General features: G+C 44.8%; 1 protein-coding gene across 1 annotated transcript; it reads right to left on the bottom strand.

The window, feature by feature from the left end:
- Nucleotides 1-10,799: 10,799 nt before the first annotated feature.
- On the bottom strand, nt 10,800-42,825 carry PTGIS (prostaglandin I2 synthase). Its single transcript, XM_054045922.1, has 10 exons — nt 42,578-42,825; nt 39,140-39,263; nt 38,032-38,210; nt 33,102-33,245; nt 29,976-30,130; nt 28,191-28,372; nt 23,056-23,224; nt 20,765-20,946; nt 12,258-12,409; nt 10,800-11,391 (listed from the first exon to the last, which is right to left on the bottom strand). The coding sequence occupies exons 1-10, from the start codon at nt 42,652-42,654 to the stop codon at nt 11,247-11,249; spliced, it is 1,509 nt and encodes a 502-aa protein (XP_053901897.1). The 5' UTR covers nt 42,655-42,825; the 3' UTR covers nt 10,800-11,246.
- Between the last annotated feature and the right edge of the window lie 15,620 nt (nt 42,826-58,445).

Genomic DNA, 58,445 nt, shown 5'->3' with positions numbered 1-58,445 from the left:
AGTAATTTAGTTTCGGTGTATTCTGCTTGATTTTTCCATTGTTATGATGAAGCAGATTAAGGGCTTAGAAAGTTTAGTAAGAAACAACAATCCATGGAAGCCCCTGGCCTTTCAATTACCACATTTTTCTTGGCACTTTCCGCCACTCACTGAACACAGCAGAATAGAAACGAGTCTTATCAAGTGCTCACCTGTGCATTCATGGCACTGAAACAGAAGATGCTAACAATGGGCCAAGCTTTCACCCTATGCTGATTTAATTGGCTGTGCAAATCCAGCATTTTGTGTGTGCAAAGAGGCATGCTAAATGTTCGACACCCCTCCCCCCCAATAATAACAGAGCTTTTTAAACATGTACCGAATTAATTCAGGGAGCTAGAAGGTGAAATGCATTTCTGTACAGCGAGACACAGCCTGGGACCATCCTTCCTGAACTTGGAAAGGCTGGGCATGCTGGGGAGACATAGAGCGGACCTCCGCTAGCCACGGAAGGAGCAACTTTGATTGTCTCTGGGTGGAGCCAGTTATAACCTTTCTTGACCAAAGGGATGAGGCTGCTGAGTAAGGCCCATAAGAAGTGAAAAGAACAAATTGTGGATGCTCCAGAATCCAACAGGGACTCAGAGCTTTCCCTTGGGGAGAAAAACGTCCTGTTGCCAACGTGCCAAATTGGCATGGCACTTTAATGTTAAAAGAAGCAAACCTGAGAAAAAGTGGGAGGAAACTGACCTTCTGAGTGTGGTTCTGCTCTGAAAAGTGACAGTAACAGTGGCAGCGTAGGCACCAGCTTGATTTCATTGCAGTCATTTCACATCAAGTTTGCTCAGTTGACGAGTACTAAAGACATTTTTTTTCATAACTGCTAATGTTGCAGTCTCATCCTGTGACCCAAGAGTCAAGCTGGTTTCTCTCTGGATCCTGTATCGTCATCAGTAATAATTCAATAAATAAATCTTCAATTCAAATGTATTTAATAATTCTGTTGATGAGGCATGAGCCGAAATAGAATCCACCTCTCTCTTGCCCTGGCAGTACAGGGCAAGAAAGAATAAAAATCAGTAAACATTTGTTTTTGTCAGAAAAGTCAGAAGAAATTATCCTGGATGTACAGAGGGAGTGGATCTCCTGGGTACAATGGTGTCCTCCTTTCTCTCTCACACATACATACACCTATTACCATTGTATTCTGCTGTTTGCTTTGCTAAACAGAAAATATAGTATGTTACCTTAAAATTTAAATCAATTGTTGTACCAATCCCTAAAAGTTGCAATTACCAACTAGCTTCTCTTCTTTTCAGTTTCCATCTAGAAGCTGAAACGGACCGACACCATCAGATTGTTTGCTGGACGCCGCCAGCCATCCATCAGATGGTAATGACTTTCAGTCACTAACTAGGGCTGGATTTGAATTTGTGATTTGGTGGTCAAGTCCTCCGCATTATATCCGATTAAAAAAGCTCTGTGGTCATCCAATGCAAGGATAATTTATATCATTCTTTAACCTTATTTTTGGTGACTGTTATCCCTGTTCTGTCCCACTATACCCAGGGCTGGCTCCAGCTTTTTTGCCGCCCCAAGCGGCGAAGAAAAGAAAAAAAAAGAAAAACCCGATGGCACTGTGCCGAAGAGTGAAGGACCTGCTGCTGAATTGCCACCGAAGACTGAAGCGGATCGATTGAGCTGCCACCGAAGTGCTGCCACCGCCAACCCAGACGTACCGCCCCAACACCGGACGGACGTGCCGCCCCTTTCTATTGGCCGCCCCAGGCACCTGCTTCCTTCGCTTGTGCCTGGAACTGGCCCTGACTATACCCCAGTTTCCTCTCCACATGCTCTTTATTCTTTCACCTGCTTCTCTTGGAGCCAGTCACCACTATTCTTTAATCAGACAGAGAGGTCACTGTTGAGCAGTATAAAGAAATTCAATTCTCCCAGGACTGAGTGCACTATTTCTGGGTAGAATTTGCATTGTTTTCCATTCCTAATGTGTGTATTTTATTAATCACATTTTAATTAATTGGAGCAAGAAGATCATTTTTAAAACAACTCATCTAACACTGTTTCCCCCCACACCCAAAGTACCCCCTTCATTGTGTGATGTAGAAGACTAAAATAAACTATCTCTGAAGGTTGACTGGGATTACTTTGCATGGGACACCACCATTCCCCATGAATTCTAATGATCCCTTTTAAATGTGCCCATTTTTGTCACATGCACAAGGTAGCTGATGATGGTGTTCCCATTCTTGGCTCGAACAATATATATCATTAAACAATTCAAGATGTCATTAAACAATTTTTTAAAAATGAGGCCAGGGTTAAATAATATCAATTAAGCATCTGATTCTGAGCTCCTTACTCAAGCTATCGCGTGCCTACTCACACAAGTAGCTCCATTAATTACTATTGGGAATAACTGCTTATCAGTGTGAGTAAGAGGTGTGCAAACTGGCTCACAATAAAGTGAAATGGGATAAAAGGCAAAAGGAAAAACACCAAGAAAAGCAACATCACAGGCCAGATTCTGAAAGCCTTACGTGTGTAGTGTATCACTGCACTTCACTGATGTCAACAGGACCACTTGAGGAGTAAGGTGCTATCTATCAGGAGTAAGGGTATCAGGCTTTAGGCCAGGGCTAACAACACCAGGCCAAACAACACAAATCAAGTCAGTGGTGACTAGCTATAGACTTTAGTAACAAAAAGTGAGGACTGAAAAAGCAGGTCACATTTTATTAATTGGGACTAACAAAACATATGCCAGTCACCACACAGCTAAGGTGGGTTCGGTGTAGCTTGAAAGCTTGTCTCTCTCACCAACAGAAGTTGGTCCAGTAAAAGATATTACCTCACCTACCTCGGCTCTCTATTATCCTGGGACCAATACGGCTACAACAACACTGCAAACAGGCATCACACAGATCACTCTTGTGTTGTGTTCTAGCTTTCCCCCATGCTTCATCTTCTTAAGGCTGCAAACTCTTCTGGGCAGAGATGATCTCTTCCTATTATTTGTACAGTGCCTACCACAAGGGGGCTCCCATCCTACCTGAGGCACTGCAGCAAGCAAAATAAAAATAGTAATGCACGTTTCTTAAGAAAAGCCATAAGGAGAAATTGTTATGGATTATTTTTTAAAAACTGGCATCTTTCTGCTTTTGTCTTTCACTGTGCATTAAATATTGACAATTGAGCAGATTGATGCAAAGGAAGAGTCTAATGTAGGAGGCCCTAAATTGAAATATTACAGTAGAATGGATAGATTGTCTCTAACAAACCCAGAAGCTCCTGATAGTGCATTTTGAATGCCTAATTAGGAGGCAATTTGAACAATCTATAATTGTCCTCTAAATGAAGTACTGTAGACTTTTGCTCATATTTTAGCGACTCTCTCTCTAATGGAATCTGCACTATAGCAGGCTGTTTCAATACATACTTTAGCCACAAACCACATGAGCCATCTGGCTCTTGATATTTGCATGACTTTTTATGGTAAATAAGAAGTCAAGCTTTCATACTTTCTCCTAGTAAAGGATCACTGCAACTGAAGCCCTTGACATAATCTTTCATGGCACAGAAAGAAACTTAGCATCATTATTCTTTCCTTGGGTTCTGGAGCTGCTACCAATCCATACTAGTAGCATATTCTCCTTCCATACCAGCTCAGCTATACTGATTAGTTTATTTGTAGGGGCAGGAAGAACCCCCAGGCTCCATCCCTTCCCCCCACCCTCTAGCTATGTAGGAATGAAGGGGGTAGTGGCTTTGTTAAATCCGTTCTCCTCCATTTACCCCCACCCCGCCCTGTCCTGCCCTCATACACACATGCCCATGCACACTGGAGAAGCTTCCCAGAAGAGTAAGAGGTCTCCTTACATTCCACTATGTCCCAGCACAGCCACAAAGTTATTGGCCCTTAATAACTAGCAATGAGTGAACCTCATACATTTCAGTCTGAGGTTTGATTCTAATTTGATACACACCAGCTTGCCCATTCTACAAATTACGGCCATTTAGATCATATCTATAGCTTATCTATCTATCTATCTATAAACAAAGGTGGCTTCTGAGTGTCAGAATCAATGGCTAATGTTCATCGTCGGACCACGTCAGCTAAGAGGAATTCGGCATGTCTCAGCCCCATGCTAAGTACACGTAAAGTCTATCTTGATCAGTTCACTCAAAATTCAAACAACACCTGCTGAGATGCAGGGTAAGGCCAGTTCAATGTAATTTGTTCATAGAAAGATTTAGAGCAGCCTAACAGCTGTAATCCTTTTTAGAACCTGTAACAGAAGTATCCTTTCAATGTAATATTTTAAGCTTCATAATACAGCTATCATTTATTTATAATCTACCTGATTAACGGACTTGTATGCTTTTTTGCCAGAAATGTGCATTGTACAATGCTCATTCATTTTGGAGTATCACATACAGATGCAGGTTTATTCCTAATGCCAGTTCCTTGCCATATCACACCTATAACATTATGAAAAATTACTGGGTTATCTTTTCATCCAAATACAAATGAAAAGCCTTCAGAAATTCAGAGGATTGTGTCACTGTGCAATCTCAGAGGGTCCTGTGGCACCTTTAAGACTAACAGAAGTATTGGGAGCATAAGCTTTCGTGGGTAAGAACCTCACTTCTTCAGATGCAAGTAATGGAAATCCATGGCTACCCCTCTGATACTTGTGCAATCTCAGTTACCTTTTCTCATCTCTTGATTATTTTAGAATGTGAGCTTTTATCGGGGGGTGGGGGGGGGAAGAAGCAAACAGAATCTTAACTTTCTAGCTAAAGTGGCAAAAAAACTATACTGAAGCCACTTGCTTGACCCTGTGAGATGCTGAGCACTGCAGTTCCGTTACTTCACTGCATTGTTCCAGAGTTTTGAGCACCGAACACCTTGCAGAAATCACTCCGTGCCTTTCAGTATTGAGAATTTAATCTGCAAGGTTCTAACCAATAGTTTTCCTTGAAAAAAATGCCTCGTTTTCTTCCAATGCTCATGATTCATTTGCTTTTCACACCCTGAGCTTTTTCAACAGGATCATTCCATTAACTTAAAATAGCACTGGTCATACTAACGAAAGTTAAACACCTTTCTCCTTTTGCTACAGCGTCAGGCTCATCTCTGTTTTTGCAACGGTCAGATACATTTATATACAAGTTAGTTTTATCATTCATTTTTTAGAAGGATTACAGTAAGATGCTATGTACCGTAGTTAATGTCCTGTAGGGAACATTCCTGAATGGACAGGGCACTGCCTAGATCAGCTAATAGTACTTTTCCATTTCTAACCACTCATATTGTAGGCAGTGCTGTGCTATACCATGGATACAGAATGTAGAGCAATTAGGCCAACCCAAAAGGGTGATTTCAAGCATCCTTGACTAAAGGAAGGCCTTACAGTTAAGGCAATGGACTGGGACTCGAGATCTATATAGCTCCTGATGCTGACACAGACTCCCTGTGGTCACCTAATCTTTCTGTGCCTCAGCTCCCTGTCTGTAAAATGGGGATAATGACACTTCTTTACTCAGTAGGGGGCGGTATGAGGATAAATCCATTAACACCCATGCTTAGATATTACGGTGATGAGGGCCATCTAAGGTCCTAGATAGAGTTGCAGCCTGATCTGGATCAGAAATTTGTGTCAGCTCAGCAGCTTACGTGACTCTCACCCTCTTGGTTCACCGTCCATTATGGAATGGAATAATTTTCTCTTCTTTTCAGTCCCCTTGTTCTCACCCTGTTTTAAGTCATGATGTATTTTACTTTATTACATTAAACTATATGGCAGGAGTGAGGGCTTGGCTACACTTGTGAATTACAGCACAATAAAGGAGCCCTGGGCGCCCTAGCTCACTCCCCGTCCACACTGGCAAGGCACGTAGAGCGCTCTGACTCCGCGGCTACAGCGCTGCTGGTACTCCACCTCGGCGAGAGGAATAACGTTTGATGCACCCCCGCTGGAGCGCCCCAGTGTCAGTGTGAACAAGGTGTTGCATTACTGCGCTCTGATCGGCCTCCAGAAATGTCCCATAATCCCCTTAAGTCAAGTGGCCACTCTTGTCTTTGTTTTGAATCATAGCAGGAATGCGGATATGCCCTTTGAAAACTCCGTGGCTGACAGCCGGCTGCTTATCTGCCCCAAGACAAAGCAACCATTAGTGTGGAATGCTGTGAGTGAGAGAGAGTGAGGCGGGGGGGAGAGGGGGGTTGCTGCTGTCTGAACTTACAAGACAGCATGCTGACATGCTCTCAGCCCCCCAAAACCCACTCTCTCTGCCCCCACATACACACAACACACTCCCTGTCACACTCCACCCCACCCCATTTGAAAAGCACGTTGCAGTCACTTGCATGCTTGGATAGCTGCCCATAATGCACTGCTCCCAATGTCGCTGCAAATGTGGCCACGCCAGTGTGCATGAAGCTGTCAGTGTGGACAGACTGCAGCGCTTTCCCTACTGCACTCTCTGAAGGCTGGTTTAACTCACAGCGCTCTACATCTGCAAATGTAGCCATGTCCTAAGTCCCAGGGCCAGATCACGGTCTGTGTTGAGCGGCTACATTGGAGTGGAGCCTCCCCTCAGTACACCAGGAAGATACAGCAATAGAGTAGCAGGCAGACCTAGCAGCTTCCTGACAGCTAGGGAGGAGATCCAGACAGCTTGCTCAGTGACACACCCTGGCACCCATGGAACAGGCTAATTGTTTGGGTGCATGTCCTGTTCCTATGCACCATTCTTTATGGAGCAGTAATAAAGTACATCCAATCCCCCTTCCTCTTTCCAGCCAGCACAGCCAGCCACCCTTAGCCATCCTGCCTGTGTGACCACAATGGCTAATGGCTCTCCAGTGTGCCCAGAAAGCGCTACAATCCCCATCTGTGCCCTTGCACCAATGAGACAGGACATTGCCTTAAAGAAGGGGAGCCATTGTTTAAGGTCCTCTTGATCTCACTGCAGAAGCTACAGAGCTGACTATCGCTGCTGTGGTATCACGGTGGGCAAAGATAACCTGTTAGGTATTAGGCCCTAAACTACTTAGGAGCTTATAGGTCAAACATGGTCCTTTCTGGATCTGTGGTACCAGATGTGACAGAGCTCCTCCTTACCAGACTCTGGTGACTAAGAGCTGCTAGTTCTGGGATTCATGTGGTCAGCATAAACCTTATTCTTCTAAAGAAATTTGGATGTACTAACAACTTAAGAGAGAGATTATTAGCTCCATTAAAGTGCTTTTCCCAGCTGTAATTTAGACTCATTTCTCCAGCCAGCAGCTGCTATGTTTAAAATGTAGATCTTTAAAGAGATTGCTTTAGGAAGGCAAAGGGCAGCAGGTAATAGGGCTATTACCAGGTTGAATATAATGAGTATTGTAATGTATATAATGCTAAAGGAAATATCCAAGCTACAATAATGTGTTATCTTAGTTAAGGTGGGTTGATATCCCCAGCCACACTGCAGAAGAGAGGTTTAAATAAACCTCTATTGTAATAGCAAGATTTTTAGGCTGTATATTGCTTTCAGGGCCATAAAGACAAGTGCTGTCTTCTGTAATGAAAAAGTTTTGTTAAAACGTCACTCACAAAGTTTTGAGGTAAAACGGTTGGTTCTTACAGTGCCACAGTGTCAAATGTTATCAGCTCTTTTGTGGATATGACTGACTTGTGACTAGGGCCATCCAGAGGATTCAGGGGGCCTGGGGCAAAGCAATTTTGGAGGCCCCTTCCATTAAAAAAAAGTTGCAATACTATATACTATAGAATACTATATTCTCATGGGGGCCCCTGCGGCCCCGGGGCAAATTGCCCCACTTTCCCCCCTCCATGCCCCCTCCCCCTCCCCCCGGGCAGCCCTGGGAAAAATAAACATTTAAAAACCTTCCGCATCTCGGCACAAACCCAGTTTTGAGAAAACTTCTTTTCAAGTCACCTTTACAAGGTATCACTGGTTCTCAGCATCAGCTAGTTCTAAAAGGCACTAAAGCTCATTAAAAGGGTTGGACAAATATTTTCCGTCAAAACTTTTTTTGGATCAAAAACTAGGGGTTTTTTAAAAGCAGAATAAACCACGGACAATGTCTGCTTTCCTTCAAAATTTGTTGTGGTTTTTTTAATTGAAAAGCTGAAATTAGTCTGCCAAAACCTGAACATGGTTTGGGGTTTCAGAAGTGTGTGGCCAAATATTTGCTGCTTGCTGTGTTTGATTGCTTAAAGAATTCTGGCTAATAGCCATTAATGGACTTAACCTCCATGAATGTATCTGTTTCCTAGAGACTGTCTCCATGGGGTCCCTCACAAACTGGACGGTTACTGTAGGTTTGTCTTTAGTATAGCTTATGTACATACTCCACGAACTTAGCATTTGAGCTTGTTCCAGAATCTGGGATGAGCCTATGTTGTGAAAACTGAAATGCTCAAAATAGCACATGCATGTGAATGGACACAGGGTGCTAAAATCAAATTAACCCAGGGGTTCTCAAACTGGGGGTTGGGACCCCTCAGGGGGTCACAAGGTTATTACTGGGGGTCGCGAGCTGTCAGCCTCCACCTCAAACCCCGCTTTGCCTCCAGCATTTATAATAGGTTACATATATATATATAAAGTGTTTTTAATTTATAAGGGGGGGTCGCACTCAGAGGTTTGCTATGTGAAAGGGGTCACCAGTACAAACGTTTGAAAACCACTGAATTAACCCCTCTGGAGCCTCGGGGAATGCAGGGGAGGGGGGGTCTCTCTTGGTAGGGTTGGGAAGGAGGCAGGTGGTGTATGATATTGCTCTTCTCATGTGATCCCTCCCCCATGGCTCTCTTGGCTCTATCACTGTTAATCAAAAGTGGCTAATTTTAAATGAAGCTACCCTCCCCTGACATGAATCTCCCTATGGCACTGAAATTAAATGTAGACTATAGTTTGGCATTTGAGACGTGAAAGGGATGGTAGCCCTAAGGGAAAAGATAACAGCTTGGCTCTTTGTGTTAAATAGCTGTCTTCAAGCCTCAAACTGCTGAATGAGCTTTAGGGTAGGGAAGGCTGTGCCTCCCCAAACAGCCTGGCCCTGCTCCCTATCTGACTCCCACCCACTTCCTCCCCCCCTGACTGTCCCCCTCAGAATCCCCGACCCATCCTGCTCCTTGCCCCCTGATCGCCCCCCACAACCACCACCCCGGGACCCCCCTCCACCAACCCCCCCGTACCCTGCCTGCCCCAACTCCTATCCACCCCCCCCCCCGCCGAGTCCTGACAGACCCCCGGAATGCCCACGATTCAACCACCCGTTCCCCATCCCCTGACTGCCCCCAGCAGCACTGTCCAGGGCTGCTCCTGGGTTACCGCCTCCTCTCCCCTCTCTCAGATCCTCAGCGCACCTCATCCAGGAGCTGCCCTGGCCCCTGGACAGCGCTGCAATGGCGTGGTTCCGGCGGGACGGGAGCTCGCAGCCCCTCCCCCTTAACACGCGGCTCTGACTCAGTGGGAGGAGCTCAGGTCCCGCCGCTGCAGCGCTGTCCAGGGCCGCTCCTGACACGGCGCTCTGAGGCACCGGAAGATGGGGGAAGGCGGAGGCGGGGCCAGGGGCCCCTGTGGGGCCCAGGGCAAATTGCCCCATTTGCCCCCCCCCCCCCCGGGGCAGCCCTGCTTGTGACTGTCAGGATGGTATTGCCCATGAAAACTGAATATAAAAGTGTCTGATCATGTCAGTACGTATTGTATTTTAATGCATATGCACAAGGGGGCAAAATTAAAGTTGCACAGATAACTTTCATTCTAGCATTTCCAAACTTTGTGTCTGATTTTGCAACCTTACCATTCTCTTAATGTAGCTTTTTGTCTAACTAAAAGAATAACTTTATTTATATGCATATGTGTTTGTGTGTGGGGGGAGATTCTTGGGTCGATGTGTATGCATATATCTTCTTTCTGCTAAAATAAACAAAACAGCATAACATTTCTCAATTCATAGACCTTAAATGGCATAGACCTGCTTATGTCTTTCTCAAAGCACCCAAGAGTAGATGAAAGATTTCCAGATATTTGTAGTCATTAAACAAAAAGATTAATGATTTTCCATTAGAAATTGAATTAAAAAATAAAGGATTCCAAGTTATTTTCCTTACAAAAATAAATTGAGAGGAGAACATGTGCAAATTAAGCAGCTCTTGTTCAGAAATGATCCCAGGAACAGATGCAATGGCTTTGCACTGCACTGTCAGGGGATTCTGGACACAAACGAAGCATAAACAGACTCAGAAGGGTCAGCCTCATACAATGGGAATCCTTCAGTGGCATAGAGTCAGTGCAGAGGCTTCAATGTCAACTCTCCTTCTTGTTGCCTCTCCCTGCTACCAATGCAGTTGGTGTGGCTAGAGGAAAGGGGGCACAGGGCAGCAGCTCTTTGGAGCCATCAACATCTTCCATAAATTAGAACAGCCTGAAGGGACCAGCCTGCATTCAAGAGCTCCAAGATTAGGAGAGTGCAAATGGCAAACATTATGTCACTTTCCAACATTCTCTTCTGCATCACACACCCCTCCTACCTACCTGTGCTGTGTGCAATTTGTCCAGGCAGCCCATAATCTGGGCCGTAAACCTATGATCTGGAATGGCCCCTTATCTGATCATTTTGACTGCTGAAGGTAATTCCACTAAGACACCATATGCTTAATGATGCTGACTCACTCAAGTGTATCTTCCTTTCCAAAGTGCTCTCTCATGCTGGGGTGCAGGAAGACCAATCCTCTGTATGGACGCCAAGGCCCAGCTACTCAGAAATAAAAACTCAGCTGTGTCATGACTCTGCTAGATATATTTAGTCGTACCCAAGGATTTGCCAGAAATTCCATGAATGTGCAAAATTGGTTGAGAGTTACACACAATAGCTTATGACAGCGATATTCTCCCTTGAAATGTGCTTCCATGACGTAAAGTTCACTTTGACTATGTCTAGTGATTAGTTACTAAAAATGACTGTATGGTATGTTGAAGCACCCCTATTAACTAGAGTCATTTAGCATTAAAGCTGTAGTCTAGCAGGTACAAAGCCAACATAATGGTGACTTTTTTTCTTCTAATGTTCTTTCTAACTGCTACCATTACCCCAGCCCAATGGATTAATTAATAAAGCCAAAATATACTACTTGGATCTAGAACCAGTTCGATGACAGTTCTCAGAAAAACCAGAGGAACACAGAGGAGACCAGTTGGATGATGGAAGGGAAGCCATTGCTATTTTACTAATCTTTCAATTTATATTGAATCATGATGTCATTCTCCGGCTGTAACATTCCGAAGCCATATCTTCCCTTGTCAAACCCTGGGATTCTTGCTTCAGGATCTTTCAGTTCCAAGTCAAAATTGGTTAACAAGATGAAAACAAACCTAAAATGATAAAATGACCAGGTCAGTAAAGTATATGATATCGACAACCTACTAGTTGTTCTATGCTTAGAAGGCAAATATAGAGGGAACTGGTAATTCTGCCTATAGTTAAGGTTGCCTGATACTTCCTATTATTAACACCCAGTTTTCAGTTGCTTACGACTTTGCCAAACTTTAACCATTTGGATGGAACTTTTCCATGCCAGGTGCCTGCCACAGGCTGAATTATTCTGGAAAATTTCAGAAAAGATGGTTTAGCCATTTCCAAGAATGACATTAGGGAAAAATACATTGTACAAAGTGAAGAAGTGCTATTGACAAATAGTATGTGATCATATCATTAAAGATTGTATCATAATGCATGCAATGGGGCCCAATGCAGGTTGCACGGGAAAACTTGATTCTGGACTTTCCTAAGTTTTGCATCCTTAATATAACTTTGACTTTACAACCTTCATGTAGTTTTGTGTGTGCAGTGTATGTATGAAGCTACAGTAGAATGGAAGGCCTGGGAGCATTTCCTCTCTACCACCACAATATACTATGCGGCATAACTAACTAATTCACAAGTCATTTGGAGATTTTGTTATCTATGGTGTTAAAAAAATACTTATTTAAAAAATAAATAAAATGTTTTTCCCAAAGAGTTTATATGGGTTATTGAGGAGTAGATACAGAGTTTACAAATGGTCTCACCCTGTATTTATACAAAGTAGATGCCAGAGGCATTAGATAAATATTATGTTTTGCTATTTTTTTTTAAATAGAGGTCCAAATTTTATAGAACAAGACGGTTCTTATCCTGGATATTAAAATTACAAGTGGCCAGAATAACTAAGTTTCATAGACTCTCTGCATTTACTTACTGTTTGATGCTATTGACTGCATGGAACTTTCCAATACATGTGTTAATTCCTGCTCCCCATGGCATGTTGTAATATTTGAGCCTTTCCCCTCCTTTATAGAAATCCCTTTTCTCTGTGTTGTCTGCATTGAGGAATCTGTCGTATTTAAATTTCTGAAAAATAAGAACACATTTTTCTCACAGTTATTCTCTGTCCCATGGGAGCAGATGGCTATCTCTGAACACAGAGGCGATCACTTTGCTGTATATTTGTATTCTGATATCGCCTAAAATGCTGTTGTAGGGAGATAATTAAAGGCTTTCTAATCACTGATTGGAAGACACTCTGAGAAGTAGGGGAGCCTATGATGAAACACCTGTCAGAGATGGTCTAGATAATACTTAATCCTGACATGAGTGCAGGGGATTGGACTAGATGACCTTTTGAGGTCACTTCCAGTCCTATGATTCCATGCTTTCCAAACGAAGATTGGAGAATATAGGTCAAAAGAGCAGTGTGCTGTGGAAAACACAGATATGGACTTCCCTATCTAGGGAGACCTAACTAGGTTTTAGAGACATGAGAAGACTTTTCAAGGAACCCTGGTATGGACTGGGAGAGAGACAGCAGAGTAAAGCACACCAGCATGGGTTCTGAGATAGGAGATTACCCCAACCTCTGACCTTCCAAATGTGTGTTCCCTACCCTGCAGTCGTGCAGCATGCAGCCATTGGGTATGTATGAGCGTAGGAAGAAATGGTTTTCTTCATTTTTTAATCTATTTTCTCTCTTAAATAAGTTATACATTCTTTATGTTCAACTGTAACTTGGACGTGATTGTTAATGTGAAAGAGAACCATTGTTGACTGTCCTAAGGAGCTGGGGGAGCCTCTACCTTCTGAGTGTGAGTCCACCAACCCTGCAGTGCCAAGCTCCACTGGGGATGGCACAAACTGAGGCTTGGAAAGGGCCCGAGTTTCTCTCCCTAAAGAGAAAGGTACAAAGGCTTATGCTGGCATATGTGGAGACCCTGAGCCATAGGTGTATGATGATCCACCATAACAGACACAATCAAGAGTTTCTTCCACACTGGCAAACAGCTTTGAAATGGGGAGTCTTCAATGATCTCATCCAGCTGGAAACAAACCCAATCATTCCCAGATGCTCACCTTTGAAATCATGCAAACATCTGTCCTGCTCTAAACCTTGCCTGCCTGCAGAACAAACACAAGCATGAAGACTGCGTATTTTCAGCTTGGTGACTCATATGCTGAATCCTTTAGTCATGCAAAGTAATGCAAACACATAGTTCACTGGTCTATCATTCCTGCTCGGAATTCTGCTTTTTTGCCTATTTTAATGTAATGGTTAAAGGGCCTATAATCAACGAACATGAAAATCCACTATTGGGGCTGATCTTTCTCACCTATTAGGGCACCAGCTGATTGTCCTAGCATTGCTCATGTGGACCAAAACCTATTTCCTTAAAAGGGAGTTTCCCCTGAATAAAGACTGTGGGAATTAGCCCTGACTAACAAATACACTGAAGGATAGAGGAGTACAGAATAGCCTGAGTATGTTAAATTTGTGCACTTGTGTTGACAAATTCTGAAAAATCATTAGGAGAGGCAGCTTGGTCCAGTGTCGTGGGCACCAAACCAGGAATCAGGAGATGTGGGTTCTACTTCTCGCTCTACCAGTGACTGACTGTGTGGCCTCAAGCAAGTCACTTGACCTCTCTCTGTCTCCTTTCCCCATTTGTAACATGGCGATAGTGACACTTGCCTACACTGATGTGCCTACTAATACATATCTATCTCTGCAGAATGAAGGGCTTGAGGCAGCCCTGCTGGGAATCAAACCTGGAATTCCAGAGAGCCTGTTTCAAATATAGGTTCCTAAGTGATTCATTTAGTTGCACATGGGAAGTTTAATTAGTGCTAACTATCCACAGAGCAAGCAAACAAACTGTACTGGACATAACACCTCTCTGGTGTACGTACTTGGCTGCTGAACTACTCTGTGAGATTCCTAAGGACACTCAAAGCTCTGCAGTGTGCATTGGCAACATGAATGGTGTTTTTCACTATGGCTCCATGGCAGGGCTGTGTGCTGGATTGTGACATCAGCTCATATCTTTCACTTGGGCAGCCAGCAGGGTTCAGGCTTATCTTGGGGGGTAAGTGCATTTCAGCCAGAAAATAGTTGCAGGTGACAGCTGTTTACTTCCCTAGCAAGGCCAGTCTTTGGAGTAGCTCTAGTCTTGGCCTCCTTGTATCTGCAGAGGCAGCACCAATATTCTGAGGCCATGTTCTGGGAGCTCAAATGGGAAAATATTGGTCCACAAGAAGAAGCAATAGGGAGCTGACAGGACCCAGCCTAGATGAGTTATCCAGCTGACAGGACCCAGCCTAGATGAGTTATCCAGCTGGAGCCAGGAATTGTCCTGTAGAATCAATGCACTGACACCTGAAGTGGGGGACACCATTACAGAAAGTGCTAAACATGCTATGATCCTTTCCCATGTTTGGTCTCTAGGCTTTCACAGTGTGCAGCAAAGCCTCTGGAATCAGACCTTTCTCTCACTTCATTTTCCAGCAATTACACGAGCTGTCTCTGCAACGGAAGTGTTTGCAGAACTAAGTAAGCTAGGTTGCTCTCGGCTTTTTCACTCCTCCAAGCTTTGTTGCCCCCTCTCCCTATGATAGTCAATGGTAGAGTCAGTAACGGCTCTTTTTGGTTCAGTTTTCCCTTGCAGTACTCTTGGCTAGCATCTCAACCCGCTGAATGTTTTCTCTGGCACGTTCTTTGGCAGGACTATTACATAATCCCAGCAAACACTGATTCCTAGATTTCAAGGCCAGAGGGGACCTTTATGATAATCTATGAAGATGTCCTGCATAACACAGGCCATAGGAGACTTTCCCCCCGCCCAGTAATTCTTGCATAGGGCCCATGAGGCAGACCCTCAGTTGTAAGTTGTCAAAGCTGCAGTAAAGCTAATGGAGCTATGTTAATTTACACTAGCAGAAGATCTGTGCCCATAGCTTGTGGGTGAGCTATAGCATATCTTTCAGCAAAATGTCCAGTGTGGATTTTTAAATAAAATAATCAAATAATAATACATATGGAGATATACCTATCTCATAGAACTGGAAGGGACCCTGAAAGGTCATTGAGTCTTCACTACCCGCCTTCACTAGCAGGACCAATCACTGATTTTTTGCCCCAGATCCCTAAGTGGCTCCCTCAAGGATTGAACTCACAACCCTGGATTTAGCAGGCCAATGCTCAAACCACTGAGCTATCCCTGCCCCCCCATTTAAAGACTTTGAATGATAGAGGATCCACCACACCCCTAGGTCTTCAGCATGATCTTGTTATGCTTCATCTAATTATGCCTTTTTCTGCTCGATTAAAGAGCTGTTTGCGGTCAGAAATCTCTTTCCCGTGTAGGTACTTCTAGACTGTGATCAAATATTGTCAGGGAGCCAGCTGCAGCAGGGCCAGTCTCCTAGCAACACACTGGACACAGGGATCCTAATGGGGGCTGCCTGATTGACTTCACTTCCTGATTGATGGAGGGGCGGAGCTAGCTACTATTTAATCCAGCAACAGCCGGTGCTCGCTGGCTGCTCAACATGTTCCCTACCCACAGCTGGCTTAGTCCTGCTTCCTGCACTTACTACTTCTCTGCCTGCCCCTGTTCCCTCGTCAACTCATGCCCTTCTCCGTCGTTGACACCGCAGCTCTGCTTTCTGACCAAATCTCTGGCTCACCCATTGGTTCTGGCATTCAGCTTCTGATCCTTGGCCCTGACGCTCAGCTTTGTTCTTAATTATAGCTCCAGGTATTTTGTGGCCCCGAACCTTGACTCCAGTTCAGCTCCATTCTAACCTCCAGGCCTGGCTAACCCTATGGCTCTGTCTATTAGGCCCAACTGCCCATGTCCTGGTCTTGTCCTTGACAAGTATAAAGGAACAAAAAGATTTTTGTAGCCTGGGAAGCATCTCAGCAACTCAACGTCATAAATGGAGAAACACATTTCATGCTAGGAGAAGCTATAAATTCCCCCAGATTAATGGGCATAGACAGAAATCCACTAACAGCTTGAATTTAGTGCTGGTGGAAAGCGATGAATTGACAACCCTGGAGACTGAAGTCCTGAGTTTATCCACAAAACAGGAGCTGCATGTGCAACGATGGTGCAAGTTTTCCTCACCCTGTCCTATTGATGCACCTCAACTCTAAGCTATAGGACCTGTCTCTAGGGAGACAGACTTAGTTCACTGGAGCCCTTATGTGTGATTCAGCTGCAGGATTTGGAAGCAGGCAGGGCCGGCTCCAGGCACCAGCGAAGGAAGCAGGTGCCTGGGGCGGCCAATAGAAAGGGGCATCAGTGCGTCCATTGTCAGGGCGGCACGTCCGGATCGGCAGTGGCGACATTTCAGCAGCAGCTCAATCGGCCCGCTCCGGGTCGGCAGTAATTTGGCGGCGGGTCCTTCACTCGCTGTCTTCCTCTTCAACGGCACTTCGGCAGCAGCTCGATCGGGTTCTTTTATTTATTTATTTTCACCGCTTGGGGCGGCAAAAAAGCTGGAGCCGGCACTGGGAGCAGGTCACTTTACCACACCAACAAACCAGTTCACTTGGTTTTTTTTTTCCAATGAACCCTTCAGTGGAAAAATGGCATCAGGTCCCTGTATACATTTGCATGGAATAAGCTCAACTTCAAATGACAACCGAGCTGCCAAGATTTGCTCCCTGCGCACCACAACTTTGACTCTCTTCCAGCAGTATCGCGAGAGCATTAAAAACGACACAACGCGTCAAAGAGCCAGATATGACATACGGCGCTGAGCTGCTATTGCTATTGAGAAAGGAGTGGTGACTCGAGGGGGAAAATGAGTCCAATTTTCTCCAGTCTTGCCTGATGAGCTTTCATCTTAAATCAACCTGTCATAGGGCTTTGTTGTGTTAAACTAATATTTGGAATCCGAACACTCTGTCTCTGAATGGAGCACAGTAACCTAACCAGTTATAAAAGGTCTTTTGACCTTGCAAACTGTATCTAATAGCATTTACATTGCTGTGATGCTGACATCATTTCTGACATTTTGGCCCACGGCAGACTACGTAGAGAAAGCAAAAACAGCTTGTTTCTTTGTTACCAAATACCCCTTAAGCCCCCTGCTAATTGCTAACACATGTTTCTATATTTAAAGATTGCATCAAGTTGTTATGGCAACTGGATAGTGGAATTCCAGTTGTCATAACAAGTCAGCCTTGTCCTCATGTACCATTGTTTCCACAATTTCATTTTTAGAGCTCAAGTTTACATAACTTACCAGCCTTTCCCATAACACTGAATCCGAAGGAGAAAAGTAAAGTAACTCATTTGATCTTTTTTCAAGGCAAGCTTTTTCCCTTAAAATGAGAAGCAGATTAAAGGAACATGATAGAAGGTGCTCTTAAACCTAAACAGCATTTATTAAAACAAAAGCCAATTGCAGAAATCCTTGGAACCCTCCAAGATGCTGGAGCACCAGGATCTAGATCCAGTTGGTAGCAACCAAATGTTGTTAGCCTCAGCTGGTCATTCTTGAATGGGCCATTTCAACTTGGTTCCAGCTGCAAACAGGACCACTATGGTAGTTGGTACCCATTGGCAGGAACAGCAGAGAAGGTACTGCCTGAACCGCCCATGTGGAATGAACTCTTTCATGCCCACTGGTCTCTCCCATCAGGTCAAGCCCGAGGCTCTCTTACAGCATGGTAAGAGAAATCAGCACTGCTGTGGCCCATGCTGTACCTGCTCTGTTTGGCCAAAGGAGAGAAGACTTTGGTCTCTATACCTAGCTGTGTACTTTTATGATCTTCATGTCCATAGTATCCGAATCTCTAGGGGTGTCAGGCCAAATCTCACCTGAGCATTGAATATTCACACTGTTCTTAAAAAGAATACCTATAAAGCACAACAAGACACGTTAAAGAAACATCATGGTTGTGCTGCCCTCTATCAGATGCTGGCTACTATCCCTGCTGAAAGAAACCTCATTCCAGTTTGGCTTCTAACTACATTTTGTGCTGTAGAAACTGCATCATATGTCCAGGTCTCCGATTTACAGTTGTAAGTTAATGGGACTCTTCACCTAATCAACCAGAGTCTTGCCGTTAATTCCTGCTGAATTCTTGGTTTCAGCTCTCAAAAGTGCCTGAAACGCTGGGCGTGCTCCACATAGTACTACCCCTTCTTCCAACACCAGCGTCCCTGTTCTGCTGAGTTGCAGCAGACGTCCAGGACCTTCTAGGTCAGCTTCCCAGTAGAGAAGTCTAGTCACACAGAGTCTGGAATGCTCTAAGTGTAATGTGCTTTATTTACACCCACACACACCCACACCCACACACAAGTCCTGAAATGAGATTACCCAAACAGCATGCAGGGCAATCCCCTCCTCCAGGACTCTCGGTCCTGGTTTACAGGGAGCGACTCTGCTTCAAGACTTAACTCCAGTCAGAGCCCAAGGCTGAAAGCAATCACTCCTGCTGCTCGCAAAGCATCCTCTCCCCAGGCTGACTTTACAAAAAACCTCACATAACCCTAAGCTAACAATACAACAACCTATCTTCCCAATTGCTCACAGTCTTCCAAAGTGTGTTTTTGAGCTTATATGTTACAGCACCACCTGGTGATGCCTGCCAAAACAAGAAATAAATAAATAAATAAATAATAACAGGTAGGGCTGGCTCTAGGCACCAGCTAAGGAAGCAGGTGCGTGGGGAGGCAAATCTGAAGGGGCGGCACTCCGTCCATTCTTGGTGTGGCACTCCGCCTTTTTGTTTTGTTTTGTTTTCTTTCCCCACTTTGGCGGCAGCTTTTTCTTTTTTCCTTCCTCGGCAGCAGTTCGGTGGCAACTTATTCATTTTTTCTTCTTCGGTGGCACTGCTGCGGCTGTGTTTTTTTGGTTTTTTTTTTTTTGCTTCACCACTTGGGGCAGCAAAAAAGGTAAAGCCGGCCCTGATAAGAGGTGTTATAGTATTAATATTGGAATAGTGATTCTGATATTAAACTTCTCTGCCACTGAACCCAGAGTACCTGAGTGATAGATTTTCAAGATGAAAGTGACAGTCAGAGAGTGAAGCAATACAGTTGGAACAGCAGCCATCGGATCCTTTGCAACCTGTCACTAAAGCAGCAGGTGGTTGTTATGGGAGGGGGAAGTCATTTGCCCACACTGGAAAGCACTAAACAGGATTCCCCCAAATCGGAGAGAAGATAGCCAGCAGTAATTACAGTGCTAGCAGTTTCTGAAGAAGTTAGAAGCCCATCTGGGGCATCGCCCAAAACGTGAATGTCTGGATTGTGCTAATATTCCTTTGTGATGTATCCAATCTCTACACATTCTGCAGGGAAGGTGTGGGGTTAGCGTTATAGGGACAGGAGGATGGGAATGGGAAATGGTCCATATAGCCTGTAGTAATTACTGAGATTGAACTGTAGAAGAGCCCTTTCCCTCTCCTATGCAGTGCTAACCACTATAAGGACCCCTTTGCATCCTACAGATGACAGGGAAAGAGATCCCTCTGTGCATTCCTATGTAATGGGATTATATTAAAACTGTTCTCTAGATCTGGTTACATATAACAGAGTTACAAATAACTCAGCCCTTTCTGCTCACAGTAGTTCCAATGTTCAGTACTGTACATTCAATGTTAAAGGAACTCAAGTACTTCACAAGAATTTGACCACCCAAACTATAGATGAGGAGGATAAGCAGTCCAGCTTTTCAGAAAGGGGAGAGGACAGCTTCCACTAGACGAGTATGCAACCAGTACACAAACAACCATAGGAACTGCACTGAGATCCAGCTCTCAAATACTGGATTGTGGCAACATTAAATGAATCAGATGGAGCTTTTCTGAAATTTAATTTCAATCAGGGCAAAATAAAGTCCAGGCTATTTAAATACTAGCCATTTCAGGCCACATTTGCAGAGTTCAGGTGCAGAATTGCATGCACAGCTCAGGTAACTGCATGCACAAATGACCAGAATTGGTCCCTCTCACATGCTGTTGCCTCATTTGCCTGTGTTCTAGTTGGCCGCAGTCAATGTGAGGATCAAACCCGAGACACCAAATGCACAAGACCCCACTACTTCAGCTAAAAGAGCAACCTTGCTAGCTGTCAAAAGGTAGCAGGCTCTTTGCTTGGTCAAGCCACTAGAGGGAAGCTTGAGCAAGTTCACTAAACCAGCATATCACCGTAGGCATGCATGCAAATTAGGCACACAAATGTCCACTTAAAACTCTTTGAAAATCTAGTCCTTATTTTTAGAATTTAGTTAACCTAAAAGGGCATCTATTCAAACTGGCATGTTAAAGATGCCAAGTTCAGGTTCAATAATGCAGCCTCCTGCATTATATGCTCAGCTCAATCGTTTTAGATAAACCACTAAAGCTGGGACACTGAGAAGGAGCAGCACAGAATATTGTCACAAGAATTAAGATTCAGAATGACACAAAGTTACCTCTGGCTCCTCATAGATTTCGGAGTCCATCTGTGGGCTTAAATATGGAAAAAGACAGAGTCTGTCTTCTTTTCTCAGGCTGAACTTCCTGCCATCTGCCAGTCTCAGTTGCATGTCTGCAAGTACTTCTCTGCTGATAAAAGGGGCTGCTGTCAAACGCAGCGTTTCATTCAATACACTGTCTGCACAAGAGGAAAAGCAAAGAGAGAATTACTGCATGCAATAAACAAGAGTGAGCTAACTGCAGGCTGCTTGCTTTACATTTATGCATAATGAATGGAATTGCGTAATGAAGTTCTAATGAAGTGGATGGCAGAATTTACTGGGTCAAGGATCCAAGTATTCAAATGGCAGATATACGTTAGACTTAGAGGGTTTATATCTCCTGCCTTCCCTGGGAAACTGAACTAGACATAAAGGAGAGACCACAGAAATACTAGCCATGTCTTCAAGGGCTTTCTCTGCAATTCTCCTGCAAAAAATGTGAATCCAACTATTTCCTGCATCTCAGTCACTCAGGAGCTAACTGCTTTGTTACTGAATAATGTGTGCAGCTTTCTGATTACAGAGTGGCCTGTGCAGTTAACATATATATGGTCAAAACCAAGGAGAAATCCCTCTCTTCATTTAAAATCCATGTTTGACTATGTAGGTTGCTCAGCCTATACAAATTCAAGGTAGAACCACCCGTTAACATTACTCTGCTAGACACCAAAAATCATGGACAGAACAGAGATATTGTTGAAATAAACCATAAATCCAATCTGTAATCCACTAACCTCCCTCTTTTTGTCCTATGACTGCAGAGGTGTTAACGGGACACTCTACCTTGAATGGTCCCTTACAATATATGCTAACTAGTTATGCTAAACAATCTGTTCCACCTTGCATTTTGCTGTGATGCTGGGAGTTCCTTTCTCAAGCTCTGTGTGTGGTGCGAAAGCTTGTCCCTCTCACCAACAGAAATTGGTTCAATAAAAGATATTGCCTCACCCGCCTTGTGTCTTTGTTATTAATACTAAGAATTAGAACTGTCAGACATTTTTCACAAAATAATTTATTTATTGGAAAATCCTGATTTTGTTGAAATGGAACAAATTTCTTGTTTTGAAAGGTTTTGGGGAAAAAAAGGTTTTGAAGTTGTCAAACTGTCTTGTTTCACCATTTTTAAAATGAAAAGGCTTGTTTCTTCAGTACAAAAGGATTTATTGTTTAGAAATTTAAGTTAATTTATAGTAAAAATATGTAAAAATAAATTTTAAAAAAGGTCAAAAAGTGTTTAAAAATTTTAAAAATGCAACATTTCAATTGGTCCAATTAAAAAACTAGTTGGATTTTGTGTTTGTGGAAATTTTCAAGATTTCAACTTTTTGCCCCAGTTCAGGATAGGAAAATGTTTCAAAATCTTGAAAATCCAGGAAAATAGTTTCCTTCTCACCTCTACTAAGAATGTTCACTTTCATCAAAACCACAATTGAGTATTAAAATAGATTCAGATTTCTTCTCACTGCAGCCATTATATCCAGTCATTAACCCAATGTAAAAGATTATGCTTCATATACTAACACAGTGACTCCTACCTCTCTAACAACACTTCTTGAAAGAAGTTATCACTAAATCTGTTCAGTGTGGCTATTAAAACTGGGATGACTGCTCACAACAGCATTACTTACTCTCACTATGCAGAGAGCAGGTTAAAGATCAGAATGTATCATGTAGATGCATTTTATTTAATAGAAAAGAGGTGAGCAATGCACATGCTAGATAATAGAAAACATAACCAAGGCGAAGAGGTGTTCCCCAAAGTATGCAGAAAATAAGATTTACATTTCCCAAACGCTGTTTAAAAACCAGCTTCTATGGCTTAAATATTATATCTAGCTTTGTCACTGAAGAACGGTGTATAATGAAACCGTTTTACTTTGCAGTTAGCATCAGTCTAGTTAATTTAACACTTGTAAAACCTTGAATAGTACCTAGCAGGCTGTAGGCCAGGTTTTTAAATCTTTAAGGGGCACAATTGTGAGAGCAAAGTGAGAATGCCAGTTGCATGCCTACATTTTGACATTCATTTACTTGGGATTTCTTCTACAACAGCTAGACACAGCTGTATGCAGATTTTCTCTGATTTACATGAGCAAGCACGTTAACTGCATGTGCAAATTAGGGCCATGATTGCATACACATTTTGCGCCTGCAATTTTGGCCTAAACTCCTTGAAAATGTCCTAAACTACCAAAGAGAATTTGAGTCAAATGGTACACAGATGTCCCCAAAAGAGATGTACTAACCAAAAACAGGAGTGCTGTCCAGCATCTCTTGGCTAATGCCTTGCATCTGTTTCATTGTTCGTCCTCTGATTCTAATTACTTTTTCTAATTCACCTTGAACTGCTGCCATGGCTGCAGGGTGCTTTAGAAGAAACAGGAGAAGCCAAAACACTGCAGGACCTGCATTACCCTAAAAACAAAAACGGCCAGAAGGAATCAGAGTTATCACAATTGTGAGCAGATGTATTGGAACAAACAGAATTTCCATTACATCACAAAAGGAAAACATAAGTCAATGTCAATTCAATTTTCATTACAAGCAAAATCTTTTCAGTCAATAAGTGAAAGGAATGTGTTGGCAACGCTGAAAATTAACATAAAACAGTTCTTGAAGGACTGATTTTAAAGGATAAGTATCCTTCAAGCTCTTGTACATTATTAATGAGAGTATCCCAGAACAAAATGGCTGCCTCAGAAACGTGAAAGATCTCACCATTCTGCCGTTAAAAAAGTGCATGGCAGAATTTACTGGGTCAAGTATCCTACAGTCAGCAAGGCAACCTAGTGTATGGCAGTAGCAGACAGCGAAAGCATAAAATGTAAGCCACTGTAGAAAACCTGTACTCATTTTAATAAGATTCTCTGAAGCAACAGGAGAAGTTTACAAAGACAATAATAGGCAAGGATTTACCTATCAATGTTTCAGCTACTGTATAGAAAAGTACTTATATGCCCATGAGATAAATACTCTCACTCCCCTTTGCATCCAGTGAGGGGAAATCTATCATAGGAATCATGTCCCACCTATTGTATTGTGGTGAGTGGGATGTAATATAAACAGAGAATGATTTCAGAGAGCCTGCACAAAGCTTATGCACCAATTAAGTCCCACATAACCCTATTTTAGTGAGTTTGGTTCCATTTCATCTGCAGTCAGCAGCTCTCACTAAGTTATATTGTGTCTAAATCTATCCCAGGACCTGAAGAAGAACTCTGTGTAAGCTTAAAAACTTGTCTCTCTCACCAACAGAAGTTTGTCCAATAAAATATATTACCTCACCCACCTTGTCTCTATAATTTTAATTCATAAGTGTTGAACACTTGGGTTTGGTGATACTGTCTTTTGGCCTCCTAAAGTGTAGATTGTAAGATCCTCAGGGCAGGGGCTGTCTTTTTGTTCTGTGTTTATACAGCACCTAGTACACTGGAGTTCTGGTCCTTGACCGGAGTCCCTACGTGTTACCACAATACAAATAATAATCATCATAATAAAAGCCACTATTAAGTGAGAGCTCAGCTAGAGTGACATAGCTGTTCCAGAGTGCAAGAGGAAATATGCCCCCATGTCAAACCAGCAAAGAGAAGTACTTGATGGGCCAGCACTGTATATATTCATTCTTGTTTTTAAAACTATTGTGGTAATTAAGTGAAAAGCACAGTAGCATCGGTGTCAATATGGAGTGCAGATACAGTACATTAAATCTAAGTAATTTAAAGAGAAGAGTATACAATTTAATAATTCATTCTGTTTTGGTAAGTGCAATGACATTTTATCCTGCCTAATTTTCAAGCAGGGCAGTTTACTTTTTAATTAAAATAGAGGCATTTATAAATACATATGACCATTTAATTATTCGTGTTGCAAGGGAACAGACATAGTCATGCATTAGAAAGAATAAAGTCTCTCTCCTCTTTCTGGAGATTATATTCCAGAAACCTACATGAGCTGAGTAAATTCTCCTTGTGATTAAAGAGAGTTTTGGCCCACTGCACAGTGCAATGTCATTGGAGGAAGAGTTGTTTGCTGAGATCAAACCAAAAAAAGAACAAAGCACTGAAAAGTCAAGTCAATGCTGAATTTATTTCAGTGACTGTTTTAAAGCAAATGCCTTCCCGGCAATTATGTATATTACTGAGGCAGATAACAGGAGCTCAAATTTTTCAAAGAGATTGGAGAAGTAACACTTCTCTTCCTAGTTCGCAGTGTTGTTGTAGCCGTGTTGGTCCCAGGATATTAGAGAAACAAGGTGGGTTAGGTAATATTTTTACTGGACCAACTTCTGTGGCTGAGAGAGACAAGGTACCGAGCTTACACAGAGCTCTTCTTCAGGTCAGTCCCAGATCTGTGTAAACTCGAAAGTTTGTCTCTCTCACCAACAGAAGTTGGTCCAATAAAAGATATTACCTCACCCACCTAGTCTCTCTAGTTCTCTTCTGTATTACTGCAGGCAAAATGCCCACTGGTGGGCCTGATCAGAAGCCCACTGAAGTCAATGAGAATCTTTCCATTGGCTTCCATGGCGTTTGGATGAAGTCTTAAATGAGTGTAAAATTATCACTGTAACAAACAACAGAACTGAATTTTACAAAGCAAAGAAACGATTATTACACAAAAGAGAGGCTACCGATGGGATATTATAAGTTGATTAAGGCCCACAACTGCCATTTGTGCCTTTGAATCTCTCTCCCCATCATTTTTTTTTATTATTAAAAACTGAGCCCTACTTTTTCATTCAAATACACCACGCAGTTTGTGGAGCAAGGCTAACTTTTTTCTAGAGCAAAAACACAGACGTAACACTGCAGAAAACTGAATTAAGGAAAATCAGTATTACAGTGGGATTTTGAAGCTATATCCCTCTAAGATACAGACAGAAGGCCTGATCCAAGGGGACTTTCCATTAACTTCAATGGATTTTCAATCAGGCCCGTAAATAATAAACCATTTTGATAAACTGAGATCATTATAAGGAATGTATACACCATATCATAATATTAATACCTAACTCTTATCACTTTTGCCCAGTAGATCTGAAAGTGCTTTACCAAGGAGGTCAATACTATTGCCCCCATTTTACAGATGGGGGAAACTGAGGCACAGAGAGCTTAAAGTGACTTGTCCAAGGTCACTCGGCAGGCCGGTGGCAGAGCTGGGAACACAATCTAGGTCTCCTAAGTCCCAGTCCGGTGCACTACCCACTAAGCCACACTGTCTGTAGACAATTGTCAGGCTGATCCTCCATTCTTATACACCAGTGTTGTCAACATTTTCAAAAGTGGCCTCTGATTTTGGGTGTCCAATTTAAATAAATATTTGGTCCAGGGCCTGAATACAAATTTAGATGACTAGCCTCAAGTATCCATTTTTGAAAATTCTGATCTAAATCTCTATTAAAAGTTTGCTCTATAACTCTCCCTTGTGTCATGAATAAGGCTATGAGTATGTCACAGAGGCACAGAAGTCAAGGCCGTGGCAGTGGGGGACTCCCTCCCAGCTCCCAGACTCCCCCCTCAGCTCCTGGTCCTGCAGGGCAGCGGGGGAATCCCCGGAGCTCCCCAGTCCCCTGCAGATAGCAGGGGATCCCTGAAGCTACCCAGCCCCTGCCGCGGGAGCCACCATGGGAGGCAGTGGGATTCCCCGCCAGCTCCCCAGCTGCCTCCAAGCCTGCAGTGGGTGGGATACCCCCCCCAACTTCCCAGCCAGTGGGAAGGGGGGAGGGGCCACAGCTCCCTGCCACTGCATGCAGTGGGGCAGGATGTTGGACCCTCCTCCCTCCCCATTTTGTCAGGGATGCTTTTAGTAAAAGTCAGGGACAGGTCATGGCTTCCGTGAATTTTTGGTCATTGCCCGTGACCTGTCCATGACCTTTACTAAAAATATCCATGACAAAATCATAGCCTTAGTCATGAAGAAACAAGACCCCCTACATATGGGTATTTTTTTTTCCTATCCTGGTTAGGATTCTATAGAAGTTATGCGGTGGTTTTCACTAGCTGCACAGTGATCTGAAGTGTTGCCTGTTTGAGCGTCTCCAGTAAAATATCTGGATCTGGGATGTGAAAATGCTCCCTCAAACTGTTAGGTCACACACAGGAAAAAGTGTTCTTTTAAAAAGGTCTGAAACTACAGCTGCTTAGAAAAGGTCCTTGCTCAGGAAGTCAGATGTGATCAGATGTAAACTGGAAATGCCTGGGGATAGACTGTCATCCGTGCCAGACAGTATAGATTACTTCTCCTGGGAAAGCAGCACCTTGGCCAAGGACACTAACACGTCTTAAAATAAGGCATACACCACCCCCTAGTGGTGATTTACATTATGTACCTGTCCAGCAGGTGCGTGAGGAAATGTGCACATAGAGGGACAATTTGTGAACTCCTACTTGTGTGTGTAATGAGTTAACACACACAGTCTTTGCACGCTAGCACTTACACACATAGAGGCAGTTCCTCAGCTGGTATAAATGATCACAACTCCACAGATATCAATGGCATTATGACAATTTACAGCAGTTGAGGATTTGCCCTATAGAATTTACATGCGCAGAACCGATTTAGGCTTAATTCGCATGACTTGTCTCAGTGCACACAAGTGATAATATTCAAACACCTCAGGCATAATTCTGTAAAAATCATGGTTAAAGTTTCATGGCAACTATCATTCACTATATCGGACTTGGGTATTGAAGCTCATATGGCCCTCAGTAAAAGGGCCTCAGAACAATGAATGATCACACACACAGAGTGAATGAAAGATGGCATGTCAGCTTTGCAGCTGATACGGTGCTGGATTCATGATCACTCACTGTCCTGAAACACTCTGCTGAAGGACCATACAATCTGCAGGTGAAATTTGCCACGCTGGGTACATTAAGGACAGAGCCAAGTCCTTGCACTGCAGGAGTGGGACCTGCATCTTTGTGTTTGTGTTTCTAAGAAACTAAATGTTGTAATGAACAGACTCGACCTAGTGCATATGTTCACCACTGCCCTCAACTGGAGGGAATCAGAAGGGCTCCACTATGTGTCGCAGATCCTACACTGCTAACAATCCTACGATTCTCCTTTCTCTCAAGTGGTGTAGACCTGTGTTTTGGAGAAGGAAGCTCAATATTCTATTCCCACTGTTGTCTTCCAGTTCAGAACAACCATGAGGAAGTTCCCAGCTTGGCCCTCGCTTTGCCACAATATTACTTTAAATCAAGGTGGGTGTTTTATTTCCTTTGACGTTTTCCCCATGTGGTTAGAATTTCTTTGTTATTTTCCAGGGGCATCACAACCTCTCTAGTGGAATCAGTATCATTATTGTTATTCCTAAGGCAATTTCTAGCTTTCTCTCCATCTTGTTATCTCCCTGAAAGAGCTAAGATGGTTTTACCTGTGTGGCCCAGAGCTGCATCAGCATGGCTCTGGGTTGCATATCCTCATCCACTCCCAGTTCCTCTAGGTGCTGCTTGTAGCTCTCTAGCCAAAGGCTTTTGTTGGCTTTGGAATTCAGTCTTTTTACAGACAGTAGCTTCCAGAGATGTCCCTTGAGGCTGGCAGCTTCCTTCTTTTCCGCTGCACATAAACAAAGGCAGAGATTTTGTTATTAATATAAATATTAAGAGACACTGCAGCTCACCAGTTCTAGTGACTCCTGGTCTAAAGTGTCAGTGACACGGATAGAAGGAAATTAAAACGTTCACAATGGTGCCATCAACTGCCCATACTTGCTCTTCTAGAATAGCGCCTATGTAAAAGTAGGGCCCTGCTCAGAAATCGCTTCCAACCTAAATGGCTTAATTTCCAGGTGGTTTCCAGAGCAATGGTCCTTTCAGCAATCCCTGACAGTGAGACTCTACTCACGTGTGCTGGACCTTGGAAGGAGAGGTCAAAAGCAAATCCAGAAGAAGGCTGGGGATGAGGAACAGTTAGACCTCTCCATGGTGAGGTGTTCAACGTCTCCCTGCCAGAAATGCTCCTCCCATATCTTGTCTACACTGGGAACTGAGTTGTATTAGAAAATGTGTTGATTAGCATGCTGTTGAACCCCAGTTAGCCCTGGGTGTAGACAGTCATGTTTAAAAACACTTTAGCTACTTAGAAGCTTGGGATTGAGCACGCACAGCTAACACATTGCTAGACAAACCCTTATCCTCCAGACTACTCCATGTGGACGTGCTGATATTCCAATGAGGCCGACATTCTCTTTTCCAGCAGAAAGCCTAGGTAACTGGGTTCCACGTGAGCTGGGGAAGTTTAACCCAAGCCCTATTGCAGGGGCAGAGCTGCGGTACAGCCCCATCTGGCCACTACTCCTGCCACACCATGGAGTGTTATGTGGATCTGGAGGCCCTTTTGCTGTCCTGCACCATCACCACCTTCCACACCAGACTATGCAGGGCCAATGCAGACTTCTCCAAGTGTCACACAAAGGAAACACAATGGCCAATTTATCTGGTCCCATTCTTGCAATGCAAGGAAGGCCTCAGACGACCTCAGGCGCCTTCGTATCTCCTGGGAAAGAGGGGCAGGTTCCTGGGGTACTAAGGGTCTTAACCATTCAGGACTTTATTGGTTAAAGCCAGCATTTTAAATTGCACCTGGAAATGAACTGGAAGCAGATCAGGGAGTACAGGCCAGCTGCATTTGGAACTGGCCAAAGTGTCTGTGGTGCATGCAAATGTCATATTATATGATTTGATTACATGTGCAATTGCATGAACTGTATCTACAAATTAGGTGTATAATTGCATGCCTAACATGCTTGAATATGTGGCCTATGTCTATGTGGATGGTAGGGGGACCAGATATCCTGATTTTATAGGGACAGTCCCGATTTTTGAGTCTTTTATTTATATAGGCTCCAATTACCTCTCACCCCCTGTCCCGATTTTTCACATTTGCTGTCTGGTCACCCTAGTGCAGGGGTTCTCAAACTGGGGGTCGGGACCCCTCAGGGGGTCACGAGGTTATTTCCTGGGAGGTCATGAGCTGTCAGCCTCCACCCAAACCCCGCTTTGCTGCCAGCATTTATAATGGTGTTAAATTAAAAACACTTTTTTATATATTTATAAGGGGGGTGGCACTCAGAGGCATGCTATGTGAAAGGGGTCTCCATTACAAACGTTTGAGAACCACTGCCCTAGTGGATGGTTCTTTCTGGCCCACAGGCACTCACCTGCAGTTAGCATGGAGCGGGCAGCTCTCATTAACAGCTGGTCCAATTTATAAAATGCATTGTAGATCTCAGCAGAATGGGCCCGGTCTTTATCTTGGCAAGAAGGATTGTTGTAGTTTTCTTCTTCATTACCATACAGGGTCAGGTATCCAGCTCTGTTTGGAACAAAGAGGGCAAATACAGTTGTATTTAAAATGCAATGAGTGAAACCCTGGCTCCACTGAAGTCAAAGGCAAAACTCCCGTTGAGCTGAACAGGGGCCAGGATTTCGCCCAATGTTTTTAGTATTTTAATCTTAATATAACATAGAATTAAAAGGCTCTGTGCAATGTATAGTGAAACCTTTTTAGATGACATATGCAACAACAGTTACTTCTTAAGACACGGGATAATGGCATAAATAGAGTTTTGATGTTTTATTTTGCATCTGTTTCCCTTTGCTTTCCATGGAAAGATTTGTCCTTAGAAAGTCCAACATTATATAGGATTTGTTGCATCTGATTATGCCTGTTTGCATATTTTTACTAGAGTCTAATCCAGCCCACACTAAAGTCCCCTGGTTTTTATATATTACATCCACACACAAGGTTGTAAAGTCACACACTCAGAAGTTAGGAAACATCAGAATTAAGGTTGCCTCTGCAACCTTAATTTGCACACACACTCTCTTGTGAGTATGCCTTATTATACTGCGTTTAATTACATGATCACATTTATTTTTTCCACAGGCTCCCTGCCTCAGTCAGTGCACAAGACAAGATGGGTGGCTCTCACTTAATGAGCAGCTATTCAACATTTTGTTTTTTCCTCATTGTTCAGTGTGTGGTCCCAGGCCTTATTTGCTGCATACTATTCAACCTCCTGCTCTGGAGGTAGAATTATTAATCTCCTCCTGGGCTTTTCTATGATGCGCATCACTATAGTATCTGAGTCCTCACAAACCTTAATTAACTTATCTTCACCATTGCCCAGTGAGGAGATTATCCCCATTTTATAGACTGGGAGCTGAGGCACAGAGATTATGGTCAAAAGTTTCTACTAATTTTGGGTTCCCAATCTGTGATGACTAGGACCTGATTTTTCAGAGTACTTAGCATCACATAGCACTTTATGTGTTCAAAGCACAGATCAACTGTATGTGCTCAGCTCTTCTGCAAATATAACCCCAGGTATCAAGATGGATCCTCAGAAAGAGAAGAACATATCACTAGTGACCACCTATGAACATCTGGGTTGAAGTGACTTGCCTAGGATTGCACAGGAACTCTTTGGCAGAGGCAGGGATAGAATCCAGTTCTCCAGGACAGCATTCAACTGTCTTAACCATGAGACTGTCCTTTCTCTTCCTGAAATCCCATCTCATTAATTATACACCTTCCAACTTCTGCAGCAAGTGAGGCAGGGGTCCTAGACAACAGCCTGTTCAATGTACAACCCTAATTCATCCCCACACCAGGTCCAACCTATGTACTGAATGAGGGAGGGATCCCATGATAAAAATAGTATGTGATCAAGTAACTAAAGGCAGTATAATAATTCATACGCACAAGGGGGGCGAATTAACATTGCACAGGAAACCTTCATTCTGGTATTTCCTAACTTTTGAATGCTTGACTTTGCAACCTTAATAATATTCTCTTAATGTAGTTATTTTGTGTGTAATCTCCTAGGTTTTTTAAAAAGCAAACAGAAATTCTATCAGGTGGCATTGTGTGTGTGTGTATTCTATTGGAGATAATTATTTGAAACAAATAAATATTTCCCTCCACAGTTTACAATGCGAACATTGCCGTGCTGTAAACTTGTAAGTGCCACTGAAATGTTTAATGCAGCACCAATGCCTTAGCTATGCTTTCTGACAGTGTAGGATGACCAGTACAACGAATGTCCCTACTGCAGGTCAGTTCCATAGATCATTGGATGGATTTTGCATATCCTATGGCACACACAGGGGGTTAATTTAATGTTAGGTTTGCAAAATCAACCCTAATTGAACTGCTTTAAAAAAAAAAAAGTCATGAGCCAAATATGCCTTTTCTATAATGTCTCTTTTCTTGGGGTTTCAGTAAAAAGAAAACGTCACTGTTTCATTTCTCCGTTTGGAGCCCTCTCGGTGTTAATGTTACTGACACTAACTCCTGGAGTAAGATGCTATTAGGAGTAAGGCTGGCAGAAGCAGACCCTGGTTTTGCATTTCTATAGAATTTCCCATGTAAGCCCTGCCATTTGTTTTATATAGGTCAATGAACATCACTTCTGTCAGGCAGGTAAGTGTTCTTATCCCCAATCGACAGATGGGCAAAGTGAAACACAGTTAAGACCAAGATTTCCAAACCTAGCTACCCAAAGGCAGGTAGAGCTGTGGGTACTCAGCACCTCTGAAAATCAAGCCCCATATTTAGGCTCCTAATTCTGGGCCTACAGTGACCTGTCCCAGGTCATGCTGCAAGTCAGAGGCAGAGCTGGAAAAGCAAACTCAAGTTTTCTTGACTTCTAGGCCAGAGTTTTAACTACTAGATGCTTCTTCCCCATCCCTTCATGGGTAAAAAAACCTCTCTCCATTTGCCCCTAAAACAGACTGTTGGAAAGAAGGCGGCGCAAAACCAGGCAGCAGTGACTAAAGTTTTAAAGTATTAGATATGCTCAAAAAAAATCAGTGTTCATAGTGATAAAATAACGATACCTGCACTTTTATAGCACGTTCCAGACCTGATTCTGTTCTTGCTGTACACCAGTGCCTCCTCACTGGTTCCAGTGCCATTGCTCCTTATTGACACCAGTGTGAGACAGGGCCGCCCCGGGGGGGTCGGGGGGGGAGGGAGGCAAGTGGGGCAATTTGCCCCAGGCCCCTGGCCCCGAAGGGGCCCCCACGAGAATATAGTATTCTATAATATTGCAACTTTTTTTTATGGAAGGGGCCCCCAAAATTGCTTTGCCCCCAGGCTCCCGAATCCTCTGGGCAGCCCTGGTGTGAGAGCCACAGCAGGCCCTGCATCTTTAAAACCTGGTGCAAACATCCATTCTTTTTTAAACAAGTCACAATTGTTAAAAAATGGAGTAGAGCTGACTGTGATGTCATTCCCCTTCCAATCCCAAGGGACGAAAGCTTTATAGTGCAGCACTTACCTAAGCATCATACTGTAAGAGAGATGAAACAAGCCTTCGTCTGTCCACTGCCGGCTCAAATTGCTTGGGTCAGAAAGCAGAAGGGTCTGAAGGTTGAAGAACATCGCTTTGGTGAGGGATGGAAGGTTCTTGTTTTGCAGAGCCCTACAGAAGCAGAAGTTACTTTGTGAAACACCTTCATATATAAGTCTTACTGTTCTATAATCAGTGTTTAGCTAGGGACAAGTCTCACCTATTTATAATCACACACATCCCTGGGTATCTGAACCTAGTCACTTGCACAGCCCAAGCACCTGTGTTCTGTGCAAAGGGGAAAGTGCTGGACAGAATTCTCCATGCTGCACTAGGGCACCGTAAAGTGGCCTGATCTGGATTCTGTTGTTGCCCATTATGGAGAGTGAAACCAGCTGCACAGTTCTAAGATACATTGGATGTTCCCCAACATTTGGGGGTGAGGCTGAAGGTTGGACTTGGATTTTTGCTTTGGGCCCATGTTCTGGGATAGAAGCCACTGAAAGGGAATAAGTGATGAACATGGAGATGCCATCTACACAGATTTATTTTAAGTGCCTTAACTGTTTTGTACTCCTGTGTGGAAAAGTGGCTGTTATAGACATAACAAAAGAAAGGCAAGTTTGCTATGACATCTAGCAGGGATTTGCCTCTACTGGTAGCCACTGGTCAGATGAGAGGTTTGATTGCAACAGTACAACGTTTTTCCATGGAGGCTACTGGATTTCTTATGCTGTACTTCCAATGAACTGGAACTTGGGCATTGCATGATGCTAGTACACGTCGCGTGGTTCTTAAAATGAGCAGCTATTCTGTGACGTCATTAACCACAATGGAGCCACTGCTCTTTTCCTGCTACTCAAATGGTTTCCAAGGGACCAATTATGGGCCATTCTCCTTAGCTTACTGTCAGCCTGGGACTTCCCACGTAGGACTCTCAGGGGGGCTTGCACAGCACTGCAGCAGCAATCCTTTCCGGGGAAGAAGCTGTGCTCGTTCACACTGGCTGATTCAGAACACTACGCTGCTCAGACCAATTTACCTGAGGCGCACTGACAAATGAACCTGCCAACCTTCCAATCTCGGGGTGACCACCAGAGCGCTAACCTAGTGTAACATAATGTTAATATTCCCACAAGAGCACAATAAAGAAAGTCCATACCATAAAAGATCAGTGCCCTCAGCCAATGTGCAAATGCAATATTGCAGAATATATCATCTGAAACCAGCCTGGTTTTATCCAAACCCCATTTCCTTGTAAATTGCATTAGCACAATAAGGTCAAGCCACTCCCTCCTAGCAATTGAGACTCCAGCAATTTTTGAACCTATAGACTGGAGGGCGATGTCTGACTGAGGGTCACACATCTGAACGATTCACATCAACATCTCCCAGGCCTTAAAACTTCCATTGGCAAATAAATAATCTGAAGGGAGGAGTGCACCTAAAGCTATTTTCAGCCATTCATGTCTCGGTGTGATGTATTTATTGGTGAAGCACAGATGTTCCCAGAAGGTCAGACCACAGACTGTCTTATTTTTATGCCATTCGAGTATAAACAGGATGGTTCATTGCTTTCAGTCACGCTGCCAGTGCTCCATCAGATGTACACTCTCCCGCGGGCTTTGTTTACCACTGTAAACTATGTGGTCGGCGTATTTATCTCCAGCCAGGTTGCTTCCCCCGCTTTTATTTAAAGGGTTTAAACATGTCTCGCTGATATCACACAGCAAGAAGTCATTAAATCTCTCTAATATCTTAAAATATTGGATGTAAATATTGATCCCAGGGAGAGTAAAATAATGACAGCCCCAGGGCTCTGCTGCTTATTATCGTCTCCTGCCGAGTAACTGTAATTGCTTCAGGATGATTTTTACTGGTTTCAGAGCTGGGAACGCATTTGCTGGTGTACAAGTGTTGTGACGTCCAGACAATGTGAGACAGGCATGGCTAATTCGTAAGGTCTAAATCCTGCCCTAACTGGCAGGAGAGACCAGAAACTTTTCCTGATGTTGGCTCTACCACGTGAAGCTTGATATCCAGGGCAGAACACCATGGGGAGGGTTGGGGGCACTGCATTGTGGAGCCCACTTTGCTGCTACTCTGAGCAGCATTAAAGTGCAGCCCATCTGCTGCTGGCTAGCGCTTCCAGCTGACCGATGCACTCCCACTAGTCCCCATCAGCGCACGCATATCTGCTGGCCATTGTGCCGAGAGCTCTCTTTAGTGCTATGAAGAGAAAGACCCTGTGCTGTTGCTTGTGCAAGAGACATGCTGGAACTCCCTATGTCCTCTCCTTCCACACACACATCGTGCATCGCCGTGCCCTGTGCAGCCGGAGTCAGCACTGAGGGTCAACATGACATTTGCTGCCTGGCTGAAAAGCAAGACTGATATACAAGCGAGGTTTGTTCCCAGACATAATCTGCATGATCTTAGCCAAGTTATCTATATTCCCCGCCATGGTGTTAATTCTTCCTTATAAACTAATCCCTCTAGCCAGGCCCCTTATAACCTTTCTTGCTTTTCTTGAGCTCCCCTTCAGTTAATCCACATGATTCACATACTGATGTTAGCCAATACATATTTGTTGGTGTAGTACATACCACATTCATAGGTATTATGTGCAAGGTATTAATATAATATATGTTTTATATACACACACACATATATATATGATTGTTGGGAAGTTATGGTAACTGAATGTACTACGCTCTTCCCACAATTCTGTTCACCCATGTCAAGCATCTCGCAGCACTTTGCAAAGCTGACATTAGCTTTGGCATTAGAAAATAGCAAACTTTTCACAGCAAAGATGCACGAATACTTTGTACCAAGTACAGCTAGGGAGTACTTGCATGGTTCATCAACGCTTGGAATGTAGTATTCAAAATGAGATATGAGAAAGTATAGCCAGGTATATTAGAATTGGAAAAGGTTCAGAAAAGGGCAACAAAAATGATTCGGGGTATAGAACAGCTGCCATATGAGGAGAGATTAATAAGACTGGTACTTTTCAGCTTGGAAAAGAGACGACTAAGGGGGGATATGATAGAGGTCTATAAAATCATGACTGGTGTGGTGAAAGTAAATAAGGAAGTATTATTTACTCCTTCTCATAACTCAAGGACTAGGGGTCACCAAATGAAATTAATAGGCAGTATGTTTAAAACAAACAAAAGGAAGTATTTTTTCACATAACACACAGTCAACCTGTGGAACTCCTTGCCAGAGGATGTTGTGAAGGCCAAAACTATAACAGGGTTCAAAAAAGAACTAGATAAGTTCATGGGGGATAGGTCCATCAATGGCTATTAGCCAGGATGGACAGGGATGATGTCCCTAGCCTCTGTTTGCCAGAAGCTGGGAATGGGCGACGGGGGGTGGATCACTTGATTACCTGTTCTGTTGATTCCCTCTGAAGCAGCTGGCAGTGGCTACTGTCAAAAGACAGGATACTGGGCTACATGGACCATTGGTCTGACCCAGTATGGCTGTTCTTATGTTCAGGTACCAAGGACAAAGCTGGCACAAACTAATGGGTTAAACTTAAAATTGACATATAGGAGGCTTTTAGCTTGGAAACAACCATAATATAAACACAATCAAGTTTGAAGATGTATCTGTGAAGCACACCTTTTGTGCAAGGTGAACACACTGAAAGAATTTGCTTCCCAGAAGGAGGGGAATTTATATCTCCTTTTTGCATTGTACTGCTGTGTCTTTAGACAGCGAATTTGGCTACGTTTGGTAATTTGGTCTCCTGAACATTGTTAAGAATGGACAGGGCCAGTGCAAGGAAGTTTTGCGCCCTAGGCGAAACTTCCACCTTGCCCCAAGCCCTCACCCAGCTAACCCCGCCCCCCCGCGACAGCCACCCCCCCCCCACCCAGGGAGCCTACCGTCCCCCCCCCCCCCCTGCAGCAGCTACCCCACCCCTGCAGCTAACCCCACCTGGGGAGCCCTCCTCCACGGCAGCTAACCCCACCCACCGCCAATCCCACCTGGGGAGCCTCCCCATCCCCCCCCCCGCAGCAGCTAACCCCGCTCGGGGAGCCCGCCCCAGCTCACCTCCACTCCACCTCCTCCGCTGAGCACGCCGGCTCCGCTCTAATTCTCTTCCCCTCCCAGGCTTGCGGCACTGATTGGAGAGATTTAGAGCGGGGGCTGTGTGCTCAGCGGAGGAGGCAGAGTGGAGGTAATCTGGGGCGGGGAGCGGTTCCCCTGTGTGCTCCCCCCTCGTTACTGCGGGTGGCCCTCCCCGCCCCAGCTCATCTCCACTCCATCTCCTCACCTGAGCAGGCTTTTAGGCGCCCTCAACCACTAGGCGCCCTAGGTGGTCACCTAGTTTACCTAGTGGTTGCACCGGCCCTGAGAATGGACCACAAGTGTAGTCAAACAATTGGCTCTACCTTTTAGTCAATCCTGAGGTGCCCTGCCCTGAACCCAGTACATCAGGCATTGCTTCTCTAGAGCCGTACATAGAGGGATTATCATCCCCTGCTCTGCATGTGCAACCCCAAGCCACATTAGCCTTTTTTTGCTGCCACACCATGTTACATTTTAAACCCACCAGGTCTATTATTGGCTATTTCTTTTTAAAGTTAACAACGATAGATTAAGATCTATCCATTTTCCTAGTGCACCCATCTCTAGTATTTAGAAGCCAGGCATCTAGGACAGTTAGCCCATTGTCATTTCATCCTTACTGAGTGACTCGCTGGGAAAATCTAGATAGACCTCAGGTCTTATCCCCTTCCATTTTGCTTTGTATTTATGCTGTAGTTAATATCCCTGTCCTGGATACCAGGAACGTCACCTCCTGGATACCAGGAACTGCCTGGCTCTCTCACTGGAAAATAATATCCCAAAACAAACTGGAGACATTGACACAAATTTTCTTTTGTATCATACTCACGATCTCAGCATGACCTTTTCCTCATTGGGGTCATAGTCAGGCAGTTTGACATCAAACATTCGATCCATTAAAAGGCGTGCATATTTGCTGAAATCTAGTTGACTACTTGACTCCCAAAGCACCGAATCATACGAGTGAGGGTCCAACAAGATGGTGATAAATTTCCCAGCAACCTGGATCTAAAGAAGGAAAACAATCCACAATACAAAATGAATGGGTCTATTAACTTAATGAACACAATAATACATTAAAAATGTGAAATATTACCAAACAGTGGGACGAACTCTGCAGTAATAAGTCCTATAACTCAGACACAGTTCTTTTCCTTCGTTATTCCCAGCTGAGCACCTATCCTCAGCTGGTACAAAGTAGTGCAGGGCCTTTGACCTCAATGGAGGCTGAGGTGCAATAATCTGCAAATCATTCCAAAATGTTATTTTGGCTGCATATTTGATGGTCTGAAAAACTCCCATGCTCCCACGGAAACACAGAAACTCACTGGTCAAGATGGTAACATACCTGGGCACTGTTACACATCTGGGCTCAGGATTCTTAGGACCTAAAATGTTATGACTCTGAACATCACCTGTAGTTATACAAGTTAAGGGACCCAACTTGCACTCCTCACTCAGGCAAAACTCCCACTGACTTTAACGGTGCTAAGGTCATTTCCCCTCACCCCTCAACACCGTACAACATTATAAGGGCACCCGCCTCCCTCTGAAGCATCAAGTTTTGGTCCCTACAGGTGGCAAAATGGACTGAAGACACCAATATGTAGTCTAATCCAGGTATGGGAAAAAATCTGTCGTTATGAAAAACAAAGCTGCTCTGTGGCACGTCTGAAAGGTGATGTTAACACCTTCTAAAATAAAGCCACTCGTGCACTGGTTAGTTTAAAAGCAGCTCTGGGCTGACTTACTGTCAGTGGGGGAAGGAAGAGGCAGAGTGGCCAGGAGAGAAGAGGAAAGGTTTGTTGATATCTATGCTTAGCTGTGGCATACAATCAAAGCTGTTTCCACAAAGCTTTCTGGGCTACTTGTGGTTGAACAGCTGAACTGTGCACTCCGCAGGAGTTCAACCCAGGCAATTCACAACTGGCACCTACTGTGAAAATATCGCCATGTTTTTGCTTCATTTTAGACAGGAAGCTGGCTGCATCTTTTCCAAATTCCACAGCATGTCCCAGCCAAGGAACAAAACCTCTGTCAAGTGGAGGTTCACTCGGTAGCCTGGAAAAAATATTAGTAAAAGCTCTTAAAGTCTGTGGAAGGATTGCCCTACAGTTGCTTAATAACCATTGGCACTTAAACGCCTGCATTCCAGCATGCTATGGGTGTGTCAGTGTGAAACGACATTACCATCTGCACCTTGCTTTGTTTCATAGATCAACCATGCTTTATAACATCACATGAACAGAATTATATGGCCAAACTGCATTTGGGTTACCCCAGTCTGAATCTTTTACAGTCTCCAGGATTCCACAGGCATAGCCCAAAAAAGGATTTGTAATTACTATCCTGAGTCATAAAGGAGCAAAGACTAATTAGCAGTTCAAAGGAAGTGTTTGTGGGTTGTTGGGTTGTTTTTTTTATTCAGTGAAAGTGTCTCAGATTTATGCTGGCTAAACAGTATAATAGTGTACATAAGCATTAGTGACAAAAAGATATTAATTTGGGGGTTTATTCTCTTTCTAATACAGCTAATATAAAGGCAGAAATTAAATGGAAATACCTAAATGCATTAAAATAATCCTATGGGTCTTGCAAACTGACAAAAGACTGACATTTTAGGATTAAAAGCTGTCATGCTATTGCATCTGTAACTCACCATATTAAGGCTAGGTATGTCAATAACATATATACGAAAAAGGATATGTCTACACAGCAAAGAAAAACCCACGGCAGGCCCATGCCAACCAACTTGAGCTCACAGGGCTTGGGCTACAGGGCTATTTCATTGCAGTGTAGACTTCTGGGCCTGGGTTCTAAGACCTCAGCCTGAATCAGCTGCCATGGGCGAGCTGCAGGTTTTTGTCTACACAGCAAAGGGTAAGCATGTTAAGGACAAGACAGAGATATACCGGGGCAAATGTTACATCCTTTCCCCTTACTTCTGCAGTTTTTGTTTTTAGATAGTAAGTGCTTTAAACCAGGAATCTGCCATACGCTGTTCTAAGAGAGACAAGATGGGCGAGGTAATATTTTGTACTGGACCAACTTCTGTTGGTGGAAGTGGAAGCATTCAAGCTACACAGAGCTCTTCTTCAGGTCTACAGCACTGCTACAACAACACTGCAAACATGCTCTGTTCTGTAGACTCGAGCACATTTTTGGGTGTTGTAAAAATAATAAATCGTAATTCTACAGCAACACGTATAGAGTACATTCTCAATCCTATGCAATACCAAGGCACAATGGGATGCAATAAACTGAGCACTGTCAACCTTGAAAGATCCCTACAATAGTGGAAAAACAATCCACAATTCCAAAGTGAGGACTGCAATGCTGTTAAAATATCTGGGCATTCAGATTGCTCCATTGTCACAAACTCACTTGAGGTGTCATTGCTCTGAGTAAATGAAAATTGGCAGGTTTCAGAGTAGCAGCCGTGTTAGTCTGTATCCGCAAAAAGAACAGGAGTATTTGTGGCATCTTAGAGACTAACAAATTGATTTGAGCGTAAGCTTTCATGGGCTACAGCCCACTTCATCAGATGCATAGAATGGAACATATAGTAAGAATATATATATATACACATACAGAACATGAAAAGGTGGGAGTAGCCATACCAATTCTAAGAGGCTAATTAATTAAGATGAGTTATAATCAGCAGGAGAAAAAAAAAACTTTTGTAGTGATAATCAAGATGGCCCATTTCAGACAGTTGACGAGAGGTGTGAGCTTTTGGGAAGAAAATAGGAATCTTGTCCTTTTCATTCCCCTGCCAGCTCAAAGGGAACAGTGACGGCACAAATTGCCCATCTGTTCCCTGAGCAAGGCAAATCCAATACTGTACCCTCACTTGTTGTTGGGTCACCCACTCGAGGAGCTGGGATTTGAACACTGTTACAGCCTTCATTTTGAAGGGTCGGGATCACGTTCCGATTTCATTATCACTGGTGTAAAAAAGTGAAGTCAATGGAATTACTCCAGATTCACACCACCAGTATCACCAAGAGCACAGGCTGGCCCAATGACAGTGAAATAACTATCCAGGAACATTTTCAAAATGCCCAGTATTCGTTACGAGGCAAAGTGGTGTAAAGAAGGGGCTGTGTGGAGCCAAACGAACTTGAGATTGGGGTCTTTAGGAATTCAAACCACGCTCTGGGATCTTGCAGAGTGAGAGGATTTTACACAAACCCCATTAAACAGGGAATCTGCGCTGATTTCGACCGATTACTGCGGTGTCCATCCTAATCAGCGGATTCAAATTGCCAATCGGTGGTGCCCTGGCTCAATAACTGGCAGTGGGTGAATCTCACAGAGCTCAAGGTTTTGCAAACTTGAATTAATTCATAGCTCTGTCGAATGAGTTTGAGTTTGCAAACGTTTTTTTCCGGTCATTTAAACCCATGGGTCATACTCCTCCCCCGAGAATAATTCAGACTTGTTTTTAAAATGTGTTTTTCCTATCTAGAGGGAATCCTGTGCAACCTATTAAGGACTAAATAACATTCCATAAAAGGGAGGCTCGCCCACGCTCATGCCCTATACATAGGGTGACCAGATGTCCTGATTTTATAGGGACAGTTCCAATTTGGGGGGCTTTTTCTTATCTAGGCACCTATTACCCCCCCACCCCCTGTCCTGATTTTTTATACTTGCTATCTGGTCACCCTACCTATACATGTTATATGGACTGCCTTTAAGTTGTCAGTCGCTATTTTCCTTTCTCCCCTTCCCCTATGTTCACAGTTTCTCTGTATTCACATTTCCCTTCATCCATATTTTTTTCCACAAGATTCATTCCCGCTCCTCTTTTCACAGTGACCCTAAGCAGAACCCGCTGGTTCCAGGCTAGAGATTTACATAAGTAGGGATTGCAGCGCCAGGGCCTGAATTTATCGAGCGAGGAGGTGGCAGCATTTGGTATATAAGAGAAATAATTCCCCCCACCCCCATGCTGTATCCTGCAACTCCTCAGTGACTGGGGTTCTGGCCTATGATGGTTCAGTGGGGTTTGGAGAAGAGACCTGAGAACACCGTTCCCTCTTGTTAACCATCCCAGCTAAAGGAGGGCAGGGCAGCAGCCCGATGGAGGAAGGGGCTCCCCCCCGACACCCATGCACGTGCAGCCACCCCACTCCCGGGACCACCTGCAGCTGCGGATGCTCAGCGATGGGCAGGATCAGAGGCGGCAAGGCAGGATCTCTGTTTACCTAGGTCCACACTGAGCCCGCCACCGTGGTCTCGGAGCCTGAGGTTGCTCCGCCGGGACGCCGATCACTGGAGCCGGGCGCTGGTTGGGGGACCCTCCCCCCGCACCCGCAGGCTCCCCGGGCTGCCCTGTCTCCGGGCACAGGTGCAGGCGGGTCACTCACCGCGTCCGCCGGGAGCGCAGCGCCAGCAGCAGCAGCAGCGTCGTCCCCAGCAAGGCGGCGGCCAGAGCCCAGCACATGGCGCGGCTGATCGCCGGGACCCCGCCGGAGGAGCCGAGTGGAGCTGCTGCTTCGGTCCCCGCCACCCTGATCTGTCCGGCCGGCCGAGCCCCTCACTCTGGGCTGCCTTGGTCTCCTCCCCTTCCGTCCCTCCTGGCCGGGACGGACCAGCCCCGCTGGACCCGTGGGAGGCTGCCCCCCTGCCGGCTACGTGCTGGCTCCAGCCCGGAGTGCGGGGGCAGAGCCCCCCGTCCCCACCGCTGGGGGAAGCTCTCCAGCCCGGTTCTCCCCGCTGCCATGGGGTTTCAGGTTGCTGAAACCAGACATCTAGACTCTGGTCCCCGGATCTCCATGCCTCACTGGGAGCCCTAGAGAAACGGAAGGGCAAACTCAGCACCTTCTAGCCCTTCCCCTCCACCCCCCACGCCAGTTTCAGTTGGCACCCCCCGCCCCAACCGCCAAACTAGACTGTGCAAAACCAGGACGAGCGCCCCCAAAATAGCGCCCCAGACACGGATCCCTGTGTAGAGGGAAAGCCCAGCAAATCCCTGTTGGAAAGAGCGCCCCCAAACCCCGATTTCCACTGTATTTTCTGTGCTCATCTCCTTCCCCACACGCTTCCCGATAGCGCCAAAACACTAACTAGCCTCTTGTTCGGAGAGCATCCTACAGCCCAATAGCACTAGATAAATAACAGGCAACGACGGTCTCTGTTTATTCAGAAGCCTTTCCGTGATACTCATCACTGTAGACTCAAGCGGTTTTCCTTGCCCCTCCGAAGGGAAATTCCAAGCAAGCAAACAGTGCGGCAGAGAAGAAGTGTGCCCATTGCTTCATCATTTACCTTGGTGGGATTCTGGGCACTTTATCCAACTGTTTTTGCAAAACTCTTTTAAATTAGAGCCTAGTTATGCCGATTTTATTAATCATTTGAAGTATTTTATTACTTTTTTATAGCACCCACAAGTGTATGATGCACTTTACAAAAGACACTGAAAAGATTGACGGGGCTTCACATCTAATGAATGGCTATGACTGAGACATCATATAACCACGGCCCTGTGACTGCCACAGCAAGATGGAGCTTGCTTAAAAGACCTGTGGTTACTCTGGCACACTGGCTATTCTAGAGCAACTTCAGGATTATGCATATCAGTTCTGGATATGCATATGTCTTGATGGTTCAAAACAATTTATATTATGTACAATACCATGAACACACCCATTTTTATAAGCAATTCTGCAAATGTGTCCATTATTATTTCTTATTAGTGTTTGGAGGCACCTCGGAGCCCATTCATAGATCAGAGCCCCTTTACGCAAATACATAACAAAGAGACAGGCCCTGCCCCAAAGAACTTGTCTCGGTAATCTGCAGGCAGTGTCCTTTTAAACAGCTCTCTAAGGTGCCATTATGTAAATAATTATTATTACTAATACATACACAAGAACGTGCCCTTAGGACCCAATACAACGACCATTCATCTCATGCCAAGGTACTGACCCTGCAGTAGTTACTGAAGCAAAATTTTCATGGCAATCAGGAAGGGCGTAAGGACAGCAGGCTGGGTCCCCAAATGCCTGGTAGCTTGAATCAAGGACAAACTGGAAGTTACTGCAGCAGACTCTCAGTTGCTTGCTGAACTGTTAATGACCTCGTGAACACTGTTTGGGTTGGAGAACAGACCATTGATAACAAGACAGAAACTTTCTCTAAAACTAGGTTGTTGGGTTTTTTTAAAGTCTTGTGACAAAGTTCCTCCTCTGCCTTGGTGGGTCCTGCACTTATTGCCGGATTTGCTCGCCTCAGAGATTCATGGCAGCCCACAGTTTGGCCACTTTTGCTAGTGGCCCAAACTTGCCATTCACTCAGCTAACCCCATCACTGGCCAGCATGGGAAAAGGGAGGAGAACAATTCCCACAGTCTCTGCTGACCCACCTTGTGGGTCAGGGGACAGGCAAGAGACCTTCCACTCTGGTGGGACCCACAGTCCAGGTCAACTCCTTTTGTATCAAATAGGGAGTTGGGGGGATGGGAGAAACCTGGGCCTGCCCACTACTCCAGGTTCCAGCCCAGGGCCCTGCGGATCGCAGCTGTCTATAGTGTCTCCTGTAACAGCTGCGTGACAGCTATAACTCCCTGGGCTACTTCCCCATGGCCTCCTCCCAACACCTGCTTTATCCTCACTGCACGACCCACCTTCTGATGCCTGATAATGCTTGTACTCCTCAGTCCGCCAGCAGTACGCCTTTTCACTCTCAGCTCCTTGCGTGCCTCTTGCTCCCAGCTCCTCGCACGCCCCTCACTAACTGAAGTGAGGTCCTTTTTAAACCAGGTGCCCTGATTAGCCTACCTGTCTTAATTGATTCTAGTAGCTTCTTGATTGTTCTGGAACAGCCTAGTATCTAACTCAGGGGAAAGGGACCTACTTAATCTGGGGCTAATGTATCTACTTTCTCTCACCCTTCTGTAGCCATCTGGCCTGACCCTGTCACAGTCTATAGAAATAGGTGGTTTGTCATTGTCTGAAATATTCTTTGCTGAGCTGTTAAAATAGAAAGATGGTTTCCCAACCAGTACCTGTCTAGCAGAGACAAGTTCTTTTTAGTGTAATTTATACCCTGATGAGTTATTTTATAATCTGAGAGAACTGGAGTCCAATTCTGACCCCATACAGTGTGACCGCTGACATCAGTTGTCTTGCTTTGCATTTACACACATGGAAAAAAGGAAGAATCTTGTCCATGTTCTTTTTCTTTGGAATTAATACTTCTGTGTGTGTCTGGTGTGAAAGGTTCTTTCTTCTGTAAGAAACAGGTCCCAAGACATGGGAAACCATTAAAAATTATATATATATATAATTATTATTTATTATTTAAATGACTATGAGCCTATTGCTTGGGGTGGAGAGAAAAATCTATTTCTCCCCATCATTCCACCCCTACCTAGCTGCAGATAATCAACTTTGTTCCTAACCAGAACTATATAAATGCATATATGTATGTTGTTATTATAGAGGTATACTAAAAAGGCAAAGGAAGAACAACAATTCCTACAGTAACCATAGCAGAAGCAATTATGACCCACAGGAAGGCATACAACTATTTTAAAACACATTTTTTTCAACAGGGAGAAAAGCTAATCAAAGAACTGGGTTTATATATATTATTGTGTTTTCTTCATCTGTTGTGAAAGATAGCCAGTATTTTTATCTGCAGATTGATATCATAATCAAAAATGTTCTATTTCAAAATGGTCAATATAGAATAAATGTATGTTGACAACAGCACTAGAGACTTGTTTCTAACAAATAAATGAAAGGAATACATTACAGTTAATTTTGGTAGTTACTAAGGCCTGGTCTACACTACGACTTTAATTCGGATTTATCAGCTTTAATTCGAATTAACCCTGCAACCGTCCACACAACGACGCTATTTATTTCGATGTAAAGGGCCCTTTAAATCGATTTCTGTACTCCACCCCGACGAGCGGAGTAGTGCCAAAATCGATTTTAGCAATTCGAATTAGGGTTAGTGTGGCCGCAATTCGATGGTATTGGCCTCCGGGAGCTATCCCACAGTGCATCATTGTGACCGCTCTGGACAGCAATCTAAACTCGAATGCACTGGCCAGGTAGACAGGAAAAGCCCCGCGAACATTTGAATTTCATTTCCTGTTTGCCCAGCGTGGAGAGCACAGGTGACCACAGATAGCTCATCAGCACAGGTAACCATGCAGGCTGATAATCGAAAAAGAGCACCAGCATGGACCGTGAGGGAGGTACTGGATCTGATCGCTGTATGGGGAGAGGATTCAGTGCTTGCAGAACTTCGTTCTAAAAGACGAAATGCAAAAACTTTTGAAAAAATCTCCAAGGGCATGATGGAGAGAGGCCACAATAGGGACTCAGATCAGTGCCGCGTGAAAGTCAAGGAGCTCAGACAAGCCTATCAAAAAACAAAGGAGGCAAACGGTCGCTCCGGGTCAGAGCCGCGGACATGCCGCTTCTACGCCGAGCTGCATGCAATTCTAGGGCGGGCTGCCACCACTACCCCACCTGTGTTCGTGGATTCTGGGTCGGGGATAGTCTCATCAGCGACGCCTGAGGATTCTGCCGATGGGGGAGAGGAGGAGGAGGAGGAGGAGGAGGAGCTTGCAGAGAGCACACAGCACTCCGTTCTCCCCAACGGGCAGGATCTTTTTATCACCCTGACTGAAGTACCCTCCCAAGCCTCCCAAGCCAGTACCCAAGACTCTGACCCCATGGAAGGGACCTCAGGTGAGTTTACCTTTTAAAATATAAAACTTGTTTTAAAAGCAAACGGTTTTTAATGATTACTTTGCCTGACTTTGCATTCGCGGTCAGTTCAGCTACTGGAAAAGTCTGTAGCTACTGGAAAAGTCTGTTAACGTGTATGGGGATGGAGCGGAAATCCTCCAGGGACATCTCCATGAAGCTCTCCTGGAGGTACTCCGAAAGCCTTGCCAGAAGGTTTCTGGGCAGTGCATCTTTATTCCCTCCTCCATGGTAGGACACTTGACCACGCCATGCTTGCAGCAAGTAATCTGGTATCATTGCCTGACAAAGCCTGGCAGCGTATGGTCCCGGTGTTTGCTGGCATTCAAGCAACATCCGTTCTTTATCTTGTTGTGTAATCCTCAGGAGAGTGATATCACTCCTGGTAACCTGGTTGAAATACGGGAACTTAATTAAGGGGACAGAGGTGGCCGTTCCTACTGGGCTGTTTGCCTGTGGCGGAAAATAAATCCTTCCCTGCAGTTAGCCAAGCGCAGATGGGAAATTGGCCCTGAGTTTTTCGCGTTTGGCTAGCAGGGATCTTCCCTGTTACCAGCCACGCGGTGGGGGGAGGGGTACCGTGATCATCCCAGAGAATTCATGGCGGGAGGGGGGCGGCGGCGGGGGGGGGGGGGGGGGTTAGTTTGGTGCCTGCAGGGATCTTCCCTGATACCAGCCACGCGGTGGGGGGGAGGGGTACAGCGATCATCCCAGAGAATTCATGGCGAGAGGGGGGGGGGTTAGTTTGTTTTCTGGTGCTGCTGAATGTTAACAGAAAAACCGCAGCACTCTACTTGCCTGAAGGGGCCCAGACAAGCCCCCCCACACTGCCCCCCCCCCCCCAACTGGCTGAGATTGGACACAGCTCGTGTGGAGTGCTGCCACTTCATTTCCCAATTCTGCAGCACTCTACAAGCTATGCTTGGTATGTGGGAAAGGAGGGCGTAGAAGCTTACCATGGCCGCATGCAAGCCGAATTCTGTTGCCCAGACCTGTGATCTCTAGCAGCAAAGCCACAGGCACTCAGCATTAAGAGGCAAAATGCGACCTTGCACAGAAATCACATGTGCTATGTAATGTGAACAGTGTTGGTCACCGTGAAAGAGTATAAGCATTGTTCTGCAAAATGTAGCTTTTAAAACAATTCTCTCTTTTTTCCCCTCCCTACAGCAGCTGCAAATTCCTCAAGCCTCCCTCCTCCATCCCGAAGGTTATCACAGATAAGGCGTCGTAAGAAGAGAACGCGGGAGGACATGTTTTCTGAAATTATGGAATCCAGCCGCAGTGACAGAGCTCATGTGAATGAGTGGAAGGAAACAGTTTCAAAGTATAGGAAAGAAGTCAGTGAACGTGAGGAGAGGAGGGACCAACATGAGGAGAGGAGGGACCAACGTGAGGAGAGGAGGGACGCTCGAGATGAGAGGTGGCGGCAGGAAGACCAGAGGATGAAGGATGCAACGCTGGGGCTGCTCCGGCGTCTGGTGGAGGTTCAGGAACGGCTGCTGGATAACAGACTGCCGCTTCAGCCCCTGTTCCACCCTCCCCCCTCCCCATGTTCCGTATCCTCCTCACCCAGACGTGTAAGAACGCGGGGGGGGAGGCTCCGTACACCTTCCCATTCCACCCCAGTAGACAGCCCAAGCAAAAGGCTGTCATTTTTTTAACCTTTTCTTTGTGGCTTTTTCCTTCCCAGCAATCCTCCTCCCAAATACCACCCGGGTTCCCTCCCTCTTTTTCTAATCTATTAATAAAGAATAAATGATTTTTAAATGATAGTGACTTTATTTGGTTTGAAAGAAAGCTGGGGGAAGGGGCAGGGTGGGTTCCTTACAGAAAATCAGTCAGTAAAGGGGGAGGGTTTTCATGAAGGAGAAACAAACAGATATTTCACACGGTAGCCTGGCCAGCCATGAAACTGGTTTTCAAAGCTTCTCTGATGCACAGCGCTTCATGGTGTGATCTTCTAATCGCCCTGGTGTCTGGCTGCGCGTAATCAGCAGCCAGGCGATTTGCCTCAGCCTCCCACCCCGCCATAAAGGTCTCCCCCTTACTTTCACAGAGATTGTGGAGCACACAGCAAGCAGAAATAACAATGGGGAGATTTCTTTGGCTGAGGTCAGAGCGAGTCAATAATGAACGCCAGCGACCTTTTAAACGGCCAAATGCACATTCTACCACCATTCTGCACTTGCTTAGCCTGTAGTTAAACAGCTCCTGACTCCTGTCCAGGCTGCCTGTGTACGGCTTCATAAGCCATGGCATTAAGGGGTAGGCTGGGTCCCCAAGAATAACTATGGGCATTTCAACATCCCCAACGGTTATTTTCTGGTCCGGAAAGTAAGTCCCTTGCTGCAGCCCTTTAAACAGAGTAGTGTTCCTGAAGACGCGAGCGTCATGAACCCTTCCCGCCCAGCCCGCGTTGATGTTGGTGAAACGTCCCTTGTGATCCACAAGTGCTTGCAGCACCATTGAAAAGTACCCCTTGCGGTTTATGTACTCGGTGGCTTGGTGCTCCGGTGCCAAGATAGGGATATGGGTTCCGTCTATTGCCCCACCACAGTTAGGGAATCCCATTGCAGCAAAACCATCCACTATAGCCTGCACATTTCCCAGAGTCACAAACTTTCGTAGCAGCACCTGAGTGATTGCTTTGGCTACTTGCATCACAGCAGCCCCCACAGTAGATTTGCCCACTCCAAATTGATTCCCGACTGACCGGTAACTGTCTGGCGTTGCAAGCTTCCACAGGGCTATCGCCACGCGCTTCTCAACTGTGAGGGCTGCTCTCATCTTGGTATTCTGGCGTTTCAGGGCAGGGGACAGCAAGTCACAAAGTTCCATGAAAGTGCCCTTACGCATGCGAAAGTTCCGCAGCCACTGGGAATCGTCCCAGACCTGCAACACTATGCGGTCCCACCAGTCTGTGCTTGTTTCCCTTGCCCAGAATCGGAGTTCCATGGATAGAATCTGCCCCATTAACAACATGATCTCCAAAGCACCGGGGCCTGTGGTTTCACTGAATTCTGTTTCCGTGTCTGTGTCCATGTCCTCATCATGCTTGTTGCTGCGCTGCCGCCGCCGCTGCCTCCTCGCCTCGTTTCTCTGGTCCTGGCTGAGCATAAACTCCACGAGAACGCGCGGGGTGTTTACAATATTCATGACTGCTGTCTTGAGCTCAGCGGGCTCCATGCTTGCCATGGTATGGAATCTGCAGTGTTCACCCACCCAGGAAAAAAGGCGCGAAAATGGTTGCCTGCCGTCCGTTGCTTTCATGCAGGGAGGGAGGGAGGGAGGAGGTGAGGCTGTACCCAGAACCACCTGCGACGATGTTTTCTGTCCCATCAGGCACTGGGATCTTAACCCACAATCCCAATGGGCGCGGGAGACTGCGGGAACTATGGGATAGCTATGGAATTGCTACCCACAGTGCAACGGTGCAGAAATCGACGCTAGCCCCGGTACTTGGACGCACACCACCGAAGTAATGTGCTTAGTGTGGCCGCATCCATTTCGACTTTATACAACCTGTTTTTCAAATCCGAATTATCTAAATTCGGATTAATCCCGTAGTGTAGACATACCCTAAATGGTTTTTGGAAAGCATTTGGAGACAGTAAAAGAGCTCCAGTTGAACTGAGCTTCAATGTGGATTGGATTCACATAGGGATCTTCCCAAGTTGTTAAAGAAAGACTTTTAGAATAAAACCTTCTAAATATCAGAATATGGTGCTTTTTAGGAGGGGGAGAATGGCAACAACGTTACCTATTGCTTGTAAAAGGTGTGGTTCAATTAATTAACTGGGAAGCAAAACACGAAAAGAACCAGTGATTTGCAGAATCTGCCCAAACTGAGTGAATATTAATAAAAAATGTACTACAGAAAGAGCATATTCAACTAAATTATTTCCCAACACATTTCCAGCATGGCTGTGCATTATGTCCTATGATGTCAAGTATCAGGATATAGCTGTGTTAGTCTGTATCCACAAAAACAACAAAGAATCCGGTGGCACCTTAAAGACTAACTGATTTATTTGAGCTTATGCCCAAATAAATCTGTTAGTCTTTAAGGTGCCACCGGACTCCTTGTTGTTTTTATGTCCTATGATGATGACTGAGTTTAACCTTAAGGCTAAATAGAACCCCCCCAAAACTGAGTTTTACATGCAAATAGGCTGTAATCAGGTGAGCAGTCACCTGGCTCTTTGGGTTCAGGGACTGTCTTTTTGTTCTGTGCTTGTACAGCATCTAGGATAATAGGGATCTTGTCCATGACTGGACTCCTAGGCACTACTACACAGAATACCCACCCATGCAAACAAGGAGTCAGGTTTGTGTATATGGATGCACTTGTAAATATTTTGGGTACATTTTGGGAGACCCCTGAAAGTTGGGTCCCCAGCCCCTAAGATTCTATGCAAACACTGAAGAAGTTAATGTTTTCCTTCTGTGCTGAATGCTGCACTAAAACATAGTGAACACTATGTCCCAAACTCATCCCAGGTTTAACTCCACTGACGGTTGGAGAAAGTCTAAAAAATGCTTTGGAAAATAAAAGAAAGGCAGGATACCGGTTTGATGCTTTATATCAGGAGGGGATCCTGTTTTGCTGGCAGCAACCCACATACACTTATTTTCTACAAAGAAAACTGAACCACAGCAAAGATAGAAGCTGAATCTGAAATAAAGTCAACTTTACTGGCATCTTTGAAAAGAAACAATGATACAAAATATGGAACAAATTCGTCCTGGGCCTAACTCCACTGAACTCTATTATCTCTTTACTTTTGTCTGACTTTCACTGCATTTTTAGCCAAAGAACCAACATATTTACCTGTATAAAGATTGTTATGGAGTAAATTGGGGAAGTGCCATTGACTTCAGTGGAGCAACGTCATTTTACACCAGCTGAGGATCCAGCCCTCTGTTAGCCACTGCTCGTAATTACTGTAAGCTGTTCCATGCAACAGATGTGTTTTCTCAACTGGTTGCTGGACAAAGCATTTGATGTGAGTACACAGTAGAGAAATGGAATGGGTGGATTAAACTGTCTGTATGAACAATGCTGAATGTATTTTGTTAGCATGCTTGCAAACAGCACCATGTGTGTTTACATTTATTCCAACTCTTTCCATATGTACCTAGTAGGGGAGAGAACAGTACCGAGACACAAACTCTAGAGCTGGAAGATTTCTTAACTTGGGATTTTAATAATGGGACAGATATCAGCTTGTGTGCTTTAGCATGGTTATACTTACTTCCCCAGAGATACTCTGATTTACACCAGCTGAGCTGGCCCAATAAGTTAATACAGATCTTTTGCCCACGTTTCCCAAATGTATCAGCTGATGGTCAGTCATTTTAAGTGCTATACTAGGGATAACAAAGAACAACACAGTAGAAAACGGACAAAAAAAAATCACTAACAGTGTCAATAATAATTTGAAACTTAACAGGTGAGGTACAGGATGGTTCCCTGGTACTCTTCCCACGGTATCATTTCATGCTTTGGAAGTGATGTTCACTGCCATGTTATGGTCTTCCAGAATGGCCTATACACGTATGGCTTTTGGAAAATTAAATTTAGCTTTGAAAGTGTAACATGAACGATTTTACAAAGGCAGATAAGCAGCATCAAAACAGGTTATCTCAAAAATATCAGCCTCAGGAAAGTAGCTCCAGGATAAGTAGAAACAGAATGATTAATCTTGCAAAATATTTTGGCACATGTGCCAGTGTCTGTGTACAAATAAGTGTCATTCTGGACCTTTTCAGCTTTGAATTGTAGGCTTTCATCTGTTTGAATGGGCAACAGGATTCCCTTGCTATCAGGAGATCGTAACACGATACAGGCTTTGGTATCACATCAGTATGTTGATGATACTCAGGTTTGCAATTCCTTTTCATTAGTTCCAGTCATAACCAGTGCCAGTCTCCCCAAAAGATTTGGCAAGAACAAAGACCTGGATGAAAGCCAGTTGGCTAAAGTTCCACCTGGATAATAACAGAGGTGGTGTTGCTCTGCAGCGGAAAAGCTTTCAGAAGAGATGACAAAACGTACGACTGCTCCAGCAATTGAAGGCATCTGCCGATCCACTGTCGAAGTGAAGAGCTGTGCTGGGGCCTTACTAGAGGCATCCCTGCCCGTCAGTTCCCAGATTACATCAGTGGCTGTCACAAACACCTTCTGAAGCTTATGGCAATGAGCTCCATCTGGATCTAACCCCAAATGAACCTCAGAAGCTATGGTTAGCGCAAAGTATTGTTTCCCTCCAGAGTGAGGTAGGAGGGTAAGATCATCTCATGCTGGTGCTCCATTCACTGCCAGGAGAATTCTAGATGACAGTCACGGTGCTCTCCTGAGCTGCACAAATAATTTCAAATATATTTAATAGGCAAAATTATTCCCAATTTTTAATTCTCAGAGTGCAAATATTGCAATTTGTGCAACTAACTTAGGTGCCTTTTATAAATTACTTATGAAGTTATGGCATGGAATATGATTTTTATATTGGAACAGTCATTGTTTGGGCTGCACTGGTTAGTTACATCAGTAATCTAATCAGGGTACAGAAACAATACAATGGTACTTATGTAACTAACCAAGACAGTGTGGGCAGGAATAGGGTATTTTTATGCCAGAGTTTAGTTTATTGAGCACTCATAATGATATCTAAACATTGCTAAAAGTCTAGGAAGTCAATACAACTAAACTGCTTCACACTAGCTGAAGGTCTGGCACACACTCTGGAAAAACATAGTTATTGTAGTTATTATTTCTTGTGAATTGAGTCCACATGTGTGAGCTCAATATTTGTTACACAACTTTTCTTATAAAACTTGCAGGCGTGCTATAATTTAAATGAGCAAAAGAACTTCAGAATTATTAATCATTGGTTATCTAGTTTACATCAAACATAATAAGGTATAAGCAATGAAACAGTGTCAATTGGATTCGAATACAATATCTGTCTTCTCACAGGTGGATAGTGGCCAAAAGAAATGACATGTTCTGGAAGAACATGTGTGTCATGGAGTAGGGCCCTTTTCACTTGAGCAAGTGGAAACACTGTTGGTGACCCAAAATTCAACATGGATCCTGCCTGCCTGGGATACGGAATCCAGAATCTGTAGATGGTCAATGAAAGTTTTGTTCCAAACATTATCATAGTCCTATGCTTAGATAACTTCTGGATCCCTTTCAAGAGTTTTAATTCAGTTATCTGAGGAAGCTGCTCAAAGAGTATCCACTTGAGAATTCAGTATGTCTGTAGCTATCAACCAGGGTCTGATTGAAAGCCTATTCAACAGTATTTGGATGAGGCCCTTAAAGAGTAGTTTAGAATCTCCAATGGAAATCAATATTATACATTTCAAGTTAAAATCACCACAATCTCTCATGGTTTTACCTAACTCCTCTTCAGCAGGGCCGGCTCCAGGCACCAGCCCACCAAGCATGTGCTTGGGGCGGCGCCTGGAGGGGGGCGGCCCGGCAGGCAGGGGGGGAGGGCAGCCGGAGCTCCGGGGGGAGGGCAGCCAGAGCCCTGGGAGGAGGGCGGCGAGCCCCAGCCGTGGCCCCGCTCTCCCCGGGGGCCGGAGCGCCGCGCCGCCCCCCTCCAGGTGCCGCCCCAAGCACAAGCTTGGTGGGCTGGTGCCTGGAGCCGGCCCTGCCGGCGGGGCACTCCGGCCCGAGAGCGGGGCCGTGTCTGGGCTCGCCGCCCTCCCCGTGGCGCTCCTGCCGCTGGGGAGAGCGGAGCTGCAGCAGGCTCGCCGCCCTCCCCCCAGCACTCTAGCCGCCGGGGGGCTCTCTGCCCTCCCCCCGGCACTCTGGCCGCCGCAGGGAGAGCGGAGAGCCCCGGCCGGGCTCGCCGCCCTCCCGCCGGTGCTCCGGCCGGTCGGGGAAAGCGGAGAGCCGTGGCGGGCTCGCCGCCCTCCCCCCGGCACTCTGGCCACTGGAGGCTCTCCGCCCTCCTCCCAGCGCTCTGGCTGCCAGGGGCTCACCGCCAGGGAGAGCGGAGAGCCCTGGCCAGGCTCTCCGCCCTCCCCCCTGCGCTCTGGCCGCCGGGAGCTCTCCGCCCTCCCCCCTGCGCTCTGGCCGCCGGGGAGAGCGGAGAGCCCCGGCCGGGCTCTCCGCCCTGCTCCTGGTGCTCTGGTCGCCGGGGAGAGTGAAGAGCCCCGGCCGGGCTCTCTGCCCTGCTCCCGGCGCTCTGGTTGCTGGGGGCTCGCCGCTGGGGAGAGCAGAGAGCCCCGGCTGGGCTCTCCACCCTGCTCCCGGCGCTCTGGTCACCTGGGAGAGCGGAGAGCCCCGGTCAGGCTCTCTGCCCTGCTCCTGGCACTCTGGTCGCCGGGGAGAGCGGAGAGCCCCGGCCGGGCTCTCTGCCCTGCTCCCGGCACTCTGGCCGGGCCCGTGGCCGGGCTCGGCGCCCTCCCCTGCCACGCTAGGGCGGCAAAAAATCCAGAGCCAGCCCTGCTCTTCAGATACAAAACATCCAACAATTCAGGGCTTAACAGGAGAAACTGCTAATAACTCTTAAATCCTAGTAATATTTCAATATTCTAAGTTAAAGCCAGTTTTAGTAATAAAGCCAGACTCACTGCTAGATCTGTGGACATGGATATATTTTTGCAGGACTAGAATAGCTTGCCAAAACCACTTTTTTTTTGGTTGAGAGGTTCTTCCTATGACCAGAAACAAACAAACAAACAAGTACCACAAATATTTACCACCACCCTTTAAAAACTTCAGGCTGTTTGCACACTATCAGCTCCGTGAACTCTTTCTGGCATAACAAGAAGGGCTTCCTGGACGAGAAAATGTTTAGGATACTTGGAATGGAAAAAATGACACTGGAAACTTAGTCATGTTCATATATACTCCCCTGACCAACTATTATGGCCACTCCTGGATGCACACTATGAAACTCTAGTAAAGTTTTATTGCTGTGGATTGTGTCGAAAGGGGAAAGTTATTTCTTCTTCTGTTTACGTATCTTTTTTTATTTCCTATGTGACGTACCCATGTAAAAAATTACACCGGAATAATCTATGCTCTAAACAGATATCTGGATAGTCAAAACACCTAATTGGAAACCAGTCCCATAAAATCTAGAGATCGTATAACCTAGTTAATCAGAAATGTTTTTAAAACTTAACATAAAAGAAGTAAATGGCAAACAGGTGTACCAGAGCAAGGCTTTGACTGCAATGTTGTTTTTATAGATGTCAAACAAGAGAGAAATCCTTGAAAAATAAAATAATCTTGGACTTCAGAGAAAGGGATTTAGCTACTTAAGAAAGAATTCTAGTCGCTATATGCAGAAATCGTCTGTATTAGTTTTGCTAATCTCTTAAAATTGAGAGATTGATCTGAATATTAAACCCGAGGCTGCCTCAGGGCCACTCATGCAGCAGAAATTCTGTAAACTTCCAAACAATATGCTGACAAATGTACATACAGAATTTTGTTCAAAGGAAATTGGTATTTTTCAGCTGTTTGGCTGGATTTATTCAACTGCATCCCACATAAAGCAGCCCACGTTACAGGCCGTTACAGTGTATATATAGTGAATTAAGGCATGTTAGGGTTCAGTATCAAGCCGTGTAAATATTTATCAACACATTTGTTATTTTTAGCCGAACGAAATTTTAAAAGTTCACCTGGAAAAACTGCCCCCAATAAATAGTGTGTCATTTGGGTTCCCCTGATTCAAGTAAGAGATGCCTCAGTAGGCAAAGATGGTATAGCTGACAAGACGTCTTGCTGCCATTCTTCATCAGCCTTATTGGTGCACACAGCCCCATAAACAGAGTACAGGCATTGTACAGAAAATACCACAAAACAGCTCCTTTCCTGAAATAATGTGACACTGACCTTCATCCTCCTGGTTACCTTCTCTCCATATAACTAGCCAGATGCCGACAGTTGCCTCTCCTGCTTCTGCTTTTAAGCCCTTTAGTCACAAGGGGATGAAGTTTAGCTTTGCCTGTGTTGCCCAGGTCCTGCCAGTGCTGTGATTTGGATTCAGGTGATTGTGTCAATTTCAATTCCTAACATCCTACGGATGCCCTGTGCAGCAAATCTGTTGTTACCCACCTCTGCATGGGAGCAATAAGTCTTCCAGCCACTCTCACTGCAGGCTCCTAACAGAGCTAAACATTTACATTCAGCGGCCTCCACTGTTTACCTCCCCAATCACACTTTCTTCCTGTTTGTGTCATTGGTCCTGCTTCTTTCACTTTATGATCAGCTGAGTTTTGCAACAAGATTATTGACTCTCTAGTCTTCTACCATAGAAAGCTGCAATATACTGGTTCCCCTCCTCTCCCCCTCCAAATCTATTCTTGCTAAATTCTGGTGAAATTTGGAGATTAAAAGAAAACAAAAATTGGCCCCAGCTGGTATTCCAGAGAGAACTACATACTTATGGGGAACCCGCTCTCTTGGTCTGCACTAAGTGGAAAGGGTGGACAACCAACCATTAGGCTTTGGAGAATCTTGTGCTTGCAGTGCTTGTAAATACCATGCATATTTATACAATAGATATCCAAGGCAGTTTGGATGCAATGCCTGGGCTGAGATCTCAGCTGAAACAGTGAAGGTTTCCCTATAATGGGTCAAACCCAAACACTAAAACCTGAACATCCTGACATTTGAAAAAGTAGAGATTTGATTCTGGTGTTTGAATCCCGGATTATTGAGTGTTTGAATGCAGGTCTTGGTGAAGACCATTATAAAGATATAAAATGTGGCCGGGAATTCAGGGTTCAGATCCAGAGTTTTGGTGTGGGTCCATCATTATTAGTAACATGCTGAATCCCAGGAGGATGGTCATACTTGATCGCAGCAGCTGACTTCTTTGGGATTCCACAAATCTGCATCAGCTTGAGATTTGTGGATTCGGTAGGAAAACCAAAGTAGCATTGTCTTTGCCCCCGGTTCAAAGTTAGCAGAACCTGTGTGGGAATCACACACAGACAATAAACTGGTTGGGTCAATTATTTTAAGTGTACAAGCATCTAGGATAACTCCAGACTGTAATTTTACAGTGCAAAGAGAACTTGTACATACAGGTCTGTCGCATCTTACGCGCATTTAACGTGCGCTATTTCAGCTTTACGTGGTCGGCAAAACAAAACAAAAAAACAAAACAAAAAAGAGAAAAATAACAATTTTAATACTGTACCTGTAGTGCGGGCGATTCCGCCCGCCATTACACTCAATGTAATTTTGACTATACGCGATTTTCACTTTACGCGCTGACTGCGGAACGTAACCCCAGCGTAAGATGCGACAGACCCGTATTCATTCGGATCATTTGGGGATACATCATCATCTAAAAGAAACAGACACAGCCTTCTAGCCATGCAAAGGAGAACAAAGGCTTTCTTTACACTGTGGCAATTTGCATGTCTAGGGGTAATAATGAGTCCATCCTGGCCTTATTACTTTGTGCCATCTTAACTGTGATCTGCTGTCCTCAGCTGCTGGTAAGTTTAGAGAATTAGCAAA

The sequence above is a fragment of the Malaclemys terrapin genome, chromosome 12 (assembly GCF_027887155.1).
Source record: "Malaclemys terrapin pileata isolate rMalTer1 chromosome 12, rMalTer1.hap1, whole genome shotgun sequence".
In the NCBI taxonomy this organism is placed as follows: domain Eukaryota; kingdom Metazoa; phylum Chordata; order Testudines; family Emydidae; genus Malaclemys; species Malaclemys terrapin.
This window is presented reverse-complemented; position numbering and strand designations above follow the sequence as displayed.

Coding starts and splice junctions, on each gene's coding strand:
- PTGIS (XM_054045922.1), bottom strand. CDS start 42,654: ATGTGCTGGGCTCTGGCCGCCGCCTTGCTGGGGACGACGCTGCTGCTG. Junction 20,947..23,055: donor GGACAGCACTCCTGTTTTTG/GTTAGTACATCT, acceptor CCTCTTGTGCAG/ACAGTGTATTGAATGAAACG. Junction 12,410..20,764: donor AAATCTATGAGGAGCCAGAG/GTAACTTTGTGT, acceptor CTTATTTTTCAG/AAATTTAAATACGACAGATT.